General features: G+C 49.5%; 2 protein-coding genes across 8 annotated transcripts; both read left to right on the top strand.

The window, feature by feature from the left end:
• The first annotated feature begins 15,380 nt into the window (after positions 1–15,380).
• Positions 15,381–43,338, top strand: LOC103542036 (putative butyrophilin-like protein 10). Of its 4 annotated transcripts, none has more exons than XM_070569927.1 (7): positions 26,249–26,625; positions 26,852–27,168; positions 28,091–28,189; positions 28,381–28,737; positions 29,552–29,833; positions 31,050–31,166; positions 35,860–43,338. In XM_070569927.1, the coding sequence occupies exons 3-7, from the start codon at positions 28,096–28,098 to the stop codon at positions 36,372–36,374; spliced, it is 1,365 nt and encodes a 454-aa protein (XP_070426028.1). In that variant the 5' UTR covers positions 26,249–26,625; positions 26,852–27,168; positions 28,091–28,095; the 3' UTR covers positions 36,375–43,338. The 4 variants fall into 4 exon arrangements, with proteins under 4 accessions (XP_070426026.1, XP_070426028.1, XP_070426027.1 ...); XM_070569926.1 differs by having other exon boundaries at positions 26,250–26,625; positions 28,094–28,189; XM_008508941.2 differs by having other exon boundaries at positions 26,251–26,625; positions 28,074–28,189.
• Positions 43,231–53,741, top strand: LOC103545225 (butyrophilin-like protein 10). 4 transcript variants are annotated; one of them, XM_070569931.1, is made up of 7 exons: positions 43,289–43,367; positions 43,828–43,887; positions 44,324–44,422; positions 44,616–44,972; positions 45,788–46,069; positions 47,282–47,398; positions 51,856–53,741. In XM_070569931.1, the coding sequence occupies exons 3-7, from the start codon at positions 44,329–44,331 to the stop codon at positions 52,368–52,370; spliced, it is 1,365 nt and encodes a 454-aa protein (XP_070426032.1). In that variant the 5' UTR covers positions 43,289–43,367; positions 43,828–43,887; positions 44,324–44,328; the 3' UTR covers positions 52,371–53,741. The 4 variants fall into 4 exon arrangements, with proteins under 4 accessions (XP_070426030.1, XP_070426033.1, XP_070426032.1 ...); XM_070569928.1 differs by having other exon boundaries at positions 43,290–43,367; positions 44,307–44,422; XM_070569929.1 differs by lacking the exon at positions 43,828–43,887 and having other exon boundaries at positions 43,231–43,367; positions 44,307–44,422.
• Positions 53,742–70,238: the final 16,497 nt, after the last annotated feature.

Raw genomic sequence — 70,238 nt, forward strand, 5'->3', positions numbered from 1 at the left:
CATCATGGATTGCATAACTGTTGTAAAGAATGAACGAAAACTATAGAAGACAACTAGAAGGATCTCCAGGAGTTTTTGGGGGAAGAACACAAGGGTTGGGGGGAAATGTATATAATAAAAATCTATATTTTGGTAAAATAAATGACCCCTAAGCTGCTATAGATGTGTACATTTGTGTGTGTGACAGTGTATTCAATTATCTTTTTTCCAGATTTATTGAGATATAATTGACATACAACATTGTGTAAAGTTTAAGGTGCACAATATGATGATGTGATATATGTATATATTGCAAAATGTTTACCACAATAAGGTAAGTTAACACATCTCCACCTCACAGAATTATCATTTTGTTGTTGTTGTCATAGTGAGAGCGTTAAAGCTTTACTCTCAAAGCACTTTCAGGTATACCATACGGTACTGTTAACTAGAGTTGCCACGCTGTACTTCAGATCCCCAGAACTTATTCATCTGATGACTGAAAGTTTGTACACTTTGGCCAGCATCACCCGTTTCCCCCACCCTTCAGCCCCTGGCGACCTCCATTCTACTCTATGTTTCTATAAGTTTAATGTTTTTAGATTCCGCATATAAGTGAGATCATACAGTATTTGTCTTCACTTAGTGTAATGTCTTCAAGATCTATCTATGTTGTCACAAATGGCAGAATTTCCTTCTTTCTCATGGCTGAATAGTATTCCATTGTGTATATATTCATATATACACCATATCTTCTTTATCCATTCATCCACTGACAGACTCTTAAGTTGTTTCCGTATCTTGGCTATTGTGAATGATGCTGCAATGAACAAGAGAGTGCAGATATCTTTGCAGATTGTGATTTGATTTCCTTTGGAATTCTACCCAGAAGTGGGATTGCTAGATCACATGGTAATTCTATTTTTAATCTTTTGAGGAAACTCCATACTGTTTCTCACGGTGGTTGTATCAGTTTGCTTCCCACCAACAATGCACAAGGGTCCCCTTTTCTTCACATTCTCAACAAAACTTGTTATTTGTTGTCTTTTTGATAATAGCCATCACAACAGTTGTGAGGTGCCATCTCATTGTGGTTTTGATGTGCATTTGCTTGATGATGAGTGACGTTGAGCACATTCTCATGTACCTGTTGGCCATTTGTATGTCTTCTTTGGAAAAATTTATATTCAGGTCCTTTGCTTGTTTTTAATTTGGGTTATTTATTTTTTCTATTGATTTATATTTGTGCCTTGTATATTTTGGATATTAACCCCTTCTCTGATGTGAGGTTTGCAAATATTTTCTCCTATTCCATAGGTTGCCTTTTCAGTTTGTTGATGATTTCTTTTCCTGAGCAGAAGCTTTTTACCCTGATGTAGTCCCATTGTTTATATTTGCTTTTGCTGCCTTTGCTTTTGGTGTGAAATCCAAAAAATAATTGCTAAGACGAATGTCAAGGGGCTTACCCCCTGTTTTCTTCCAGGAGGTTTATGGTTTCAGTTCTCATGTTCAAGTCTTAAATCCATCTCGAGTTGATTTTCATATATGGTGAAAGAGATGTGTCCAGTTTCATTCTTTTGTATGTGGCAATCCAGTTTTCTCAGCATCATTTATTGAAGAGACTGTCCTTTCCCTGTTATATATTATTGGCTCCTTTGTTGAAAATTAATTGACCATGTATGCTGGGTTTATTTCTTTGTGCTTAATTCTGTTCCACTGATCTATGTGTCTGTTTTCATGCCAATGTCATACTGTTTTGATTACTATAGCTCTGTAATATAGCTTGAAATCAGGAAGTGTGACACCTTCAGCTTTGTTCTCTCTCAAGACTGCCTTGGCTATTTGAGGTCTTTTGTGGTTCAATACAAATTTTATAATTGTTCTATTTCTGTGAAAGATGCCACTGGAATTTTAATAGGCATTGCATTGAATCTGTAGATCACTTAGAATGTTACAGAAATTTTTACAATATTAATTCTCTGATCCATGAACATGAAATATATTTCCATTTGTTCATGTCTTCTTCAATGTCTTTCTTTAGTGTCTTAGTTTTCAACACATATCTCTTTCATCTTCTTGGTTAAATTTATTCCTAAACATTTTATTCTTTTTGATGCTGTTGTAAACGAGACTGTTTTCTTAATTTCTCTTTCTAAAGGTTGTTGTTAGTGTATAGAAATGCAACTGATTTTTGTATGTTGATTTTGTATCCTGCAACTTTGCTGAATTCATTTATTAGTTCTAACAGGAATTTGGTGTAGTCTTCAGGGTTTTTCTAGATACAATTACATGTCATCTGCAAACAGAGACAATTTTATACTTCCTTTCTGATTTGATGCCTTTTATCTCTTTTTCTTGCCTAATTGCTCTGGCCAGAACTTCCTGTACCATGTTGAATAAAAGCAATGAAAAGGGTCATCCTATCTCATTTTTGATCTTAGAGAAAAGGCTTTCAGCCTTCACCATTGAGTGTGCTAGCTTGGGCTTGTCATGTATGGCCCGTACTATGTAGAGAGATGTTTCACCAAATCCACTTTATTCAGACTTTTTGTCATAAATGGATGTTGAATTTTGTCAAATGCTTCTTCTGCATCTATTGAGATGATCATGTGATTCTTATCTTTCATTCTTTTAACGTGGGGTTATTACACTTATTCACTTGCATATGGTGAACCACCCTTGCACCCAAGGACAGATCCCACTTGGTCATGATGTATGTATTTAACGTGTTGTTGAATTCAGTTTGCTAATATTTTGTTGAGAAGTTTTGCATGTATATTCATCAGGGATACTGGTATATAGTTTTCTTTTCTTGTAGTGTCCTTATCTGGCTTTGGTATCAGCAAAATGCTGGTCTCATAAAATAAGTTTCAGAAGTGTTCCCTCTTCTTCAATTTTTTGGGAAAAGTTTGAGAAGGATTGGTGTTAATTCTTCTTTAAATGTGTAATAGAATTCACCAGTGATCCTGATGAACATGGATGCAAAAATCTTCAACAAAATATAGGCAAACCGAATTGAACAATACATTAAAAGGATCACACACCATGATCAAGTGGGATTTATCTCAGGGGTGCTAAGATGGTTCAATATCCTCAAATCAATCAACATGATACACCACATTAACAAGATGAAGGATAAAAATCATATCATCTCAATAGATACAGAAAAAGAATTTGAAAAAATTCAGCATCCACTTGTGATAAAAACTCTCAACAAAGTGGGTATGTAGGAAATATATCTCAACACAATGAAGTTCATAGATGACAAGCCCACAGCTAACATCGTACTCAGTGATGAAAAGCTGAAAGCATTTCCCCTAAGATCAGAAACAAAAGAATGCCCACTATCACCACTCTTATTCAACATAGTATTGGCCATCCTAGCCATAGCAATCAGACAAGAAAAAGAAATAAAAGGCATCCAAATTGGAAAGCAAGAAGTAAAACTGTCACTATTTGCAGATGACATGATACTATATGTAGAAAACAATAAAAACTCTATCAAAAAATATTAGAACTGATAAATGAATTCAGTAATGTTTCAGGACACAAAATCAATATACAGAAATCTGTTGTGTTTCTATACACTAATAATGAACAAGCAGAAAGAGGAATTAAGAAAACAATTCCATTTACAATTGCATCAAAAAGAATAGAATATCTAAGAATAAATTTAACCAAAGAGGTGAAAGACCTGTATTCTGAAAACTATAAGACATTGCTGAAAGAAATTGAAGATGGCAAAAATAAATGGAAAGATATACCATGCTCATGGATTGAAATAATTAGCATTGTTAAAATGTCCACTCTACCCAAAGCAATGTACAGATTCAATGCCATCTCTATGAAAATGTCAAAGGCATTCTTCACAGATGTAGAACAAATAATCCTAAAATTTGTATGGAACCACAAAAGACTCTGAATAGCCAAAGCAATCTTGAGAAAGAAGAAAAAAGCTGGAGGTATCATGTTCCCTTATTTCAAACTGTAACTACAAAGCTATAGTAATCAAAACTGTATGGTGCCGGCCCCAAAACAGACACATAGATCAATGGAACAGAATTGAGAGCCCAGAAATAAAGCCACACTTATATGATCAATTAGGAGGCAAGAATATACAATGTGGAAAAGACAGTTTCTTCAATAAACGGTATTGGGAAAACTAGACAGCTTCATGCAAAAGGATGAAACGGGACCACTTTCTTACACTATATATAAAAATAAACTCAAAATAAATTAATACTTAAATGTAACACCTGAAATCATAAAACTCCTCGAAGAAAACATACGCAGTGAGCTCTTTGACATGAGTCTTAGCACTATTCTCTTGGATCTGTCTCCTCAGGCAAAGACAACAAAAGCAAAAATAAACAAGTGGGACTACATTAAACTAAGAAGATTTTTTTTTTTTAAAGATTTTATTCTTTCCTTTTTCTCCCCAAAGCCCCCCGGTACATAGTTGTGTATTCTTCGTTGTGGGTTCCTCTAGTTGTGGCATGTGGGACGCTGCCTCAGCGTGGTCTGATGAGCAGTGCCATGTCCGTGCCCAGGATTCGAACCGACGAAACACTGGGCCGCTTGCAGCGGAGCGCGCGAACTTAACCACTCGGCCACGGGGCCAGCCCCTAAACTAAGAAGATTTTGCACAGCAAACAAAACCATAACAAAACAAAAAGGCAACCAACTAAATGGGAGAAGATATTTGCAAACCATATATCTGATAAGGGCTTAATATCCAAAATATATAAAGAACTCATGTAACTTTCCATAAAAAAACATCTTATTAAAAAGTAGGCAGAGGACTTAAATAGATGTTTTTCCAAAGAAGACATACTGATGGCTAACAAGCACATGAAAATATGTTCAACAGCACTAATCATCATGGAAATGCAAATCAAAACCACAATGAGATATCACCTCATACATGTCAGAATAGCTATTATAAAAAAGACAAGAAATAACAAGTGTTGGTCAGGATGTGGAGAAAAGGGGCCCCTGGTGCACTGTTGGTGGGAAAGTAAATTGGCACAGCCACTATGGAAGACAGTATGGAGGTTTCTTAAAAAATTAAAAATAGAACTACCTTACAATTCAGCAATTCCACTTCTGGGTATGTATCTGAAGAAAACGAAAACACTAGTTTGAAATGATATATACACCCTTGTGATCATTGCAGCATTATTTACAATAGCCAAGACTTGGAAGCAACCTAAGTGTCCATTGATAGATGAATAAAGAAGATGTGGTATATATACACAATTAAATATTACTCAGCCATCAAAAAGAATGAAAGCTTACCATTTGCAACAACATGGATGGACCTAGAGGATGTTATGCTAAGTGAAATAAGTCAGACAAAGAAAGACAACTACTGTATAATTTCACTTACATGTGGAACATAAAAAACAAAACAATGAACAAACAAAACAAAGCAGAAACTGACTCATTGATACAAAGAACCAACCGGTGGTCACCAGAAGGGAGGGCAGTGGGGGCGTGGGCAAAACAGGTGAAAGGGATTAAGAGGTATAAACTCCCAGTTACAAAATAAACGTCATGGGGATGTTACGTAGAGCACAGGAAATATAGTCAATAATATTGTAATAACTCTGTACAGTGACAGATGGTTACCAGACTTGTTGTGGTGATCATTCCATAACGTATATAAATGTCAAATCACTATGTTGTACACTTGAAACTAATGTAATATTGTATGTCAACTATACTTCAACAAAAAAAATTCACCAGTGAAGCCATCTGGTCCTGGAGTTTTTCTTTGTTGGGAGGTTTTTGATTAACTGGTTCATTTTCGTACTTGTTGTTGCTCTGTTCAGAATTTCTATTTCTTCCCCATTCAGTTTTGGTATATTGTATGTTTCTAGGAATTTACCCATTTCTTCTAGGTTGTCCAGTTTGTTGGCATATTGTTGTTGAAGAGTTTCTTATGATCCTATGGGTTTCTGTAGTTTTAGTTGTAATTTCTCCTCCTTTATTTCTGATTTCATTTATTTGAGTTTTCTCTCTTTTTTTCTAACTTGGGTGTAGCTAAAGCTTTGTCAATTTTGGCTTTTCAAAAACCAGCTTTTAATTTTGTTGATCTTTTCTACTGTTTTTCTCATCTATATTTTATTTATTTTCACTCTGATCTGTGTTATTTTCTTCCTTCTGCTACCTTTGGTCTTAGTTTGTTCTTCTTTTTCTAGACTTGAGATTTAAAGTTATTTATTTGAGATCTTTCTATTTTCTTTCTTTTTTTTTTTTTTTTTAAGATTTTATTTTTTCCTTTTTCTCCCCAAAGCCCCCCGGTACACAGTTGTATATTCTTTGTTGTGGGTCCTTCTAGTTGTGGCATGTGGGACACTGCCCCAGCGTGGTTCGACGAGCAGTGTCATGTCCGCGCCCAGGATTCGAACCAACGAAACACTGGGCCGCCTGCAGCGGAGCGCGCGAACTCAACCGCTCGGCCACGGGGCCAGCCCCTCTATTTTCTTAGTAAATGCATTTTTCTCTATAAACGCCGCTCTCAGAAATCCTTTTGCCATATCCCATAGGTTTTGGTGTGTTGTGTTTCCTTTTTTTTTTTTAAAGATTTTATTTTTCCTTTTTCTCCCAAAGCCCCCCAGTACATAGTTGTGTACTTTTAGTTGTGGATCCTTCTATTGTGGCATATGGGACGCTGCCTCAGCATGGCTTGAAGAGCAGTGCCATGTACGCACCCAGGATTCGAACTGGTGAAACCCTGGGCTGCTGAAGCAGAGCGTGTGAAGTTAACCACTCGGCCACAGGGCTGGCCCCTCCATTTTCATGTTTTTGATATTCCTTCGATATCTTCTTTGACTAATTGATGTTCAGGAGAGTGTTGTTTAGTTTCCACATGCTGTAGATTTTCCAGCTTTCCTCTCATCGCTGATTACTACTTTCCTACTGTTGTGGTCAGAAAAGATACTTGATATGATTTCAATCTTCTTTTTTTTGTTGGTTTTTTTTTGTTGTTGTTTTTCCTGCTTTTTCTCCCCAAATCCCTCCAGTACATAATTGTATATTTTAGTTGTGGGCCCTTCTGGTTGTGGTATGTGGGACACCACCTCAGCATGGCCTGATGAGCAGTGCCATGTCAGTGCCCAGGATCTGAACTGGTGAAACCGTGGGACGCTGAAGAGCAGCACGTGAACTTAACCACTCAGCCACGGGGCCGGCCCTTTCAATCTTCTTAAATTTATTCAGGTTTGTTTTGTGGCCTAGCATGTGATCTATTTTAGAGAAGGTTCCATGTGGGCTGGACAAGAATGTGTGTCTGCTGCTGTTGGACGTTACGCTCTACACATGTCTGTTAGGTTCACTGTTGTAATGTACGGTTCAACTCCAATGTCTCCTTGTTGAACTTCTGTCTGGACGATTATTCAATGCTGACAGTGGGGTACTGAAGCCCCCTACTATTATTTTCTTGTATCTGTTTCTCCCTTCAGATCTGTTAGTATTTGCCTAACACATTTAGGTGCTCCATTGTTGAGTGTGTATATGCTTATGACTATTGCATCTTCTTGGTGAATTGACTCCTTTATTGCTGTATAGTGACCTTCTTTGTCTCTTATTACCATTTTCGGAGTAAAGTCTATTTTGTCTGATACAAGTATCTCTCCCCTTGCTTTCTTTTGGTTTCCACTTGGAGGGAATGTCTTTTTCCACCCCTTCCCTTTCAGTCCGTGTGTGTCCTTAAAGCTGAAGTGAGTCTTTTGTAGGCAGCCTATGGTTTGTCTTGTTTTTTTATCCATGCAGACTCTCTGCACCTCTTTATTGCAGAATTAAATCCATTTACACATAGAATAATTATTGACATGCAAGGACTTACTAATGTCATTGTATTAATTGCTTTCTGGCTGTTTTGTACCTCCATTGTTTCTTTTCCCCTCTGTTTCTGCTTGCTGTTGTAAACTGGTAACTTTCCGCTCTCATTCTTCATTCTTTATCTTTTTGCATCTGCTCTAGATTTTTCTTTGTGGTTACCATGAGGTTCACATGAAACATCTTATAGATAAAATTGTCAATTTTAATCTGATAGCAACTTAACTCCGAGCATGTCTGAAATCTTACCCCTTTTCTATCCCTCTTTTATATTTTTGATGTCACAATTTACCCTTTCTATATTCTGTATTAAGTAACAAAGTATGGTAGCTTTAGTTATTTTTAATACTATTTTCCTTTAGCATATACACTACATTGAAGTTGTTAACACACAACCCGTTTACAGAATTGCAGTTTTCTAAATCTGATGCAATATTTCCCTTACCAGTGTGTTGTATACCTTTGTATGTTTTCATATCACTAATTAGCATTTTTAAATTTCAGCTTGAAGAACTCCTTTTGGCATTTCTTGCAGGGCAGGTCTAGTGGGGATGAACTCTCCCACTTTTTGTTAGTCTGGGAAAGCCTTTATTCCTCTGTCATATCTGTAGGATAACTGCCAAATAGAATATTCTTGGCTGACAATTTTTTTCTCTCAACACTTTGAATATGTCATTTCATTCTCTCGTGGCCTGTAGGGTTTCTGCTGAGAAATCTGCTGATATCTTAATGAGGATTCTTTTATAGGTTTCAATCTCTATTTCTCTTGCTGATTTTCGGATCCTCTCTTTTTCTTTGATTTTCCGTGGTTTCATTATTATACTTCTAGGAGAAGTTCTTTTTGCATTGAAATAATAGGATGCTCTATTAGCTTTGTGAACTTGGATGTCCAAGTCTCTCTTCAGGTTAGGGAAGTTCTCAGCTACTATGTTAAATAAACTTTCTGCCTCCTCCCTGTCTTCTCCTGGTACTCACTTCTATATTTGTATGTTTGATGGATTTCTATAGATCATGTATGCTTTCTTTCATTCTTTTCTTTGTTCTTCTCTGATTGGGTTATTTCAAGGTTCCTATCCTCTAGTTCACTGCTTCTTCCATTTGGTCCATTGTGCACTGGATGCTCTATATTACATTTTTCATTTCATTCATTAAATTCTTTGGCTCCAGAATTTTTATCTTTTAAAAAGGTTTTTAAGTGTTTTCTTCATTATTTATTTACGTTTTTGTTGGTGGTCACTTCTGTACGTTTGTTTTTAAGTTGAAATATATATAACTGTGTAAGTTTAAGGTGTACAATGTGTTGGTTTGATACATTTATATATCGCAATATGATAACGGCTGTAGCATCAGCCAATACCTTTATCATGTCATATAATTATCATTTCATTCTTGTAGTGGGAACACTTAAGATCTAGTCTCTTAGCAGCTTGAAGTTTTAATACAGTATTGTTGACTCCAGTCACTAGGCTGTGTTAGCTCTTCAGGACTTATTTATCTCCTGCTTCCAAATTTGTACCCTGAATAACATGTCCCCAACCCCCTACTTCTGGTGACCACCATTCTACTCTCTGTTTTTACAGTTCAGTGTTTTTATATTCCACATATAAGTAATATCATACAGTATTTTTCTTCCTCCCTTTGACTTATCTCACTTAGCACATTGTCCCCAAAGTCAATCCATGTTGTTACAAATGGTAAGATTTTCTTCTTTTTTATGGCTGAATAATAGTCCATGGCATGTATGTGTGCGTGTACGAAGACTATATATATACAATACATATATTATGCGTATGAACACTAAGGTTGTCTCCTTGTCTTGGCTGTTGTGAATAGTGCCATGTGCCTCCGTCCCCCAGACCCGCACCACATCCACTTGCCATACTTCAACCAACACTAAGGTTGTCTCCACATCTTGGCTGTTGTGAACGGTGCTGCACTAAAATGGGGATGCAGATATCTCTTTGAACTCCTGTTTTCATTTCCTTTGGATGTATACTTCCAAGGGGAATTGTGGAACATGTAGTAGCTCCATTTTTAATTTTTTAAGGAACCTCCAAACTGTTTTCCATAGTGGCTGCACCAATTTACATTCTCACCAACAATGCACAAGGGTTCCCTTTTCTCCACATCCTCCCCAACACTTGCTATCTCTTGTCTTCTTGATAACAGCCATTCTGAAAGGTGTGAGGTGATATCTCATCGTGGTTTTGATTTGTATTTCCATGATGATTAGTGATGTTGAACATCTTTTCATGTCCCTGTTGTCCATCTGTATATCTTCTTTGGAAAATTCTCTCTTCAGATCCTCTCCCGTTTTTAAATCAGATTGTTTCTTTTTTTGTTTTTGATTTGTATGTGTTCTTCATATACTTTGGATATTAAGCCCTTGTCAGATCTATGCTTTGCAAATATATTCTCCCATCCCGTAAGTTGCCTTTTAATTTTGTCGATGGTTTCTGTTGCTATGTGGAAGCTTTTTAGTGGGATGTCGACCCACATGCTGAGTTTTGCTTTTACTTATCTATGTTTTTTGTGTCATATTCCAAAAACTCTAGAACTGGTTTGGTTCTTTTTTATGCTTTCTATCTGTCTGTTAAGTTTCTCACTTTCTTCATGTACTGTTTTCCTGATTTTACCAAAGTAGCAGACACCTCCTCAAGTCTTTCCCTGTAGCTGGTTTATACTGTTCATCAGTCCTGTTGTGTGTGGAGCTTTCTCCACTCTTGTGCCAATACACCTGCTCCATTGTTTTTGCTCCTTCTTGTGGCAGAATCCTTACATTTTTATGTCTTCTCTGCTTCTTAGAGCTCCCCAGGCTGACTGCTGGAAACCCTCTTCTGTTCTCCAGAAGGAGGCACTACTCCCCAAGTTTGTGTTTTCTTCCTCCCCCAAACCCCCATCTCTGTTTCTGAGAGCATTCCATTTGCTGTAGCTCGCTCTTGTGGCCACATTCAGAAGAGTCACAAGGAGCTGGCTGCAGAATAGAGTGACGTGCGACTTTGATACTCGGCACTCTGGGGGTGCCATGGGCACAGTGTGTTATACATATATATATAACATATATATATGTATATATGTTATATATATACATATATAACATATATATATACAGATTTTGTTATACATATATATATATGGTTGCTAAATATATATAGTTACATAATAAATATATATTTTCACAGGTACAAATAGTAGCATACTATATGACTATTTTGCACCTTGAATTTCCTCTTAATAAGTAGAAGGTAATTTTCCATATGAGTGTACGTATAACTGCCTATTCTGCATTAACAGCTCCATTGTACTCTCTTGTAAGGATGAATAATAATTATTTAATGTCTCCTATTTATGCACATTTAGGTTATTCAAAAGGAATATGCTGTAATAGTTAGCAGCACAGACTCTCCACCGCCCCAGCTGGGTTTGAAACCCTTCTCGCCCCCTAGATGCATAACCTTGGGCAAGTTATATAACCTCTGTCCTTCAGTTTCTTCATCTCTAGAATGGGAACAGTAACAATACCTATCGTGTGGGTGTGAGGTGAGGATTAAATGAGCTGGCGCATGTTCATAAATTATAATAGTGCGCAGCACCTAGGAAACGCTGTGTGTTTGGTGTTATTGTTTACAGTTTTGCTTTTACAAATAATACTGGATGGATTCCTTCACACCCACTTCATTTCTTCAAGTTCTGTACTCCATGGCCCAAAACTGGAGTGGTTAGGCATACACACCAAAGGATCAGTATACTAAAACTTTTGATATCGTTAACTTTCACTCCTTGGCAGGTGGATCGATTTGAATTTCCAGCAGGAGTGCCTAGAGCGCCATTTCCCCACACTCATGGCAGCACAGTACGTCGCCAAGCTTCTTCACCTTTACTTTCCACTTGCATTTCTCTTAATACGAGCTAATCTGAGCGCTTTTCACATGTTTAAGAACCACGTGTTTCCTCTTCTATGAGCTGTTGGTCCATATCTTTTCTCATTTTTCTTTTAGTTTGGTTGTGTCTCATATTCACTTCTAAGAGTACTTTTCCCCCCTTTTATTGCATATATCCTGGTTATTCCCTCTTAGTCTGTGATGGATGTAGTGAAATGTCTTCACATTTGTTGTTTGTCTTCTAACTAGTTATGAGTCCTTGAACACACCATTTTATGCTTCTTAGTGTTTTTTCCCTTAACATGAAATTCACTTTTATTGTTATTTAGGAGTATTTGATAATCCTTAATGAATTTTGAGTTTAGAGCCTGGGATCCAAATTTAGTTTTATCAAATGACTAACCAATTATGCAAGCACAATTTATTGAATAATTCATCTTTTTCCAAAACACATATGATGCTAATTTTATCATATACTAACTACTATACGTATTTGAGTCAATTCTGGACTGTCCTATTTCATTGATCTGTCTATCTGTTCCTTTGCTGGTATCACCACAGTGTGTCTTACGATCGAGGAGGGCAGACCCTGCTCAATACTCAACATTTTCAGAATTTTCCTGGATGAGCTTTTTTGTTTACTTTTTCATAAGGATTTAAAAATCAGCCTCTCTAATTGTTAAAAAGTTACTATCTTTGTTGGGATCACATTAAATTTATAGTTCAATTTATGGAGAGTTGACGTCTTTCTAATGTCAGGCCATCCAAGATATTTCATTTTTTTCCCTTAGTTTCAAACACTTAGTTTCCATTGCAATCTCTTATTTCACTCTGAAGTTATGTAATAATCTATATCTTAACATTGAAAAGGATGTTTCATTATTCTTTAAGTGCTTTCTCTCCTTGTTATGCTGGGTTGATGTGCTAGTTTTCTGTTGCTGCATAACAGATTACCACAAACTTAGCAATTTGAACAATGCCCGGGTGCTAGTGCCCAGTTCTGCAGGTCAGAGGTTCCACAGGCCAGAAGCGTGGCACAGAGTAGCTGTTTTGAAAAGTCCCTGAGTTATATACCTGCCCTTCCGATTCCAAACATCTTTGCCTAGGCTAGCTCTAGTTTCTATAGAAGATACTGCAAATCTACACGATTCCAATTTCCTTGGCCCATAAAGATTAAATACATATGTTAAATTGGCTTCATATTTCTTTTGTTGTAACCAACTCTGGATTAATGATAAATGCATTATTCATGTCTCTAAAAAGTCTGAAATGTATTTTATTTTCAAATTTGCAAGGGCACATATCTTGACCAGAAGAAAAAAACCCTTGAAATCAATTGGATTTGGCCATGTGGTGACTTGATTTGAGCTAAAAGTTGTCGCTGTGTTGCATATAAATCTCTGTGTGAGGCAGTGGGGCCGGGCGGTGTGAACGCTGCTCACGCGTGGGGATTTGCAGGGTGCTGGTGAATTAGACGAGTTATTAGGGTGCATGCTAAGTGGTTCTAGCAAGAAGACCTGGAGCAACGGGGCCTAAAGAAGACAAACATTTCCTTCTCTCTCCTGTGACAATCCAGGGCTGGCGCTCTCATTTTTAATACACGACACCTTGGGGTCCAAGGCAGCCCATCTTGGCACCACCTGGGGGGGAAGAGGAAAAATGCCAAGGATCATCAAGGACATCAGTGGGAGTCAGAAGGCACTGGAAAATACCCTCCGTGTGCTGAGAAAAGAAGCAATGATGCTGGGGCAGACTGGCTCATTTAGTTTTCTACCCGTGTGCACATCAGCAACCTGCCTTCAGAGTGGGCTGTGTGAGGTCCAGCCGGTGGGTGAGCCGTCAGGATGCCTCCAAACACTCCTCAAACTCGGCCCTCGACGTGCCCACAGACGACCTTCCAGGCTGTTCCCCCTCCGAAATCGACTGTGGTGATGGTGCACAACTCCGTGCATATACCAAACGTTGAATTGTGCACTCGAAGTGTGTGACGTGTGTGGCATGTGAACATATGTCAATAGAGCTACGAGGAACAGGAGGAGGAGGAAAATGTAAGCCCCCGAGGTAAGGGGTACTTTTGTTCGTTTTATTCACTAGCGCATTCGAAGGGACCCAACACCTGCACAGAGATGTTTTGAATGAATAACTAGTATCATGTATGAAATGGCCCAACCCCATATATTTCATTGACTGTAGTTATTTTCTGTTGCAAACGTCTCATTTATCCTTGACTTTCTTCTTCCTGTTTAAAATTTTTTTTTCAGTTTTCAGTTTTCTTATTGTTTGTTTTTGTCTTTTCTTTATTCATTTCTCTTTTTTCTCTTTTATGTTTTATTTCTTTGTGTTTCTTTGTTCATTTCTCTTTATTTCTTTTTCCATTTTCCATTGAGGTGAAATTCACATAACATAAAATTAACCTCTTTAGAGTGCTAATTCAGTGGTATTCTGTACATTCACAGTCGTTGCAACCAGCACCACTATCTGCTTCCAAACTATTTTTATCGCACTAGACTAAAACGCCAAACCACCGGGCAGTCACACTCTGTTCTCCCCATCTCCCTGTGCCTGATGATCACCAATCTGGGGTGTGTGTCTCTGGAGTTGCCTCTTGGACGCTTCACACACGTGGAACCTACAGGACAGGGCCTCGCGTCTACCTGCCACCCTCTCCTCCCTTGGCCCTTTCAGGGTGCTGTCCCCACCCCGTGTAAGGGCTGCACCTCACGAGTTGGGTGGACATCTCTCGTAGAACTTGATGTTCAGAGAAAGGCCCTGGGCCACACAGGAGCTCATGCCCAGTGAGGCCCACTCACCTGGGTGGCCGATGAGGACCTGGAGGACGTTTGCTACGCAGGTGTGGAGCCCTCGCCTCCTCGTGGCGGCTCTCAGGGTCAGCCGTTACTGGCGTCTCCGCAGACTCTCGGCGTCCATCCTTGTCCTTGGCGAGCCTCGAGTCCTGCTTCCTCACGGCTGGCGGATCTGAGGTGCGCTGTCTTGTCACGGCCCGGTCCTCCTTCCTGACTCAGAGAGCACCTGAGCGGAGCTTTAGCTGGTGTCGTCATCTGATCAGAGCAACGCACAGGAGGAGGAGAACGAGTAGCAGCCATGACCCTCATATTGGTGTGTGAGGGGGACAACTGCCCACCAACAGTGGCTCCCCGAGGAGGAATGGGGGGTGGGGTGGGCTGGGGGCAACACCAGCCCCCGTGTGAGCTCTGACTTTGGGGGGACACAGACCTTCAGAGCCTGGCATTCTGCCAAATAGAATGAGACACCCCACCTCCAAGAAAGTCAAGCAACCCTTCTTCTTTCCCACCAAACCCTTCTGGAGAATTCCAGACTTGAGTCAACAGAAGGAAGAAGAGGCAGGAACACGGTCCAGCCCAGCATCTTCCTCAGGTGGGTGTTCTGAGCCCATCGGAGTCTGACTCCCAGCGAGGACAGACTGCCACAGCTGAGGGGATGGGGAAGGGGCTGGCCTGAAATCTGCCCAGTGGTCTCTGGGGGTGAAATGCCAGATTTTGGTCAAGTTAAACCTGGTCATGAGAAACTTTCCCGAAGGAGGCGGGCCCACCTTGGCAAGGATGGAGGTCTTTGGGTAACGGAGCAACTTTATCTCAAGGCCCAGCCTCTGCCCTGGCCCGAGTCTGAGCCTTCAAGATGTGAGTCTCCTCCTCAGGCTCCTGGCACCACCCCGACACCGTCCGCCACCGGCTGCCCCACTTGCCCTCCGTCTCCCCCCTTATCTCCTGCTGCCAGGGTCGTGCTCCTCGCCCTCAGGAGTTCAGTTCTGGTGACCACACCCCTCAGGGAGCCCTCGGGTTTGGGGTGTTTTGTGTGGCAGCTCCCAAAGAGGCACAGTTGGTTATTTTTCCAGAAAAGTCCTAGGAGGATCCTCCAGAGATCGGGGACTCAGCTGCATGCGCTGTTTCCAGGCTGCCCTCACACCACCTGCAGACGGCCCACTTCACTAATTCAATGGCCCACCTGGAGCTAGCAGAGAACTAAACTGCTCCTCACCACCACCAGGATTCCCAGGAAGCCTGTAGCTGGACTCGGGCTGGGTGAGGACTTGCTGCTTGGGGCTCATCTACGTCTCTGCTTTCTCCACTTTCCTCCCATCCTTGAGGGCAGGGGCACCGCGGGCTTTCCTGGGACCTCATCGATGTTTCTGCTTTCTCCACTCTCTTCCCATCCTCGAGGGCCAGGGCACCGCGGGCTTTCCTGGACGGCAGGCACACATAGGAGGAGAACATTTGTCCACATAGCTCCTGACTCCTTCACAGAGATGCCAGGATGGGAGGCTGTGCTGGGTGGAGTAGCCAGGCCAGCGGACCAGTTCAGAATCTGGCTGTCTAAACTGAGTCCACAATAAGGACTAAAGTACAGGGTGTGTTGGCCTCAAGTCCTCGTTGCCACACAGCCCTGGGGTCTGGGTCCCCTCCTCCAACTGCAGAAGTTCCCTTGGGAACAACAGGAAAAGGGGGCTTTAAGGGGCTCTGTGGATGTGGTTCTGACCTTGGATTTAGGTTTTCTCCCCCAGACTGCTTGTCATTCATGACAGATCGTGGCTAGAGATTGGACAATAAGCTTAACTGAGCAGGTGAGGAAGTGAAGCCCCTCATACTGGAGGGGTCTCCGTGGAACTCTGTGGATGGATGCCCATAAGAGAAACGTTACCCTAGGGCTGGTGGACACAGGACTGGCTGAGTTGTGGTCTCTCTGTCTGGGATTCACAGCTCTTGAGGGACGAGGAGGGCCCGAGATGGTTGAAAACGACCTTTCTCTTCCAAGGTCATTTTCCTTCACTTCTATTGGCCTCCTGATGTGTCATGTCGCCCTTCAAGACAGAGAGACAACAGACAGACAGAGAGACACAAAAGAAAGAGACAGAGATACAGATAGACAGAGATGGAGAGGGAGATAGAGATATAGAGACAGAGACAGAAAGACAGAAACAGAGACACAGACGGAGATAGAAACAGACAGAGAGAAACAGAGACACAGGGAAACAGAGACACCAAGAGACACAAAGAGAGAGAGAGACATACAGAAAGACAGAGACAGAAACAGGAAGAGAGAAGAGAGACAGCAAGAGAAATTAATGTGGTCCCCACCTTGTCTCTGGCATCCAGGCTGTCTCTGTCCCCAGCAGGCATGGCCAAGACCCGTGGACAAGATGCCTTTCGGCCCATTGGCTCTGTTTCCCTCGTCCTCTTGCAGCTGCTGTCTGGCGCCATCCCTGGAAATGGTAGGAGAGCTTCCCTCCCCATGTTAGGAGGATGCCCCAGTGTAGGGAGGGGAAGGCCAGAGGAGAGCCAGGCCGACACTTTCCCGTGTCAACTCAGGACCCAAGGACTCTAGCCCAGGGGACCATGGCCGTGGGTGGGAGAGGCTGGTCTCCTGGCCCCTGGTCTAACCAGTCCTTTCGGATCTGTCTGTAGGACAGAAAGCTGATTTCGAGGTCTTTGGGCCCCGTGAGCCTGTTCTGGCCAAGGTGGGGGAAGACGCAGACCTGCCGTGCTATCTGTACCCCAACATCAACGCCGAGGACATGGAGCTGCGGTGGTACAGGGACCAGCCCTCCCCCGCCGTGCACGTGCACAGGAAAGGGAAGGATGTGCCGGAAGAGCAGATGGCGCTGTATCAGGGAAGGACCACCTTCCTGAAGGATGGTGTGGCCCAGGGCCAGGCCTCAGTGAGGATAGGCAATGTCACCGCTTTCGACAACGGGACGTTCCACTGCCAGTTCAATGACGGCACCATGTCTGCAGAGGCCACGCTGTGGCTGACGGTGGCAGGTGAGGGCCGGCCAGCGGAGTCCTGGGTCTCCCCAGGAGCTTCTCCCCGAAGTTTCCTCTCAGCTCCAGGTTGTGGCCCATGTTCCTAAGCCTGAGCACTCCCACGACAGGTGCTCCTGGCATCCCGTGTTCCAGGCGCTGTCACAGCCAGGTCTTCCCGGAAAATGTGTCTCTGAACACGCGGCTCTGTTTTCTAACTTCCTCATCTTCTCTGCCCCAGGGAGAAAAGGGGAGGGAGGGAGGAAGAAGAGACAGAGACAGAGAGTCAGCAACAGAGAAACACAGAGACAGAATAAGAGACAGAGACAAACAGAGCAACAGAGACAGACAGGCAGACAGACAGAGATGCAGAGACAGAAAGACAGACAGTGAGAGGGAAAGTAACACAGGGAGATAGAGTCTGAGACAGCGAGAGAGAGACAGAGACAAAGAGAGAGACAGAGACAAAGTCAGAGGCAGAGAGACAGAGAGGAGAGTGTGGAGATGGAGGAGTCTCCTTGGTGGTCCAGAAATTGTGTTTGAAGTCAGCAAAGCTCTGTTCAATTCCCGCATTTACTAATTTTGTGACACAGGAGAGGTACTTAATCTCCCCGAGTCTTTTCTGCTTTTTCTGTTTTTGTTTTTTTCTGGGAATGAGTGTAACATATTTGGGATGTAAATATGACACAAGGTAGATAGTTTGTAAAAATTCCCTAATGGCCTATTGGAAATTCTCAGGATTTTAATTTTTCTGATGGAAGCAGTTATGGCTGCAGAGGTTGGGGCGTCTCTTCCCGCAGGGCTGGGCTCTGAGCCCAGAATCCAAGTGCAAGTTGACCAGGATGGAGTTGTCCGGGCGCAGTGCACCTCGGCAGGCTGGTACCCAGAGCCCCAGGTGGAGTGGAGAGACTTCCAGGGACAGATGCTTCCTTCTGAGACCAATATCTCGATCTCGCCGACGACCGGCCTCTGGGCTGTGGCATCCAGCCTGACCGTCCCCAGCAAGGCTGTTGGCGGCATGGCCTGCTCCATCTCTAGCCCCCTCCTTACAGAGAAGAAGGTGTCCAGGCACCACCTGCCTGGTGAGTGTTCAGTTCTGGCCTCAAAAGCTCTGAGCACAGGTGTTCGTGTCCCCGGGAGCCAGGACATTAGGAGGGAATCCCAAGGCTTGTAGCAAGAGTGGACGAGGAGGCAGGGCCCTGTACACCGCCTGCCCCGGGGGTCAGGGGAGATGCACAGATTCAGGTGCTGATTACTGAGGTGGAGCAGAGCTGGGGTGCAGAGGGAGCCCCCAGCACAGCTGTCCCTTCCAGGGGAAACAGAAACCTTTGCTCCACATACACATTTTTAAAAGTTTTTTTTAATAGACATTACTTTTTGAAGCAATTTCAGGTGCACAGCTAATTGGGGGGAGGAGCAGAGATTTCTCACGTACACACAGCCGCCCCCTTTATCACATCCCCACCAGAGAGGTACATTTGTACAGTTGATGAACTGACATGGGCAGGTCATTGTCCCAAGTCCATGGTGCACATCAGGGGTCACGCTGGGTGTGGTGCCTTCTGTGGGTTTGAACAAATGCACAGTGACCTGGATCCAGCATCGCAGTATCAGACAGAGTGGTTTCACTGTCCGGAAAGTCCTCTGTGCTCCGCCATTCATCCCTCCCTCCCTCAGCCCCTGAGACCACTGGAAGGGTATTGCACGGTCTCCCTGGTTTGCTGTTCCCAGAGTGCCGCATGCTTGGAATCGTGCAGTTTGGAGCCATTGCAGACGGGCCTCTTTCATGGAGTCCTGTGCACTTCAGCTTCCTCCGTGTCTTTTCATGGGCTCACAGCTCATTTCTGTACAGCGCTGAAGAATCTTCTACTGTTGGGCTGCAGCACAGTTCACTCACTTATCCATTCACCCCCTGAAGGACCCCTCGGCGGCTTCCAAGTGCAAGTTTCTATAAAATTTTCATTTCTAAATGATTTCAAACTTACAGAAGATTTGCAGGACTAATACACAGAGTTCTGTGCAGACTTTACCCAGATTCACCCAACAGTTAACGTCCTGCCCTTTGTTTGACCATCTCTCTCCCCTCGTCTATTCTCTCTCTCCTGTTCATCCACCTAGATCTTTTGGCACAAACAGATACAAACACACACACACACATGGTTTTCTGACAATTGTAGAGCAGTTTGTAAACACTGTGCCCCCGATCCACAGATCCTGCAGCGTCTCCACCCTGAGAACACAGAACCTCTCTCACTGTATTCTTCACCCTCTGGAATCCCTGCAGATCCTGCCTCCAGATGGTTCCTGTCCACAACTCTGCCTCTGTTTCTCGCAGCAGCAGTACTTGTAGCCACATTCACCTGCCTCTTGTGGAGGTGACAACTGGGTAAGAATGGGAAGCTGCCAGAAGAAGAGACAGCTCGTGAGGCAGAGGAGTGGGACTTGCCATTGCCTGGTGGGCAGGGACCCTCAAGGGGACAGGCCTGCCCCTCCAGACCACGGGCGCTCACACAAAGCCCTGTGCTGACTTTCCCATGTGCGCCCCAAATGCAGTAGGAAGGGAGCGCCCTGTGCAGGCCCAGCCCATGGGTGGCCCAGTCCCCACAGCCCCAGTAAGCCCCCTCTCTCCGAGAGGCCCTCCGTGATTCCTCCCCGGAGGTTTCACGAAGGCTGGCAGCTCTCCCTCTGGGAATACACAGGGCTGGGCCTGGTCCTGAAAGGCTGGGCAGTGGTCACACGAGGCAGCGAGCCGGGCACATGAGCCTCTGTTGTTGCCGTCTTCAGGACCGTCAGCAGCATTGACCGTCTCCCTCCCCACTGGTCCAGCCCTGCCTCCTGTGCCATTTCAGGAGCTGGGGACTTGCCCCTGAGGTCAGGCCCAGTTGGGGGAGCAGAGCAGACTGTCCCTTGGCTGGTGTTAGAGCCTCAATATGGCTTTAAGGTGGAGGGGAAACCTCAGGCCAGGAGGCTAGGCCCACAAACAACCTTCCCCAGAGATGAATGCCCCACTATTGTTTTCTGAGCTCTAAAGGAGGTGCATTTGTTCTTCTTTTACAGCATGATGAGGAGAAGAGCTCAGTGAGTGCTGTTTTGCTTAGCTTCCCAGAACAGGAGCTTTGCCCCCATCCATACGCTGAAGCCCACAGTTTTCTGTCTTTCTCCTGCAATACAGGCTGGAGACAGGTTGGCCTCATCTATGTTGAGAATCATGCTGGAGGCTCGGAGCCTCTGCCCCCAGGCCACCCTGTCACCAGCTGGATGCCCAGAGTTGCTTCAAGATTTCTTCTAGAGTTGCTTCCAGAGTTGCTTAGAGTAAGTTCCATCAGCATTTAACAGTCCGTCCAAGGCATTTTTCAGGAGGAGGAACAGCTACCCACTGGCTTAAACCAGCTCATAGCAGTGCAAACAGACTGCAGGGACGACACCTGTGCAGAAGCAGGGAAAGATGTACCGAAGTACCCTTTGCCTCATTCTAATGCCAAGGTCTCCACCTGCGGAGGAGCTTAAGCCCTATGAACATAACATGCGACATATGTGGAGGCGTGTATTTGAAGTGCACCTGTGCCAGCCTATGCCCGCCTCTACGTGGAATGACAAAACGTCCCTCTGGCATATTTGTTCTGTACCCCAAATAAAAGGCACCTGCTCTCCGTGTTCTGGGAGCCATAGCTTTGTGAAATTACTCCCTATGGTCTCCATTTCATAGGCTGCATGCTGAGAATAAAATTGTACTTTGTGTGACAATTATTCCTGGTGTAGGTTTGATTTTAACTCACCAAGAGGTGGACTCCCTTGGCCTGGCAACAACCTCAAGTCCCACCCCCGCCCCCTAAAGGCAAAGGCAGCAGAAGCCCTAACTCGATGCAGCAGGGGTGAAAGGGTAGGGGCTGTCCTGGGGACCCCGCAATCAGAGCTGGTCTCAGGGAAACAGGAAAGGGCAGGAGGGGCCTCCTTCAGTGACATACGCGTCTCGGCTTCTCTCCCTCACACACTGGCTTCTGATGGAGATAGTGTGGGAAGGTCAGAGCTACTCAAGAGGATGGTGAGGGCAAGGTCACAAAAGGCCCCAGGGGAAGTCCAGACCCTTTCTGTCTTCAGTCTGCATTCCGATGCTTGTTCCCAAGTGTGTGTGTGCTCACAAGTGTGCATTTTCATGTGCATCCATGTGTGCATGCATGTGTATGATGTGTTGGTTATGTGTATAAGTGTGTGCATGTCTGAATGCATGTGTGCATGCATGTCAGGATGCACATGCACACAAGCAGGTGTGTGCATAAGAGTGTGTTCATGTCTCCACCCATGTGTGTGTACATAAGTGTGTATGAACGTAGCTGTGCGCATGTCTGGATGCAGGTGTGCATAAGCATGTATGTGAATAAGTGTGTGCATGTCTTCATGCAAGCATGTGCATAAGTGTGCATGCATGTATTTGTGTGCATGTCTGGGTGCATGTGTGCATAAGCATTTGTGTGTACACATGTGTGAGTTCATACGTGTGCATGTGTGTGCATGTCTGTGTGTTTTAGTCCAGGGTGCAGAAATGCCGAGTTACATGCTGGTGAGTGGCAGCTCCATCCTTGTGAATGTCTGGTCTCAGCTGCCCCAAGACACCTTAGCTCCTTCTGTTTTGTTTCCTGAGGCCCTGGGAGAGCCTCCGGCAGTGAGTCCTGCCTGTGGGAGGCGCCAGGAGAGTCAGCTTTTCTGAGACAGGGCACTGGGGGGACACTGTTACCCTGGAGAGTGGAGAAACTAGTGACTTTGGGCCTCTGGATACGATCTCATAGGTGGGAGGCGTGGGGTGCGGGGGGCAGAATCTGTGGATGGAGCGCCCAGGACCTGGAGAGGAGAAACTGGCAGGGCACGTGACGGAGTAAGTGAGAGGACTAAGGGAAGCCCAGGAGCTGGTCCAAACATGGCCACCTGCTGCAGGACCAAGAAGGAGACAGAGGGAACTCATGCATTTATCCCTTCATTCATTTAAAACAGTGACCGATGGCCTCATGGACCAGAAACCGGGTATTTACTACTGAGTGAAATAGCTCCTACCGTCTTCATGGGGTATCGAATCTATGTGGGGAGGAACACATAAGCCAATTAAAATTTTTAACTGACACTGGAATACATCAGGGTAAATATTACAGGAATGAATGGGTGCAATAATGAAGAAGGCCACATGGCATCGCCAGGCTCTGCTGTGGATGGTACCATCTAAAGGGAGGGTGGGGTGATGGGGAGAAGGCATCAGAGGGAGAAGGAGGAGACCCCTCCTCAGCAGCACAGAGCTTGGGGGCTGCGGTGCAAGAGCTAGGGGTGTGGAAGAGATGCCAACGGGCTGGGGCGAGTGGGCACCCCATCGTGCAGAGCCTGGAAGGCCGTGGTTGGGAGTCTGGATTTTATGTGAAGTGCGATGCAAAATGTGTGATGAGTTTTAAGCAGGGGAGAGGCACTGATGGAGGAAAACAAGGGACAGACACAAGAGGGGTCCTGAGGCCCAAGTGGCAGAGTCAATGGGGACCAGGAAAACAGAGGAGCCCAAGATGACCCTCAGCTGGGCGAGTAGCTGGGCTGCGGTGGCTCCATGCACTGAAAAGGGAAAGCCTGGGAGAAATCAGACAGATTCAGGCCAAGGAGGTGAGCATTACCTCGGAACCTCCCAAGATGGACGTGTTCTCAGACGTCCAAAGAGAGATTCAAATCCATCGTTGTATATGCAAGCCTGGGGCTCCCAGGGGAAGTGTGGACAGAGACGGCGATTTGGAGTCAACTGCATGCACTGGCATTTGCAATTATGAAAGTGAATAAGATTTGGGAAGTCACTGCACTATCTTCTCAACTTATCTGTAAACCTAAAAGTGTTCTTGAAGAATATATATATTTTTTTAAATAAGATTTAAAAACCAAAAAGGAAGGATACAGGACAAAGAAGAGAGAGCTAAGCTCTAGTCTTGGAGAACCCCAGTGTCACTCTTTGCAGATGACACAATTCTGTGTATAGAAAACCCTACAGAATCCTTCAGAAAACTATTAGAAATAAACAACTACAGCAAAGTTGCAGGATACAAAATCAACTTACGAAGCTCAGTTGCCTTTCTATGCTCTAGTAAGGAACTAACAGGAAGAGAACTCAAGAATATTCCCCACTTACAGTCGCAACAAAAACAATACAATATCTAAGGATAAACTTAACCAAGGAGATGAAAGACTTATACAATGAAAATTATAAGACATTATTGAAAGAAATCGATGACGACATGAAGAAGAGGAAAGATTTTCCAAGCACATGGATGGGAAGAATAAACATAGTTAGAATGTCCATGTTACCGAAAGCAATCTACAGATTCAATGCAATCCCAAACAGAATCTCAATGACATTCTTCACAGAAATAGATCAAAGAATCCTAAAATTCATATGGGGCAACCAAACACGCTGAATAGCTAAATTGATCTTGAAAAAAAAGAACAAACCTGGAGGTATCACAATCCCTGACTTCAAAATATGCTGCAAAGCTTAGTAATCAAAACAGCATGGTACTGGTACAAAAACAGGCACAAAGATCAATGAAACAGAACTGAAAGCCCAGAAATAAAACCACACATTTATGGACAGCTTATCTTTGACAAAGGAGCCAAGAAGATACAATGGAGAAAGGAAAGTCTCTTCAATAAATGATGTTGGGAAAACTGGACAGCCACGTGCCAAAGAATGAAAGTACACCGTTATCTTACACCATGCACAAAAATTAGCTCAAAATGGATTAAAAACTTGAAGGTAAGACATGAAACCATAAAATTCCTAGAAGAAAATTTAGGTAATATACCCATTGACATCCAGTCTTAGCAGCATCTTTTCAAATACCATGCCTACTCAGGTAAGGTAAACAAAAGAAAAAATAAACAAAAGGCACCACATCAGACTAAAGAGCTTCTGTAAGGCAAAGGAAACCAGGAACAAAATGAAAAGACAACTCACAAACTGGGAGAAAATATTTGCAAATCATATATCTGAGAAGGGGTTAATCTCCAAAATATATGAAGAACCTGTACAACTCAACAACAAAAAAATAAACGACCTGATCAAAAAATGGGCAGAGGATATGAACAGACATCTTTCCAAAGAAGAAATACAGATGGGCAACAGACACATGAAAAGATGTTCAATATCACTAATCATCAGGGAAATGCAAATCAAAACTACATTAAGATATTATCTCACACCCGTTAGAATGGCTATAATCACCAAGACAAAAAAATAACAAAACTTGGAGAGGATTTGGAGAAAAGGGAATCCTCATACAATGCTGGTGGGAATGCAAACTGGTGCAACCGCTAGGGAAAACAGTATGGACGTTTCTCAAAAAACTTAATAATAGAAATATCATACAACCCAGCTATCTCACTACTGGGTATTTATCCAAAGAACTTGAAATCAACAATTCATAAGGCTTATGCACCCTTATGGTCATTGCAGCATCATTCACAATAGCCAAGAAGTGGAAGCAACCCAAGTGCCCATCGATTGATCACTGGATAAAGAAGATGTGGTGTATATACACAATGGAATGCTTTTCAGCTATAAAAAAGGATGAAATCGTCCCACTTGCAACAACATGGATGGACCTTGAGGGTATGGTGTTAAGCGAAGTAAGTCAGACAGAGAAAGACAAACACCTCATGATTTCAGTCATACGTGGAAGATAAACAAACACATGGACAAAGAGAACAGATTAGTGGTTACCAGAGAGGAAGGGGGTTGGGCGTGGGCATAAGGGGTAAAGGGGCACATATATAGACATACCAATAAACGGTAACGTACACTTGAAATTTCACAGTTATAAAATATTACGACCTCAATAAAATAATTTTAAAACATTTACAAAAATCTAATTAAAATTATACATAATTTATCCTAGGATCTACATCTTTCAAAGTCCTAGCAAGCCACTAAAATGCTACCAATAGATAAGACTGTGATTAGAAAACTGATGAGAATATTCACACAGATAGCGGCATTTGTCCTTGTCCTGGGCAAGCCTTGCATCCAGCTTCCTCATAGCTTGCGGATCTGAGGTGCGCTGTCTTGTCACGGCCCGGTCCTCCTTCCCAACTCAGAGAGCACCCAGCGGAGCTTTAGCTGGTGTGGTCATCTGATCAGAGCAACGCACAGGAGGAGGAGAACGAGTAGCAGCCATGACCCTCATATTGGTGTGTGAGGGGGACAACTGCCCGCCAACAGTGGCTCCCCGAGGAGGAATGGGGGGTGGGGTGGGCTGGGGGCAACACCAGCCCCCGTGTGAGCTCTGACTTTGGGGGGACACAGACCTTCAGAGCCTGGCATTCTGCCAAATAGAAGGAGACACCCCACCTCCAAGAAAGTCAAGCAGCCCTTCTTCTTTCCCACCAAACCCTTCTGGAGAATTCCAGACTTGAGTCAACAGAAGGAAGAAGAGGCAGGAACACGGTCCAGCCCAGCATCTTCCTCAGGTGGGTGTTCTGAGCCCATTGGAGTCTGGCTCCCAGCGAGGACAGACTGCCACAGCTGAGGGGATGGGGAAGGGGGTGGCCTGAAATCTGCCCAGGGGTCTCTGGGGGTGAAATGCCAGATTTTGGTCAAGTTAAACCTGGTCATGAGAAACTTTCCCGAAGGAGGCGGGCCCACCTTGGCAAGGATGGAGGTCTTTGGGTAACGGAGCAACTTTATCTGAAGGCCCAGCCTCTGCCCTGGCCCGAGTCTGAGCCCTCGAGATGTGAGTCTCCTCCTCGGGCTCCTGGCACCACCCCGACGCCATCTGCCACCGGCTGCCCCACTCGCTCTCCGTCTCCCCCCTTATCTCCTGCTGCCAGGGTCGTGCTCCTCGCCCTCAGGAGTTCAGTCCTGGTGACCACACCCCTCAGGGAGCCCTCGGGTTTGGGGTGTTTTGTGTGGCAGCTCCCAAAGAGGCACAGTTGGTTATTCTGGCAGAAAAGTCCTAGGAGGATCCTCCAGAGATCGGGGACTCAGCTGCGTGGGCTGTTTCCAGGTTCCCCTCACACCACCTGCAGACGGCCAGCTTCACTAATTCGATGGCCCACCGGGAGCTGGCAGAGAACTAAACTGCTCCTCACCACCACCAGGATTCCCAGGAAGCCTGTGGCTGGACTCGGGCTGGGTGAGGACTTGCTGCTTGTGGGGCTCATCTACGTCTCTGCTTTCTCCACTTTCCTCCCATCCTCAGGGGCAGGGGCACCGCGGGGCTTTCCTGCGGCCTCATCTACGTCTCTGCTTTCTCCACTTTCCTCTCATCCTCGAGGGCCAGGGAAACGCTGGTCTTTCCTGGACGACAGGCACACATAGGATGAGAACATTTGCCAACATAGCTCCTGATTCCTTCACAGGGATGCCATCCTGGAGGCTGTGCTGGGTGGAGCAGCCAGGCCAGCAGACCTGTTCGGAATTTGGCTGTCTAAACTGAGTCCACAATAAGGAATAAAGCTTATGGGATGTGTGGGCCTGAGACCATCACTGCCAACGAGCCCTGGGGTCTGTGTCCCCTCCTCCAACTGCGGAAGTCCCCTTGGGGACAACAGGAAAAGGGGGCTTTAAGTAACTCTGTGGACATTCTTCTGAGCTTGGATTTGGGATCTCCCCCCAGACTGCTTGTGTTTCACTACAGAACGTAGCCAGAGTTTGGACAATCGTCTTACCTGAGCAGGTGAGGAAGTGAAGCCCCTCACTCTGGAGGGGTCTGGTTGAACTCCGAGGATAGATGCCAATAAGAGCAACATTATCCATGGGCAAGTGGACACAGGATGAGCTGGCAGTTGTGGTCTCTCTGTCTGGGATTAATAACTTGTGAGGGATGGGGAGGGCCTGAGATTGTTCAAAATGACCTTTCTCTTCCAAGGTCATTTTTCCTTCACTTCTGTCAGCCTCCTAGCAGTGCAGTGTCTCCCCCCAAGAAAGAGAGACAGGCAGACAGAGAGACACAGAGAGAGACAGAGAGACATAGAGACACAGAGAGAGAGAGGGAGATAGAGGGGCAGTCAGAGACAGAGAGGGAGCTAGCGAGACCGAGAGAGAGACAAACTGGGAAAGAGAGAGAGATACAGACAGAGAGAGAGAGACAAACAGTGAGACTTAGAGAGAATAGACAAAGACAGACGGAGACAGACAGACAGAGACACGGAGATAGAGACTGATAGAGACATAGACAGAGAGACAGAGAAATAGAGAGAGACAGAGACAGAGCAGGAGATAGAGAGGGAGATAGAGACAGCGACAAAGACAGACAGACAGAGACAAACAAGGAGAAACAGAAAGAGAGACAGAGAGACAGAGACAGAGATGGAGCTAGAGAGACAGAGACAGAGACAGACAGAAACAGAGAGACAGAGACAGAGATGGAGATAGAGACAGACAGAGAAACAGGAAGAAAGACAGGGAAGCAGAGACACCAAGAGAGATCAACACAGAGAGACATACAGAGAGACAGAGATAGAAATAGCAAGAGAGACAGAGAGACAGAAACAGCAAGAAAGACACAGAGAGAGAGATAGAGAGAGAGACAGACACAGCAAGAGAAATTAATGCAGTCCCCACCTTGTCTCTGGCATCCAGGCTCTCTCTGTCCCCAGCAGGCATGGCCAAGACCTGTGGACGAGATGCCTTTTGGCCCATTGGCTCCGTTCCCCTCCTCCTCCTGCATCTGCTGTCTGGCACCATCCCTGGAAACGGTAGGAGAGCTTCTCTCCTCATTAGGAGGATGCCCCAGTGTAGGGAGGGGAAGCCCAGAGGGGAGCCAGGCCGACGCCTTCCTGGGTCAGCTCGGGATGCAAGGACTCCAGCCCAGGGGACCACAGCCGTGGGTGGGAGAGGCTGGTCTCCTGGCCCCTGGTCTAACCAGTCCTTTTGGATCTGCCTGTAGGAAGGAAAGCCGATTTTGAGGTCTTGGGGCCCAGTGAGCCTGTTTGGGCCATGGTTGGGGGGAACGTGGACCTGCCGTGCTATCTGTCCCCCGAGATCAGCGCTGAGGACATGGAGCTGCGGTGGTACAGGGACCAGCCCTCCCCCGCCGTGCACGTGCACAGGAAAGGGAAGGACGTGCCGGAAGAGCAGATGGCGCTGTATCAGGGAAGGACCACCTTCCTGAAGGACGGGGTGGCCCAGGGCCGGGCCTCGGTGAGGATACACAATGTCATCACTTTCGATAACGGGACGTTCCACTGCCAGTTCAATGACAGCACCGTGTCTGCGGAGGCCACGCTGTGGCTGAGGGTGGCAGGTAAGGGCGGCCGGCAGAGTCCCTGGTCTCCCCGGGAGCTTTTCCCCGAAGTTTCGTCCCAGCTCCAGGTCGTGGCCCATGTTCCTAAGCCTGAGCACTCCCACGACAGGTGCTCCTGGCATCCCGTGCTCCAGGCGCTGTCACAGCCAGGGCTTCCCAGGGAAATGTGGCTCTGAACACGCGGCTCTGTTTTCTAACTTCCTTCTCTTCTCTGCCCCATGGAGAAAAGGGGAAGGGAGGGAGGAAGGGAGGAAGAAGAGACAGAGACAGAGACAGAGAGACAGTCAGAGTCAGAGACAGAGACAGAGAGTCAGCAGCAGAGAAAGACAGAGGCAGAATAACAGACAGAGATAAACAGAGCAACACAGACAGACAGGCAGACAGACAGAGACAGAAAGACAGACAGAGACAGTGAGAGGGAAAGCAATACAGGGAGAGAGAGTCTGAGACAGAGAGAAACAGAGACAAAGAGAGAGACAGACACAGTCAGAGGCAGAGAGACAGACAGGAGAGTGTGGAGATGGAGATGTCTCCTTGGTGGTCCAGAAATTGTATGAAGTCAGCAAACCTCTGTTCAATTCCCGCATTTACTAATTTTGCAAAACAGGAGAGGTATTTAATCTCCCTGAGTCTTTTCTGTTTTGTTTTGTTTTGTTTTTTCCTGGGAATGAGTGTAACATATCTGGGATGTAAATATGACACAAGGGAAATAGTTTGTAAAAATTCCCTAATGGCCTATTGGAAATTCTCAGGATTTTAATTTTTCTGATGGAAGCAGTTATGGCTGCAGAGGTTGGGGCATCTCTTCCCGCAGGGCTGGGCTCTGAGCCCAGAATCCAAGTGCAAGTTGATCAGGATGGAGTTGTCCGGGCGGAGTGCACCTCGGCAGGCTGGTACCCAGAGCCCCAGGTGGAGTGGAGAGACTTCCAGGGACAGACCCTTCATTCTGAGACCAACATCTCGGTCTCGCCGACGACTGGCCTCTGGGCTGTGGCCTCCAGCCTGACCGTCCCCAGCAAGGCTGTGAGCGGCCTGGCCTGCTCCGTCTCTAGCCCCCCCTTTCCAGAGAAGAAGGTGTCCAGGTACCAGCTGTCTGGTGAGTATTCTGTTCTGTTCTGACCTCAAAAGCTCTGAGCACGGGCGCTCGTGTCCCCAGATGCCAGGACATTAGGAGGGAACCCCAAGGCTTGTAGCAAGAGTGGACAAGGAGGTAGGTCCCTGTACAGAGCCTGCCCCGGGGGTCAGGGGAGATGCACAGCTTCAGGTGCTGATTACTGAGGTGGAGCAGAGCTGGGGTGCAGAGGGAGCCCCCAGGACACCTGACTTTCCAGGGGAAACAGAAACATTCACTCCACATAGACATTTGCAAAAGTTATTTTTAGTAGACATTATTTTTTGCAGCAGTTTCAAGTGCACAAAATAACTGGGGGAAGGAGCAGAGATTTCTCATGTGGGCACAGCCGCCCCCTTTATCCACGTCTATGCCAGAGAGTGCATTTGTTACAGTTGATGAACTGACGTGGACATGTCATTGTCCCGAGTCCATGGTGCACATCAGGGGTCACGCTGGGTGTGGTGCCTTCTGTGGGTTTGACCAAACGCACAGTGACCTGGATCCACCATCGCAGTATCAGACAGAGTGGTTTCACTGTCCGGAAAGTCCTCTGTGCTCCACCATTCATCCCTCGCTCCCCCAGCCCCTGACACCACTGGAAGGGTATTGCACGGTCTCCCTGGTTGCTGTTCCCAGAGTGCCACATGCTTGGAATCGTGCAGTGTGGAGCCATTGCAGACGGGCCTCTTTCACGGAGTCCTGTGCACCTCAGCTTCCTCCGTGTCTTTTCATGGGCTCACAGCTCATTTCTGTACAGCGCTGAAGAATCTTCCATTGTCGGGCTGCAGCACAGTTCACTCACTTATCCATTCGTCCCCCGAAAGACCCCTTGGTGGCTTCTGAAGGACCCCTCCATGGCTTCCATGCCCAACTTTGTATAAAATTTTCATTTCTAAATGATTTCAAACTTACAGAAAATTTGCAGGACTAATACACAGAGTCCTGTGCAGACTTTACCCAGATTCACCCAACAGTTAACGTCCTGCCCTTTGTTTGACCATCTCTCTCCACTCGTCTACTGTCTCTCTCCTGTGCATCCACCTACATCCGTCTGTACAAACAGAACACACACGGTTTTCTGAACCATTTCAGAGCGGTTTGTAAGCATCGTACCCCCGACCCGTGAACCCTGCAGCGTTTCCACCCTGAGAACACTGAAGCTCTCTCACTGTCTTCTTCACCCCTGGAATCCCTGCAGATCCCACCTCCAGATGGTTCCGGTCCACAGCCTGGAAAATAGCTCTGCCTCTGATTCTTGTGGCAGCAGTTCTCGGAGTGGCCATAATCATCTCCCTGTTGTGGAAGCCTCAAAGGGGTAAGAACAGGAAACTGCTGGAAGAAGAGGGAGCTCGCGCGCAGAGGAGTGGGACCTGCCATTGTCTGGTGGGCAGGGACCCCAACAGCACAGGCCTGCCCCTCCAGACCACGGGTGCTCACGCTAAGCCCTGGACTGACTTTCACCTGTGTGCCCCAAACTCAGTAGGAAGGGAGCGCCCTGTGCAGGCCCAGCCCATGGGTGGCCCAGTCCCCACAGCCCCAGGGAAGCCCCCTCTCTCCAAGAGGCCCGGTGATTCCTCCCCAGGAGGTTTCACGAAGGCTGGCAGCACTCCCTCTGGGAATAGACAAGGCTGGGCCTGGTCCTGAAAGGCTGGGCAGTGGTGACACGAGGCAGCGAGCCGGGCACGTGAGCCTCTGTTGTTGCCGTCGTCAGGACCGTCAGCCTCACTGACCGTCTCCCTCCCCACTGGTCCAGCCCTGCCTCCTGTGCCATTTCAGGAGCTGGGGACTTGCCCCCTGAGGTCAGGCCCAGTTGGAGGAGCAGAGCAGACTGTCCCTTGGCTGGTGTTAGAGCCTCATTATGGCTTTAAGGTGGAGGGGAAGCCTCAGGCCAGGGGGCTGGGCCCACAAACTGCCCTCCCCGGGGACAAATGCCCCACTATTGTTTCCCTGAGCACTAAAGGAGGTGCATTTGTTCTTGTTTTACAAGAGACCAGGGGACGAGCTCGGTGAGTCCTGTTCTGACGCAGATTCCCAGAACAGGAGCTTTGGCCCCACTTTATACGCTGAGGCCCACGGTTTCCCATCCTTCTGTTTCAGGGCGGGCTGGAGAGAGGTCGGCCTCCTCGGTGGTGAGGGCCATGCTGGAGGGTTGGGGGGTCTCTGCCCCCAGCACACCCCCAAGTCCCGCTCCCTAAAGGCAAAGGCAGCCAGAAGTGCAGCCCCAATTCCAGAGAGCACGGGTGAAAGGGTGGGAGGCCTGTCCTAGGGACCACACAATCAGAGCTGGTCTCGGGGAAACAGGAAAGGGCAGGAGGGGCCTCCTTCAGTGACATACGTGTCTCGGCTTCTCTCCCTCACACACTGGCTTCTGATGGAGATAGTGTGGGAAGGTCAGAGCTACTCAAGAGGATGGTGAGGGCGGGACGATGAAGGGCCCCAGGGGGCAAGTCCAGACCCTTTCTGGCTTCAGTCTGCATTCCGATGCTCATTCCCATGTGTGTGTGCTCATGAGTGTGCATAAGCGTGTGCATTTTGCATGTGCATCCATGTGCGCATGTACGTGTGTGCATGTCTAAGTGCATGTGTCCATAAGCATAAGTATGTGGACACGTGTGAGTGTGCATGTGTGTGGTCATCTGTGTGCATGTCCATGTGTTCTAGTCCAGGGTGCAGAAATGCTGAGTTACATGCTGGTGAGAGGCAGCTCCATCCTTGTGAATGTCTGGTCTCAGTGGCCCCAAGACACCTTACCTCCTTCTGTTTTGTTTCCTGAGGCCCTGGGAGAGCCTCTGGCAGTGGATCCTGCCTGTGGGAGCTGCCAGGATGGTCAGCTTTTCTGAGAAAGGGCACTGGGGGCACACTGTTACCCTGGAGAGTGGAGAAACCAGTGACTTTGGGCCCCTGGACACCATCTCATAGGCGGGAGGCATGGGGTGCAAGGGGCAGAATCTGTGGATGGAGTGCCCAGGACCTGGAGAGGAGAAACTGGCAGGGCACGAGACGGGGCAAGTGAGAGGACTAAGGGAAGCCGGGGAGCTGGTCCAAACATGGCCACCTGCTGCAGGACCAAGGAGGAGACAGAGAGAACTCATGCGTTCATCCCTTCATTCATTCATCACAAACAGTGAGTGATGGCTTAGTGGGCGAGCAACCAGGTATTTATTAGGGAGTGAAATGGCTTCCTCCCATCCTCATGGGGCATCGAATCTATGTGGGGAGGCACGCCATAAACCAATGAAAAATTTTAGCTGAGACTGGAATAGGTCAGGGTGAATATTACAGGAATGATTGGGTGCAATAATGAAGTTGGCCACATGGCATCACCAGGTCCTGCTGGGGCCTCAATTTAACCGTAAACCTAAAATTATTCTTTAACAAATTCTTTTAAGAAAGGAATAAGAATTAAAAACAAGTAAGGGAAAGACCCAGGACAAAGAAGAGAGAGCCAAGCTCTAGTCTTGGAGAACCTCACTGTCTGAGGTCTGTCCGAGCAGGATGGCTCCTGATGAAGGAGTCAGGACACGTGGGCAGAGCTGGGGAGGGACCAGGAGATGCCTCACCCTGACATCAGAGACAGTGTGTTCACGGGTGACTGATGGTGTCCATGCAGCTGAGCAGTGGAGTGAGAGGAGCACAGAAAATGACCCGGAAAAACCACCACTGGGGTGATGAGTGAGGTTCCCCCTGCGGAGAGCTCTGTGTAGAAAATTCCAAAATTACTGATGTTAGGCTGGGCTGAAAACTGGAGAGTGGGAATCAGCTGGAGTGTGGCTGGCTTGGTTTTAGTTGAAGGAAAAGGCAGTAAGCATGTTTGTTCCCTGAAAGGAATGATGCAGTGTGAGGAGAGACCACGCTGCAGGGATGAGGAAGGAGCGAAGACGACGTCTCTGCAGGGAGGGCAGCCTGCGGCTGTGGGAGGGATGGGCGCAGGTCCCAGCTGTCGGGAGACGAACAGGAGAGGGCGGAACAGGAGTCCAGCGCGGGATCGCACAGGCTCTGATCTTGGAGCCTCAGAGGCTCCTCTAGCTTTTGGGTTTCCTGAGGGACGTACTTGAGAATGGTCACTAGAGAAGGATTATAAGGGTTCATAAGCACAGAATCTGCGCCAGCAAGAAGAGAAGGGGAATGAAGAGGGTAGGGGGAGGACGCAGGAGGGCTGGTGAGAGGAAGTCAGGTCCTCCTGGATGTCGGGGTTGTCCAAGATGCCGATGGGAATACAAAATGGCGCAACCACTTTGGGGAACGGGGTGGCAGCTGATGAGAAGGCAGAACGTTCAGTTACCCTGTGACCCCTGCGACTGAATTCCTGGCGGAGACCCCAGAGGAATGAACGTGTGTCCCCAGAAAGACCAGGACAAGGATGTCCTTAGCAGCCATTCAGATTTGCTAAAACTGACAACAATCCTGTTGTCCATCCAGTGTTGTGTGTGGGATCAACAATAGAGTGCCATGTAGCAATTTGAAAAAGAACAGACTGACCAGGAAAGGGCGTGATTGGTGATTGGGGCAGCTGGCGAGATCTGAATACGGTCTGGAGGCTGTGATGTAGTTATTGACAGTGTGTGTCAATGCTGATTTTCTGGTTTGCATCCTTTCACTGTCATTATGCAGGATGGTGTCATAAGCATATTCTTATGCCATTTTTCTTCTTTTTGTGAGTCTATTTTTTAATGTGAATAATTTTTTTAAAGGATGAGAGGATGTGGAAGAGAAGGAAACAGGAGTCTGAGTTTGACTGTAATGGAGATGCCACGTGGGTGCCTCCATCCTCAGGCTCAGACTCTACAGGAAGGGCTGGGTGGGCAGAGCAGGGAGAATTCAGGAAGATGGAGTGAGAATTTTTGGGGAAACAAAGAAACAGTCTTTGGTAGAAGGTGAGAGGGTGCAGGGTGCCACTCCAGGAAGGAGGTAAAGAGACATTTGGGGGAACGTGGAGGTTTTCACAGTAGGAGAGTGTGGTCCTCTCCAGTGTAGGAAATGTGAGTGTCTGGGACATCCAGGGGGAGACTCAAGCATGTGGGGCTTCAGGTCAATGAGGGCGGGCACTGGCTCTGGTCCTGGGGCCCCGAACATTCCCATGGTTGCAAAGGCAGCTTCCAGAAGAGAGGAGCCCCAGCCTGGCCCCAAACACCCTCCCAGCCTCTCATTAGGGAGCCCAGTGTAGATGGACCCTCCACCCAGGTCGCAGGCTGGGGGCCTGAGAGCTCCCAGAGGGACACCGGGCAGGGAGCACAGGCAGGAGTGAAGTAGGCTGCTGTGGAAGATGTTGGTCTCAGCTTTCAGGGCTATGAGATCCCTCTCAGGTTTTCCAGACGGGACTCCCCAGTGGTTGACACCCCAGCTGTCCTACAGCACCTGCATCAGTGCCCCTGTGGTACCATCTCATGTCTTCCCAGATCTTCCTGCCAGCTGTGTCTGTCTGTCTCTGTCTCTGTCTCTGTCTCTCTCTTTCTCTTTGTTTCCCTCACTGTCTCTCTATTTTACCCTCTGTCTGTTTATCTCTCTGCCTCTTCATCTCTCTCTGTGTCTCTCAGTCTCTCTCGTCTCTCTGTCCCACTCTCTCTCTGCCTTTATCTCTGTTTTCCTCTCTCTCTGTCTCTCCTTCTCTTTCCCTATCTGTCTCTGTCTTTCTCTGCATCTCTCTCTCTGTGTCTCTCTCTCCCTCTGTCTCTCTTTCTCTTCTCTCTGTTTCTCTCTCTCTGTGTCTCTCTGCCACACATGCACAAGGAACCAGAACACTGGGCGCTGAGCAGACCTCACATTGCACCGGCTGTGTCTCTTTCTCCCCTGGGAGCCGGCCCCTGGCTCCAGCTGGAGTCACCTCAGCTGCTTTGGGGGTGGTCTGTCTGCGTGTGGTCCTGGGTAGAAAACAGGGATACAGGGATTTGCAGGGCTCCTGTGCCTCCACCTCCCCAGAGATGTGGAGGAGAGGCCCTGGGGTCCCCTCCATGCAAGAGTGTGGGTTGGGTGCCAGAACCCCCAAAGCTGACCCTCTCCTCTTCCCACAGTTATCACACCCTTGTACCCGGACACTGCAAGCTCGAAACTCTTTCTGTTTATGGATGGGAAGAGTGTGATTCAGCTGATCTTCAGCCGTAAGCTGCCCAACGACCTTGGCAGATTTGTCTCAGACACCTGTGTGCTGGACTGGGAGCCGTTCCCCTCTGGGCGGCATTCCTGGGAGGTGGAGGTCGGGCGCAGGAAGGTCTGGATCCTGGGCATGTGTGTGGAGAGTTTAGATCAGAAGGCAAGGGTCCCCAAGTCGCCCCAGCATGAGATCTGGGCTGTGGAATTGTACAAGAAGGAGCACCAGGCCCGCACCTTTCCGAGGGTTCGCCTCCACCCTCCGCAGCCCCTGTACCGGGTGCGCGTTCTATTGGACTGTGACGCCGACACGCTCACCTTCTACAGCGTGGATGACAGATGCCTCATCTGCACATTCTCTGTACCCTCTTGCTTCGTCTCCCTGCAGCCATTCTTCTGCCTGTGGACACGCGACCCCAGCCCCCTGACCATGTACTGAGGACATTGGCCCCAGGGGCCTCAGACCCTCCCCAGGGTCAGGGACAAGAGACGGACTGGGACCTTCCTCCGATGAGGCCCACCTTCTCCCCAGCCCAGTCCAGTTCAGATCTTTGGGAGATGTATCTAATCTCTTAAATCAGAGTGGGGCCCCTCACAAGCGTGCAACTTTGTGAATTATTCTGTTTCAGCTTTATTTCTCTGAAAAATGATGACAATATGTTGTAGGCTGAATTGTGTTCCCTCCTATTCATATATTGGAGCCTCAATCCCCAGAACCTCAGAAAGGGAGTGTATGTGGAGATGGGGCATTTAAGGAGGTGGTGAAGTTAAAGTGAGGTCACTGGTGTAGGCCCTGATCCCACACGATGGTGTCCTTACAAGAAGAGGAGAGGAGGACACGGACACACACAGAGGGATGACCATGTGAGGACATGAAGAAGACAGCCATCTCCACACCCAGGAGAGGCCTCAGGAGGGAGCAGCCCTGCCCTCACCTGGGCCTCTGACTTCCAGCCTCCAGACTGGGAGACAATGAACGCTGTGGATTGAGCCCCAGTCTGTGATTTTTCTTACGCAGCCCAAGCTGACGGAGCCTCCATGTTATTATACACCACTGGGTGACTCTGGGAAACGTGCTTGGGGCATTTGTAAAACATTGACCCCAGAGCCAGGCACGTGCTAGTAGCTCAATAAAACCCAGCCTTCCACCTCCTCCCCTCCTCTTCCTCATCCCCCCTCCCCCTCCAACACCTCCTCCCCCTCCATCTCCTCACAACCCCCAGATGTCTGGTCGACCTTGGGTCCCTCTCTCTCCCTCCCTCACCCTGGAGGGTTGGCCCAGGGCCAGGTGGAGGCCAAACCACAGACTCCAGACCTCCCAGGCTGCCCTTGGTGTCGGTCAGGGTCCAGGTGGGTGGAGACCACAGGGGCAGTGTGACAGGGAGAACAGACTAGACCTTAAGTGCCGGGAATGCAACGGCTCAGAGGACAAGGAGGGAACTCTGAGGGATGGCAGCCTCGTGCTGTCAGAGCCACTTCCACCCTGTGTCTGGGGGCAGAGGGAAGCTGGGAGGAGCCCAGGAGCTGGGACGTTGCTCAGGGGCCCAGTGTGGCTGGTTTCTTGGGTGCTAAGAGAACGCAAATGGGGGTCTGGGGCTGGGAGCCTGGTGGCCCTGAGAGGGACAGGATGGGGACTGTCCCATCCTACGTGCTCCCCCTTGCTTCCCGTTGCCAGACCTAATGGGGAGCAGCCGATGTGAACTTTGTTGGGTCGGGGCCCCTACCCCACAGCAGAGCACAGGGGGCCTGTGGTGGTGCCTGGGGCTGCCCCAACAGAGCACCAGCACTGGGGGCTTAAGACCCAGGACCTGTTCTCTCACAGTTCTGGAGACCAGATGCCCACAATCAAGGGGTCGGCAGTGTTGGTCCTTCTGGAGGCCTGAGGGAGAGTCTGCTCTACGCCTCTCCCAGCTCCTGGTGCTCCGGGCACTCCTGGGCTTGTGGCCGCATCACCCCAGTCTCTGCCTCCATTGTCACACGACCGTCTCCTGAGTCTCTGGGTCTCATACGTCCGTCTCTTTTCTGTGATCAGGACACCTGCCATTGGATTCAGGGCCCGTCCTCCTCCAGGGTCGTCTCGCCTCCAGACCCTTACCTGAACTGCAGCTGCCAAGACCCCATTTCCAAAGAAGGGCCCATCACAGGTAGCGGGGGTGAGGACTTGGACTCATCTTTTTGGGGTCTCGTTCAGCCCGCCGCAGGGGGTGTGGAGTTGAGATAGAAGGGCTTGACGGAGGAACATGGGAAACGAGGACCCCAGGAATCTACGACTGCTTCACAGAGTCCAGTTCCTCACACGAAGCCGGGATGAAGGTTATAATAGCGTCCCAGCACCTAGGGTTCCAGGAGTTCGGAGCTGGGAGCACCACGGTGGTCAGTGGATGGAGTGGCCAGGAAAGCAGTGGAAAGGCCTCTTCTTTGTTAATTACGGTCACATTGACCTGTAATAAGACCTGCCAGGTTTCACAGCACAGTTGGAGGAACTCTGGAGATTGTGTACAATGGGGTAACCACACCTCCACCAGGAGAGGGACAGCCTCCACGCCGGCCTCCCCGAGTCTGTTCCATTTGGTCCCTCCTCCCCACCCCGCCCAGGCGCGCTCTGCAGTGTTTCCTGTTCTAGAACGTCAAATACATGGAATCACACGCACGTGCTCTTTGCTGGTGAGTTCCACTGGACATTACACTGACATCATAAGCATCGCTCGTCCCCTCATCGCTGACGGGTCTTCGACGCCCACCTCCTCTGCTCCCCGGCTCGGATTCGGGTCGCTTCCAGCTGCTGGCTATTCCGAGTGAGGCCCACGAACGCTCGCGCACGGTGCTCGTGCAGACGTGTGCGTTCCTTCCTCCTGGATAAACCCCTAGGAGCGAGGGGCACGTTATTCTGAAGCCCCTGAGGAACTGCCACCGGGTCCCCAGAGTGGCCGCACCACGTTGCGTTCGCGCCAGCGGGTTGGAGGGTTCCAGGTGCTCCGCACCCTCGCCCGCAGGGGTGATGCCGCGGCCGCAGCATCTTCCTCCACTTTCGCGGTTGCAGCGCGTGTGCGGGCGCTGCGCGTGCTGTGGTTCGTATCCCTCGGCTGACGGGGACGGGCATCCTTCCGTCGGCTCGCGGCGTCCTCTCTCTCCTCCCGCGACTGCCGGCTCCAATCCTTTGCCCATTTCTTCTATGCGGCTGTTGTCTTATATGGAATCGCAGGGGTTCCTCGTGCGCTCAGGGCCGTTCCGTATTTACGCTTGTGAGCCCTCTGTTGAATCGATGTGGCTTCACTTCTGCTTTTCTTTTTAATTTCAGCTTTATTGAGGAGTAATTTACAAATGTAATCGCGAGCTCTTTAAAGTGAACACCGTGGTGGTCTGCCCCATGTGTGCATAGTGGTTCCTATTCTTAACTACATACTGAGAGGGGCATGATCCATATTTTTCTTTTTTCCATTGTGATTTGTGCTTTTGGTGTCCCGTTTAAAAATCCTATATTGGATTTATTAGCCGTATGTTTTCATTTAATTTTTTTAAAATACTCTAAGTTCAAAAAGAAATAAGTTAGGGGTCCGCCCAGTGGCATAGTGGTTAAGTTCGCGTTCTCTGCTTCAGAGGCTGGGGTTTGGTGGTTTCCCCAATCGCTGACTGGTGCACCGTCTGTCAAGCAACGCTGGGGCAGACGTCCCACATATAAAGTAGAGGAAGATGGGGACGGATGTTAGCTCAGGGCCAGTCTTCCTCAGCAAAAAGGAGGAAGATTGGTGGCAGATGTTAGCTCAGGGCTAATCTTCCTCAAAAAATAAAAATAAATAAATAAGTAGATACATTTTTACCTGTAGCCTTTGGTTTGCTATTTTTGACATATTCTTTGGTGTCCTGGAAGTTACTGTGTGGACAGTCATTCTCTACTCACTTTTTTGCTTAATGGCTAATATATTAGTAAGGTGAATTTACTAAACAATCATCATTTTAAAAATACTCAACAGTCAATTATGCCCTAAATAGTCACAGACTATTTGCACAAGTATAAAAATTAAAACTTTTCAATCTTATAAAATGTATTTCCCAAACTTTAGACAGGTTACAAACTTAATAAAAAATTTGTAAAAAGCTAAGCAATATTATACATTATGTCCTAAGACCTAAATTTTTCAAAGTCATAGCAAGTCACCCAAACACCACCCATAGATGAGACAGTGATTCGAAAACTAATCAGAATCTTCACAGAAATAGTAACGAAAGTATTGATCTCTGGCTTAATTGTTTCCTATTATTTTTTGATTCCTACTTGTATTTTTTTCATCCATTATCCCAATTGGATTGCCTTCCTAAGTGTTTCTGGATTTTTCTATCTTGTCTTCTTGGGGTTTCAATTATCCTGCTAGACCCAGAGGAGGCTTCTGGGCTGGACTGTGCCCCATTGGGGGCTCTGGCCAGACCACGGGGACGGACTGCCTGTTGTATTAGTCAGCCCTGTGTGTGAGTGTGTGAAGATGGTACACAAACGTCTGTGTGTGTGTGTGTGTGCAAGTCTCTGAAGGTAAATGAGTGACTGTGTGAGGACGCACCTGGTGTGGAAGGCAAGGGGGCCGACACGTCCCAGACCCCAGCCATCCAGCTCCCTGCACTGTCCCCAAGTGAGCAGTGCCACCACAGGGATCCCACCCCTCGTGGCCACCCAGACCCTCGAGTCCCTCCTGGTCTGTGCAGAGTGTAAGTTACTGGGCAGGTGGGACGTCACTTCACAAGACGCTTAGGAAAGGTTAATAAATGCAGGAAAGGCAGCCGCGGGCAAGCACATCTCGCAGACCCGGGGAGGGCGCTGTTCACATCTGCAGCTGGAGTTCAGGCTTCTCCTTTCTGCAGGAAAACGAGACTGTGTCCAGTGCAGCGTGTGGTCCTGAAATCCTCTTAGGAACGTGGAATAAACCACACCTTCTGTTGTGGAACGCCCTGAGCAAGCCAAGGCGTTTGTCTTCACTGTGTTCAGCCATCGGGCGTCTGACAATCACCGTTTCCAAAGCCCAAGACACAAGGCAAACTCAGAAATGTGACAGCTCTGGTTCTAAGGAGGATCTCCCAGCTACATTTACAGAGCACTTGACCTAATATTGTGAACAAGGAAGGTTTCCCATCAAAGGACGGGGGGCCCAGGGAAACCATGAGGACCTGACAGCTCCTGAAAACTGCCCTTGGGACCTGGACCAGGCCAGGAGGGTCTGAGAGCCGTGAGGCCACGGGGACTGAATTTAGGTCCCGGAGGGAGTTGAGCCAAAGGCTCCTGATCTGGGCTGACACCACTCTCAGTGCCTGGAGGATCTGGAAGCACCTTGTGAGAGTCCAGGGGCAGGAAGCAGGAGGCTGTGCGGGGAGGTGGGGGCGAAATGGAAGAGAGAGCGCTGTGTCCTCTGAGACTCCCAGACCAGCCCCTCTGTGGGACAGAGGGGGCTGCAGGGGGTCCTGGCAGAGCGTTTCCAGGGGGTTCTGGGAGAAGAGAGCACAAAAAGGCCTGTGTGCCCAGGGCCCCGGCGGGAAGCTGTGCCCAGGCCCAGCGCAGGAGGTGGGAGGACAGACGCCCTGTTTGGGGACCCCCGAGAACCTGGGAAGGGGGCTGGCGGACTGCACACATGTTCCTGGTCGGGGCGCCAAAGAGCAGCAATGTTTAATGGGGTCCATGGGACTTTGGGTATGCGTTCCTTTGAAACTTAATACATCTGCAAGCATGTAAGCACAGTTCTCCTTTTTTTGATTCATTCTTGTCTTATTTTTCTATTTTCTTTTCTATTTCTTTTCTGTCATACTTTTTAGTTTTCATATTTTTTCCTTTTTCTTAATTTTCTCTTTTCTTTTTCAACTTTCTTTTATTTTTTCGTTACATTATTAATCTTTTCTCTTTTATTATTTTTCTTTTCTTCCTATCTTTCCTTGACTTCCTTTTTCCATTTTTTGATTCTTTTTTATTTTTTAATTTTCTTTCTAATTTTTTGTTTTTCTCTTTTCTTTGTTGATTTCTCTTTTTTTCTTTTTCCATTCTTCCATTGAGGTGAAATTCACATAATATGAAATTAACCGTTTTAGAGTGCTAATTCAGTGGTATTCTGCACATTCACAGTCCTTGCAACCACTACCACTATCGTTTCCAAAATATTTTTATCACCCTCAACTAAAACCCCAAACCACCAGGCCAACACACCCTGTTCTCGCCCTCTCCCCATGGCTGATGCCACCAATCTGTGGTCTGTGTCTCTAGAGTCGCCTCTTGGACACTTCACACACGTGGAACCTACAGGATGGGGCCCCAAGTCTGCCTGCCACCCTCTCCTCCCTCGGCCCTTTTAGGGGGCCTCTCCCCACCCCGTGTAAAGGCTGCACCTCACGAGTTGGGTGGACGTCTCTCGTAGCCCTCGACGCCCGGAGAAAGGCCCTGGGCCACACAGGAGCTCATGCCCAGCGAGGGCCACTCAGCGATGTGGCCGCTGTGGACCTGGAGGACGGTCACTCTGCAGGTGTGGAGCCCTCGCCTCCTCGTGGCGGCTCTCCCATTGGGGTCAGCGGCTCCCCGAGGAGGAATGGGGGCAACACCAGCCCCCGTGTGAGCTCTGACTTTGGGGGGACACAGACCTTCAGCGCCTGGCATTCTGCCAAATAGAAGAAGACACCCCACCTCCAAGAAAGTCAAGCAGCCCTTCTTCTTTCCCACCAAACCCTTCTGGAGAATTCCAGACTTGAGTCAACAGAAGGAAGAAGAGGCAGGAACACGGTCCAGCCCAGCATCTTCCTCAGGTGGGTGTTCTGAGCCATCTGAGTCTGACTCCCAGCGAGGACAGACTGCCACAGCTGAGGGGATGGGGAAGGGGCTGGCCTGAAATCCGCCCAGGGGTCTCTGGGGGTGAAATGCCAGATTTTGGTCAAGTTAAACCTGGTCATGAGAAACTTTCCCGAAGGAGGCGGGCCCACCTTGGCAAGGATGGAGGTCTTGGGTAACGGAGCAACTTTATCTGAAGGCCCAGCCTCTGCCCTTGGCCCGGGTCTGAGCCCTCGAGATGTGAGTCTCCTCCTCAGGCTCCTGACACCACCCCGACGCCATCCGCCACCGGCCGCCCCACTCGCTCTCCGTCTCCCCCCTTATCTCCTGCTGCCAGGGTCGTGCTCCTCGCCCTCAGGAGTTCAGTTCTGGTGACCACACCCCTCAGGGAGCCCTCAGGTTTGGGGTGTTTTGTGTGGCAGCTCCCAAAGAGGCACAGTTGGTTATTTTGGCAGAAAAGTCCTAGGAGGATCCTCCAGAGATCGGGGACTCAGCTGCGTGGGCTGTTTCTAGGCTCCCCTCACACCACCTGCAGACGGCCAGCTTCACTAATTCGATGGCCCACCGGGAGCTGGCAGAGAACTAAACTGCTCCTCACCACCACCAGGATTCCCAGGAAGCCTGTGGCTGGACTCGGGCTGGGTGAGGACTTGCTGCTTGGGGCCCTCGTGTCCATCTCTGCTTCTTCCACGTTCCTCCCATCCTTGAGGGCCAGGGCACCTCAGGCTTTTCTGGGGCCTCATCCACATCTCTGCTTTCTCCTCTCTGTTCCCATCCTCAAGGGCAGGGTACCTTGGGCTTTCCTGGGGCTTCACCTACATCTCTCCTTTCTCCGCTTTCTTCCCATCATTGAGTTCCAGGGAGACCCCGGGTGGAGCAGTCAGGCCAGCACACCTGTTTGGAATCTGACTCTCTAAACCGAGTTCACAATAAGGACTAAAGTATGGGGTGTGTTGGCCTCAAGCTCTTGCTGCCATGGAACGCAGGGTTCTGTGTCCCCTCTCCAACTGCAGAAGTCCTCTTGAGGACAACAGGAAAAGAGGAGGCTTTAAGGGGCTCTGTGGACATGATTTTGACCTTGGATTTACATTTTCTTCTCCAGACTGCTTGTGATTCATGACAGATCGTGGCTAGAGATTGGAAAATAATCTTAACTGAGCAGGTGAGGAAGTGAAGCTCCTCACAGTAGAGGGGTCTCCGTGGAACTCTGTGGATGGATGCTGATAAAAGACACCTTACCAATAAGCAGGTGGACACAGGACTGGCTGAGTTGTGGTCTCTCTGTCTGGGATTCATAACTTGTGAGGGATGGGGAGGGGCTGAGATTGTTAAAAATGACCTTTCTCTTCGAAGATCCTTTTTACTTCACTCCCATTAGCCTCCTGGCAGTGCAGTGGCTCCCCCCAAGACAGAGACAGAGAGACAGAGAGACAGAGAAAGAAAGAAACAGAGAGACAGAGATCCAGAGAGAGGAACAGAGACATGGATAGAGACATACAGAGAGACAGAGATTGAAATAGCAAGAGAGACAGAGACAGTGAGAGAAATTAATGCAGTCCCCACCTTGTCTCTGGCATCCAGGCTCTCTCTGTCCCCAGGAGGCATGGCCAAGACCCATGGACAAGATGCCTTTCGGCCCATTGGCTCCGTTCCCCTCCTCCTCCTGCAGCTGCTGTCTGGCGCCATCCCTGGAAACGGTAGGAGAGCTTCCCTCCCCGTGCTAGGAGGATGCCCCAGTGTAGGGAGGGGAAGGCCAGAGGGGAGCCAGGCCGACACCTTCCTGGGTCAACTCAGGACCCAAGGACCCCAGCCCAGGGGACCATAGCCGTGGGTGGGAGAGGCTGGTCTCCTGGCCCCTGGTCTAACCAGTCCTTTCGGATCTGCCTGTAGGACAGAAAGCCGATTTCGAGGTCTATGGGCCCAGTGAGCCTGTTCTGGCCAAGGTGGGGGAGGACGCAGACCTGCCATGCTATCTGTCCCCCGAGATCAGCGCCGAGGACATGGAGATGCGGTGGTACAGGGACCAGCCCTCCCCCGCCGTGCACGTGCACTGGAAAGGGAAGGACGTGCCTGAAGAGCAGATGGCACTGTATCAGGGAAGGACCACCTTCCTGAAGGATGGTGTGGCCCAGGGCCAGGCCTTGGTGAGGATACACAACGTCACCACTTTCGATAACGGGATGTTCCACTGCCAGTTCAATGACAGCACCATGACTGCAGAGGCCACGCTCTGGCTGACGGTGGCAGGTGAGGGCCGGCCAGTGAGTCCCTGGTCTCCCCAGGAGCTTCTCCCTGAAGTTTCGTCCCAGCTCCAGGTCGTGGCCCATGTTCCTAAGCCTGAGCACTCCCACGACAGGTGCTCCTGGCATCCCGTGTTCCAGGCGCTGTCACAGCCAGGTCTTCCCAGAAAATGTGTCTCTGAACACGCGGCTCTGTTTTCTAACTTCCTTCTCTTCTCTGCCCCCTGGAGAAAAGGGGGAGGGAGGGAGGAAGAAGAGACAGAGACAGAGAGACAGTCAGAGTGAGAGACAGAGACAGACAGTCAGCAACAGAGAAAGACAGAGACAGAATAAGAGACAGAGACAAACAGAGCAACAGAGAGAGACAGGCAGACAGACAGAGACGCAGAGACAGAAAGATAGACAGACAGTGAGAGGGAAAGTAACACAGGGAGAGAGAGTCTGAGACAGAGAGAGAGAGACAGAGACAAAGAGAGAGATAAAGACAAAGTCAGAGGCAGAGAGACAGAAAGAAGAGTCTGAAGATGGAGATGTCTCCTCGGTGATCCAGAAATTGTGTTTGAAGTCAACAAACCTCTGCTGAATTCCTGCATTTACTAATTTTGTGATACAGGCGAGGTACTTAATCTTTCCAAGTCTTTTCTGATTGGTTCTGCTTTTGTTTTCTTTCTGGGAATAAGTGTAACATATTTGGCATGTAAATATGACACAAGGGAGATAGTTTGTAAAAATTCCCTAATGACCTATTGGAAATTCTCAGGATTTTAATTTTTCTGATGGAAGCAGTTATGACTGCAGAGGTTGGGGCATCTCTTCCCGCAGGGCTGGGCTCTGAGCCCAGAATCCAAGTGCAAGTTGACCAGGATGGAGTTGTCCGGGCGGAGTGCACCTCGGCAGGCTGGTACCCAGAGCCCCAGGTGGAGTGGAGAGACTTCCAGGGACAGACCCTTCATTCTGAGACCAACATCTCGGTCTCGCCGACGACTGGCCTCTGGGCTGTGGCCTCCAGCCTGACCGTCCCCAACAAGGCTGTGGGCGGCCTGGCCTGCTCCGTCTCTAGCCCCCCCTTTCCAGAGAAGAAGGTGTCCAGGCACCACCTGTCTGGTGAGTGTTCAGTTCTGACCTCAAAAGCTCTGAGCACAGGCGCTCGTGTCCCCGGATGCCAGGACATTAGGAGGGAATCCCAAGGTTTGTAGCAAGAGTGGACGAGGAGGCAGGGCCCTGTACACAGCCTGCCCGGGGGTCAGGGGAGATGTACAGCTTCACGTGCTGATTACTGAGGTGGAGCAGAGCTGGGGTGCAGAGGGTGCCCCCAGCACAGCTGTCCCTTCCAGGGGAAACAGAAACCTTGGCTCCACATACACATTTTTAAAAGTTTTTTTAATAGGCATTACTTTTTGGAGCAGTTTCAGGTGCACAGCATAACTGGGGAAAGGAGCAGAGATTTCTCACGTTCACACAGCCGCCCCCTTAATCCACATCCCCACCAGAGAGGTACATTTGTTACAGTTGATGAACCGACGTGGACACATCATCATCCCGAGTCCGTGGTGCGCATCAGGGGTCACGCTGGGTGTGGTGCCTTCTGTGGGTTTGAACAAACGCACAGTGACCTGGATCCACCATCACAGTATCAGACAGAGTGGTTTCACTGTCCGGAAAGTCCTCTGTGCTCCACCATTCATCCCTCGCTCTCCCAGCCCCTGAGACCACTGGAAGGGTATTGCACGGTCTCCCTGGTTTGCTGTTCCCAGAGCGCCACATGCTTGAAATCGTGCAGTGTGGAGCCATTGCAGACGGGCCTCTTTCACGGAGTCCTGTGCACCTCAGCTTCCTCCATGTCTTTTCATGGGCTCACAGCTCATTTCTGTACAGCGCTGAAGAATCTTCCATTGTCGGGCTGCAGCACAGTTCACTCACTTATCCATTCGTCCCCCGAAAGACCCCTTGGTGGCTTCTGAAGGACCCCTCCATGGCTTCCATGCCCAACTTTGTATAAAATTTTCATTTCTAAATGATTTCAAACTTACAGAAAATTTGCAGGACTAATACACAGAGTCCTGTGCAGACTTTACCCAGATTCACCCAACAGTTAACGTCCTGCCCTTTGTTTGACCATCTCTCTCCACTCGTCTACTGTCTCTCTCCTGTGCATCCACCTACATCCGTCTGTACAAACAGAACACACACAGTTTTCTGAACCATTTCAGAGCGGTTTGTAAGCATCGTACCCCCGACCCGTGAACCCTGCAGCGTTTCCACCCTGAGAACACTGAAGCTCTCTCACTGTCTTCTTCACCCCTGGAATCCCTGCAGATCCCACCTCCAGATGGTTCCGGTCCACAGCCTGGAAAATAGCTCTGCCTCTGATTCTTGTGGCAGCAGTTCTCGGAGTGGCCACAATCATCTCCCTGTTGTGGAAGCCTCAAAGGGGTAAGAACAGGAAACTGCTGGAAGAAGAGGGAGCTCGCGCGCAGAGGAGTGGGACCTGCCATTGTCTGGTGGGCAGGGACCCCAACAGCACAGGCCTGCCCCTCCAGACCACGGGTGCTCACGCTAAGCCCTGGACTGACTTTCACCTGTGTGCCCCAAACTCAGTAGGAAGGGAGCGCCCTGTGCAGGCCCAGCCCATGGGTGGCCCAGTCCCCACAGCCCCAGGGAAGCCCCCTCTCTCCGAGAGGCCCGGTGATTCCTCCCCAGGAGGTTTCACGAAGGCTGGCAGCACTCCCTCTGGGAATAGACAAGGCTGGGCCTGGTCCTGAAAGGCTGGGCAGTGGTGACACGAGGCAGCGAGCCGGGCACGTGAGCCTCTGTTGTTGCCGTCGTCAGGACCGTCAGCCTCACTGACCGTCTCCCTCCCCACTGGTCCAGCCCTGCCTCCTGTGCCATTTCAGGAGCTGGGGACTTGCCCCCTGAGGTCAGGCCCAGTTGGAGGAGCAGAGCAGACTGTCCCTTGGCTGGTGTTAGAGCCTCATTATGGCTTTAAGGTGGAGGGGAAGCCTCAGGCCAGGGGGCTGGGCCCACAAACTGCCCTCCCCGGGGACAAATGCCCCACTATTGTTTCCCTGAGCACTAAAGGAGGTGCATTTGTTCTTGTTTTACAAGAGACCAGGGGACGAGCTCGGTGAGTCCTGTTCTGACGCAGATTCCCAGAACAGGAGCTTTGGCCCCACTTTATACGCTGAGGCCCTCGGTTTCCCATCCTTCTGTTTCAGGGCGGGCTGGAGAGAGGTCGGCCTCCTCGGTGGTGAGGGCCATGCTGGAGGGTTGGGGGGTCTCTGCCCCCAGCACACCCCCAAGTCCCGCTCCCTAAAGGCAAAGGCAGCCAGAAGTGCAGCCCCAATTCCAGAGAGCACGGGTGAAAGGGTGGGAGGCCTGTCCTAGGGACCACACAATCAGAGCTGGTCTCGGGGAAACAGGAAAGGGCAGGAGGGGCCTCCTTCAGTGACATACGTGTCTCGGCTTCTCTCCCTCACACACTGGCTTCTGATGGAGATAGTGTGGGAAGGTCAGAGCTACTCAAGAGGATGGTGAGGGCGGGACGATGAAGGGCCCCAGGGGGCAAGTCCAGACCCTTTCTGGCTTCAGTCTGCATTCCGATGCTCATTCCCATGTGTGTGTGCTCATGAGTGTGCATAAGCGTGTGCATTTTGCATGTGCATCCATGTGCGCATGTACGTGTGTGCATGTCTAAGTGCATGTGTCCATAAGCATAAGTATGTGGACACGTGTGAGTGTGCATGTGTGTGGTCATCTGTGTGCATGTCCATGTGTTCTAGCCCAGGGTGCAGAAATGCTGAGTTACATGCTGGTGAGAGGCAGCTCCATCCTTGTGAATGTCTGGTCTCAGTGGCCCCAAGACACCTTACCTCCTTCTGTTTTGTTTCCTGAGGCCCTGGGAGAGCCTCTGGCAGTGGATCCTGCCTGTGGGAGCTGCCAGGATGGTCAGCTTTTCTGAGAAAGGGCACTGGGGGCACACTGTTACCCTGGAGAGTGGAGAAACCAGTGACTTTGGGCCCCTGGACACCATCTCATAGGCGGGAGGGATAGGGTGCAAGGGGCAGAATCTGTGGCTGGAGCTCCCAGGACCTGGAGAGGAGAAACTGGCAGGGCACGAGACGGGGCAAGTGAGAGGACTAAGGGAAGCCGGGGAGCTGGTCCAAACATGGCCACCTGCTGCAGGACCAAGGAGGAGACAGAGAGAACTCATGCGTTCATCCCTTCATTCATTCATCACAAACAGTGAGCGATGGCTTAGTGGGCGAGCAACCAGGTATTTATTAGGGAGTGAAATGGCTTCCTCCCATCCTCATGGGGCATCGAATCTATGTGGGGAGGCACGCCATAAACCAATGAAAAATTTTAGCTGAGACTGGAATAGGTCAGGGTGAATATTACAGGAATGATTGGGTGCAATAATGAAGTTGGCCACATGGCATCACCAGGTCCTGCTGGGGCCTCAATTTAACCGTAAACCTAAAATTATTCTTTAACAAATTCTTTTAAGAAAGGAATAAGAATTAAAAACAAGTAAGGGAAAGACCCAGGACAAAGAAGAGAGAGCCAAGCTCTAGTCTTGGAGAACCTCACTGTCTGGAGGTCTGTCCGAGCAGGATGGCTCCTGATGAAGGAGTCAGGACACGTGGACAGAGCTGGGGAGGGACCAGGAGATGCCTCACCCTGACATCAGAGACAGTGTGTTCACGGGTGGCTGATGGTGTCCATGCAGCTGAGCAGTGGAGTGAGAGGAGCACAGAAAATGACCCGGAAAAACCACCACTGGGGTGATGAGTGAGGTTCCCCCTGCGGAGAGCTCTGTGTAGAAAATTCCAAAATTACTGATGTTAGGCTGGGCTGAAAACTGGAGAGTGGGAATCAGCTGGAGTGTGGCTGGCTTGGTTTTAGCTGAAGGAAAAGGCAGTAAGCATGTTTGTTCCCTGAAAGGAATGATGCAGTGTGAGGAGAGACCACGCTGCAGGGATGAGGAAGGAGCGAAGACGACGTCTCTGCAGGGAGGGCAGCCTGCGGCTGTGGGAGGGATGGGCGCAGGTCCCAGCTGTCGGGAGACGAACAGGAGAGGGCGGAACAGGAGTCCAGCGCGGGATCGCACAGGCTCTGATCTTGGAGCCTCAGAGGCTCCTCTAGCTTTTGGGTTTCCTGAGGGACGTACTTGAGAATGGTCACTAGAGAAGGATTATAAGGGTTCATAAGCACAGAATCTGCGCCAGCAAGAAGAGAAGGGGAATGAAGAGGGTGGGGGGAGGACGCAGGAGGACTGGTGAGAGGAAGTCAGGTCCTCCTGGATGTCGGGGTTGTCCAAGATGCCGATGGGAATACAAAATGGCGCAACCACTTTGGGGAACGGGGTGGCAGCTGATGAGAAGGCAGAACGTTCAGTTACCCCGTGACCCCTGCGACTGAATTCCTGGCGGAGACCCCGGAGGAATGAAAGTGTGTCCCCAGAAAGACCAGGACAAGGATGTCCTTAGCAGCCATTCAGATTTGCTAAAACTGACAACAATCCTGTTGTCCATCCAGTGTTGTGTGTGGGATCAACAATAGAGTGCCATGTAGCAATTTGAAAAAGAACAGACTGACCAGGAAAGGGCGTGATTGGTGATTGGAGCAGCCGGCCAGATCTGAATACGGTCTGGAGGCTGTGATGTAGTTATTGACAGTGTGTGTCAATGCTGATTTTCTGGTTTGCATCCTTTCACTGTCATTATGCAGGATGGTGTCATAAGCATATTCTTATGCCATTTTTCTTCTTTTTGTGAGTCTATTTTTTAATGTGAATAATTTTTTTAAAGGATGAGAGGATGTGGAAGAGAAGGAAACAGGAGTCTGAGTTTGACTGTAATGGAGATGCCACGTGGGTGCCTCCATCCTCAGGCTCAGACTCTACAGGAAGGGCTGGGTGGGCAGAGCAGGGAGAATTCAGGAAGATGGAGTGAGAATTTTTGGGGAAACAAAGAAACAGTCTTTGGTAGAAGGTGAGAGGGTGCAGGGTGCCACTCCAGGAAGGAGGTGAAGGGACATTTGGGGGAACGTGGAGGTTTTCACAGTAGGAGAGTGTGGTCCTCTCCAGTGCAGGAAATGTGAGTGTCTGGGACATCCAGGGGGAGACTCAAGCATGTGGGGCTTTAGGTCAATGAGGGCGGGCACTGGCTCTGGTCCTGGGGCCCTGAACCTTCCCCTGGTTGGAAAGGCAGCTTCCAGAAGAGAGGAGCCCCAGCCTGGCCCCAAACACCCTCCCTGCCTCTCATTAGGGAGCCCAGTGTAGATGGACCTTCCACCCAGGTCACAGGCTGGGGGCCTGAGAGCTCCCAGAGGGACACCGGGCAGGGAGCACAGGCAGGAGCAAAGTAGGCTGCTGTGGAAGATGTTGGTCTCAGCTTTCAGGGCTATGAGATCCCTCTCAGGTTTTCCAGACGGGACTCCCCAGTGGTTGACACCCCAGCTGTCCTACAGCACCTGCATCAGTGCCCCTGTGGTACCATCTCATGTCCTCCCTCCAGCTCTGCCTCTCTCTGTCTCTCCCTTGCTCTGTCTCCTTTTCTCTTCTCTCTGTTTCTGTGTCTCTCTGTCTCTCTCACACACATGCACAGGGAACCAGAACCCTGGGCAATGAGCAGAGCTCACATTGCCCTGGCCATGTCTCCTATTCTCCCGGGCAATGGCCCTTGGATCCACCTGGAGTCACCTCACCTGCTCTGGGGCGGGCTTTGTGCATGGGGTCCTGGGCAGAAAATAGGGAAACACAGGGATTCGCAGGGCTGCTGTGCCTCCACCTCCCCAGAGACGTGAGGGAGAGGCCCTGGGGTTCCTCTGTGCAAGAGTGTGGGTCAGGGGCCAGAACTCCCAAAGCTGACCCTCTTCTCTTCCCACAGTCAGCCCATCCCTCGACCCTGACACTGCAAGCTCCAAACTCTTGCTGTTTGATGATAGGAAGAGTGTGATGCGACTGCCCTTCGACTTGGAGCTGCCTGATGACCCCAGCAGATTCGATCTGGACCCCTGCGTGCTGGGCCGGGAGCGGTTCTCCTCTGGGCGGCATTACTGGGAGGTCGAGGTGGGGCGCAGGGAGGCCTGGGTCCTTGGAGTGTGTGTGGAGAGCTTAAATCGGAAGGGAAGGGTCGCCAAGGCACCCCAGCATGGGGTCTGGGCCGTGGAACTGTCCAAGAAGGAGTACTGGGCCCTCACCTACCCGAGGGTTCGCCTCCAGCTTCCACAGCCCCTGCACCGGGTGGGCATTCTCCTGGACTGTGACGCTGGCAGGGTCTCCTTCTACAGCGTGGATGACAGACGCCTCATCTGCACATTCTCTGGACTTTCTCGCTCAGTCCCTCTGCGGCCGTTCTTCTGCCTGTGGACACACGACTCCAGCCCCCTGACGATCTGCTGAGGACATTGGCCCTTGAGGCCTCAGACCCTCCCCAGGGTCAGGGACAAGAGAGGGACAGGAACCTTCCTCCAACAGCACCCATGTCCTCTCCAGCCCAGCCCAGCCCAGATCTTTGGGAGATGCATCCAATCTCCTATATCCCAGCGGGGCCCCTCACAAGGGTGCAACTTTGTGAATTATCCTATTTTACCTTTATTTTCTGTAAAATGATGACAATACATTATAGGCTGAATTGTGTCCCGCCCACCAATTCATATGTTGGAGCTCAAACCCCAGGACCTCAGAAAGGGAGTGTATGTGGAGACAGGGCATTTAAGGAGGTGATGGGGGTAAAATGAGGTCACTGGGGGGCGGCCCTGATCCTACACGACTGGTGTCCTTATAAGAAGAGGAGAGGAGGACACGGACACACACAGAGGGATGACCATGTGAGGACATGAAGAAGACAGCCATCTCCACACCCAGGAGAGGCCTCAGGAGGGAGCAGCCCTGCCCTCACCTGGGCCTCTGACTTCCAGCCTCCAGACTGGGAGACAATGAACACTGTGGATTGAGCCCTAGTCTGTGATTTTTCTTACGCAGCCCAAGCTGACTGAGCCTCCATGTTATTATACACCACTGGGTGACTCTGGGAAACGTGCTTGGGGCATTTGTAAAACATTGACCCCAGAGCCAGGCACGTGCTAGTAGCTCAATAAAACCCAGCCTTCCACCTCCTCCCCTCCTCTTCCTCATCCCCCCTCCCCCTCCAACACCTCCTCCCCCTCCATCTCCTCACAACCCCCAGATGTCTGGTCGACCTTGGGTCCCTCTCTCTCCCTCCCTCACCCTGGAGGGTTGGCCCAGGGCCAGGTGGAGGCCAAGCCACAGACTCCAGACCTCCCAGGCTGCCCTTGGTGTCGGTCAGGGTCCAGGTGGGTGGAGACCACAGGGGCAGTGTGACAGGGAGAACAGACTAGACCTTAAGTGCCGGGAATGCAACAGCTCAGAAGACAAGGAGGGAACTCTGAGGGATGGCAGCCTCGTGCTGTCAGAGCCACTTCCACCCTGTGTCTGGGGGCAGAGGGAAGCTGGGAGGAGCCCAGGAGCTGGGATGTTGCTCAGAGGCCCAGTGTGGCTGGTTCCTCGGGTGCTGGGAGAACGCAAATGGGGGTCTGGGGCTGGGAGCCTGGTGGCCCTGAGAGGGACAGGATGGGGACTGTCCCATCCTACGTGCTCCCCCTTGCTTCCCGTTGCCAGACCTAATGGGGAGCAGCCGATGTGAACTTTGTTGGGTCGGGGCCCCTACCCCACAGCAGAGCACAGGGGGCCTGTGGTGGTGCCTGGGGCTGCCCCAACAGAGCACCAGCACTGGGGGCTTAAGACCCAGGACCTGTTCTCTCACAGTTCTGGAGACCAGATGCCCACAATCAAAGGGTCGGCGGTGTTGGTCCTTCTGGAAGCCTGAGGGAGAGTCTGCTGTACACCTCTCCCAGCTCCTGGTGCTCCGGGCACTCCTGGGCTTGTGGCCGCATCACCCCAGTCTCTGCCTCCATTGTCACACGACCGTCTCCTGAGTCTCTGGGTCTCATACGTCCGTCTCTTTTCTGTGATCAGGACACCTGCCATTGGATTCAGGGCCCGTCCTCCTCCAGGGTCATCTCGCCTCCAGACCCTTACCTGAACTGCAGCTGCCAAGACCCCATTTCCAAAGAAGGGCCCATCACAGGTAGCGGGGGTGAGGACTTGGACTCACCTTTTTGGGGTCTCGTTCAGCCCGCCGCAGGGGGTGTGGAGTTGAGATAGAAGGGCTTGACGGAGGAACATGGGAAACGAGGACCCCAGGAATCTACGACTGCTTCACAGAGTCCAGTTCCTCACACGAAGCCGGGATGAAGGTTATAATAGCGTCCCAGCACCTAGGGTTCCAGGAGTTCAGAGCTGGGAGCACCACGGTGGTCAGTGGATGGAGTGGCCAGGAAAGCAGTGGAAAGGCCTCTTCTTTGTTAATTACGGTCACATTGACCTGTAATAAGACCTGCCAGGTTTCACAGCACAGTTGGAGGAACTCTGGAGATTGTGTACAATGGGGTAACCACACCTCCACCAGGAGAGGGACAGCCTCCACGCCGGCCTCCCCGAGTCTGTTCCATTTGGTCCCTCCTCCCCACCCCGCCCAGGCGCGCTCTGCAGTGTTTCCTGTTCTAGAACGTCAAATACATGGAATCACACGCACGTGCTCTTTGCTGGTGAGTTCCACTGGACATTACACTGACATCATAAGCATCGCTCGTCCCCTCATCGCTGACGGGTCTTCGACGCCCACCTCCTCTGCTCCCCGGCTCGGATTCGGGTCGCTTCCAGCTGCTGGCTATTCCGAGTGAGGCCCACGAACGCTCGCGCACGGTGCTCGTGCAGACGTGTGCGTTCCTTCCTCCTGGATAAACCCCTAGGAGCGAGGGGCACGTTATTCTGAAGCCCCTGAGGAACTGCCACCGGGTCCCCAGAGTGGCCGCACCACGTTGCGTTCGCGCCAGCGGGTTGGAGGGTTCCAGGTGCTCCGCACCCTCGCCCGCAGGGGTGATGCCGCGGCCGCAGCATCTTCCTCCACTTTCGCGGTTGCAGCGCGTGTGCGGGCGCTGCGCGTGCTGTGGTTCGTATCCCTCGGCTGACGGGGACGGGCATCCTTCCGTCGGCTCGCGGCGTCCTCTCTCTCCTCCCGCGACTGCCGGCTCCAATCCTTTGCCCATTTCTTCTATGCGGCTGTTGTCTTATATGGAATCGCAGGGGTTCCTCGTGCGCTCAGGGCCGTTCCGTATTTACGCTTGTGAGCCCTCTGTTGAATCGATGTGGCTTCACTTCTGCTTTTCTTTTTAATTTCAGCTTTATTGAGGAGTATTTTACAAATATAATCGTGAGCTCTTTAGCGTGCACACTATGGTATTCTGCCCCATGTGTGCATAGTGGTTCCTATTCTTAACTACATATTGACAAGGGCATGATCCATTTTTTTCATTTTTTCCTTTATGATCTGTGGTTTTGGTGTCGTTAAAAATCCTATATTGGATTTATTAGCCATATGTTTTCTTTTAATTTTTAAAATAACTTTAAATTTAAAAGTAAATAAGTTAAGCAGATATATTTTTACCTGTTTCCTTTGGCTTGCTATTTTTGACATTCTTTAGTGTTCTGGAAGTTTGTGTGTGAATAGTCATTCTCTACTCACTTTTTTTTTTTTTTTTGCTTTTTTGCTTAATGGCTAATATATTAATAATGTGAATTTACTATAAAAAATAATGTGAATTTACTAAACAGTCATTTAAAAAATACCCAATAATCAATTTTGTCCTAAATACTCAGTACTCAAATTGACGTAAATACTCAATAAATAGACTATTTGCACAAGTATAAAAATTAAAACTTTTCAATCTTACAAACTATGTTTTCTGAACTTTAAACACTGGTTATATACTTAATCAAAAATTTATAAGAATCTAATTAAAATTATGCATAATACATCCTAAGATCTAAATTTTTCAAAGCCCTGACAAGCCATCTAAATACCGCCAATACATCAGACAGTGGTTGAAAACTGATCAGAATCTTCACACAAATAATGATCAAACTATTGATCCCTGGCTTAATTGTTTCCTATTATTTTTTGCTTCCCACTTGTGTTTTTTTCATTCGTTATCCAACTTGGATTGCCTTCCTTAGTCTTCCTAGATTTTTCTATTTTGTCTTCTTGGGGTTTCAATAACCCACTAGACCCAGAGGAGGCTTCTGGCTGTGCTGTCCCCACTAGGTGACCTGGCGAGACCATGGGGACCGGCTGCCTATTGTATTAGCTCAGCCTGTGAGTGTGTAAGTGTGTGAAGACAGGGCACAAGCATGTGTGTGAGTGTGTGCAGGTCTCTGAAGGTAAATGAGTGACTGTGTGAGGACGCACCTGATGTAGAAGGGAACAGAGCACTTGTGTCCCAGACCCCGGCTGTCCGGCTGCCTGCACTGTCCCCAAGTGAGCAGTGCCACCACAGGGGTCCCACCCCGCATCACCACCCAGATGCTCAAGTCCCTCCTGGTCTGTGCAGACAGAGCTGTAAGTTACTGGGCACTTAGGAAAGATTAATAAACGCAGGAAAGTCAGCCACGGACGAGCACATCACGCAGACCCAGGGAGGGCGCTGTTCGCATCTGCAGGTGGAGTTCAGGCTTCTTGTTTCTGCAGGAAAATGGGACTGTGTCCAGTGCTGCGTGTGATCCTGAAATCCTCTTAGGAACGTGGAATAAACCACACCTCCTGTTGTGGAACGCCCTGAGCAATTTTCTCATGTGCAATCCCCTGTATGAGTGGCTGGACTCTGTTTAAAGAGCACCTCGGGAGGCCAGCCCCGTGGCTGAGTGGTTAATGGTCCATGCACTTTGCTTCGGTGGCCTCGGATTCGTAGGTGTGGACCTACACACTGCTTATCAAGTCACGCTGTGGAGGCATCCCATGTGGAAAGTGGAGGAAGATTGGCACAGATGTTAACTCAGAGCTAATCTTGCTCAAGCAAAAAAAAAGGAGGAAGGTTGGCAATGGATGTTAGCTCAAGGTGAATCTTCCTCACAAAAGAAAAAAAAGCAGCACCTTGGCATTTCCGTTGTGTCCAATTTTTGCTGCTGTGAACACTGCTATGATAAGCAGCCAAGTCACTACATTTTTGCACAGCTCCAGAGTATCTTCCTTGGTATAAATTCTCTGATGTAGATTTTCTGGAAAAGCACTTGCATATTTTTTCTTTCAGTTTTATTGCGGTATGATTGACCTACATCACTGTATAAGTTTAAGGTTTACAGAGTGATGATCTGATTTACAAATATTGTGAAATGATTATCACAATAAATTTAGTTAACATCCATCACCTCATATAGATACAAAAAAAAGGAAAAAAATTCTCCTTGTGGTGAGAACTCAGGATCTGCTCTCTTGACGACCTTCCTCTATGACACACAGCAGCGTGAGCTACAGTCACCACGCTGTGCATCACATCCCGGGACTTATTACCTGATAACTGGAAGTTGGTGCCTTTGAGCACCTGCCTCCAATTCCCCTCCCCCCCTCCCCTTCCCTGGTAATCACAAGTCTGATCTCTTTTTCTAGGAGTTTGGTGGGGGTTTTTTTAGATTCCACATATAAATGAGATCGTATTTGTCTTTCTCTGTTTGACTTATCTCGTTTAGCATGTTGCCCTCAAGGTCCGTCTATGTAGCTGCAAATGGTAGGATTTCCTCGTTTTTTATGACTGGATAACATTCCATTGCATATACATATATACCATGTCTTCTTTATCCATTAATTCATCAAAGGACACTCAGGTTGTTTCCATGTCTGGCTATTGTGAATAACGCTGCGATGAACTTGGGGTGCATATATCTTTTTGAATTAGTAGTTTTGTTTTCTTCTGATATACACCCAGAAATGGAATTGCTGGATCATACAGTAGTTCTATTTTTAACTTTTTGAGGAGCCTGCATACTGTTTTCCATAGTGGCTGTAACAATTTACATTCCCACCAACAGTGTACAAGGGCTCCCTTTTCTCCACATCCTGGCCAGCACATGTTACCTCTTGTCTCTTTAATAGTAGCCATTCTGACAGGTGTGAGGTGATATCTCATTGTGGTTCTGATTTGCATTTCCCTGATGATTACTGATGTTGATATCTTTTGATGTCTCTGTTGGCCATTGGTGTGTCGTCTTCGGGAAAATGTCTAGTCAGATCCTCTGCCCATTTTTTAATTGGTTATTAGTTTTTTGCTATTGAGTTATTATTCAGCCTTTAAAAAAGAAGGCAATCTTGACATTTGCAACAACATGGAAGGACCTTGAGGACATTATGCTAAGTGAAAAAAGTGAGACACATAAGGACAAATATGCATGACTCCGCTTGTGTGAGGCATCGAAAATAGTCAAACATGTAGAAGTAGATAGTAGAATGGTGGTTACCGGGGGATGGGGGAGGGGGAAAGGAGAGTTGCTGTCTAGTGGGTATAAAGTCTCAGTTATTCAAGATGAGTAAGTTCCAGCGATCTGTTGTCAAACACAGTGCCCAAGGTTAATAATACAACTTATATAGCTAACTGCGCACTTAAAAATCTGTTAAGAGGGTAGATCTCATGTTGTGTTGTTACCACCATTAAAAAACAACACAACAAAGGTGTACAGAGTTCTTTGACCTCCCCGCCTTTCAAGGACACTGGGCCTGGGCCCTACATGAAGGAATGTGTCTGGGCTTGGGGCCAAAGATGACCACTTCGGCCCTGACTCTAAGGCGCAAGTTACAAAGAATATGTCCTGCGTCATGTTCCTTGTCTGGGCTGGCCACCCCGACGGGCACCTGACTGGACTTTAGAAACATCCCGTCCATGGGAACAAGAAGAAATAACTCAAAGTATCCAAATGTCTGAAACCCTGAGTCAGAACCTGGAGAAACCTTAGGATAAAAGGGATAACAGCATAGAACAATTGGAAGTCTCACTGAGGAAAGGACACTTTGCCTCAGACCCGGACAATCGGCACTCCCACCCGCCATACAAACTATTGGGACTTCCCCAGCTGATTGTGGTGTGGAGGTTGTAAGTACCAATTTGTCGTTCCCATTTATCCTCGCTCCTCGTTCTGTTTCCCTTTATCAATAAACTTTGATTCCTTAACCAACCAAGTAGCCTTGGCGGTACCTGTCATTCCTTGCCCTTTGTGGCTGCGGACAACAAAAGGGACCCAAGGAAACTTCTGGAGGTAATGGATATTACCTTGGTCTGTTACCTTGATTGTGGTGGTGGCTTCATGGGCGTGTGCATATGTCCAAACTCACCAAATCATTTAATTAATTATGTACAGTTTTTTGTGTAACAATCATACCTCAGTAAAGCTGGAAAAAAACAAAAACAAAATGTATTTGACTACAAGGTTTTTTCTTTGTGTGATGCCTAATAAACACCTCCTGAGCCTGGTTTTCCAGAATCTTCTAGTGGGAGACACAGCCTGGGCCAGTAAAGAGGCCTTTTAACTTCTTGAACAGGGACATGAAGGACTGTGGTTGAAGAACACAGGGTGAGCCACTAGAGACTGCTGCCGTCAGCCAGGAGCAGAGCCAGATCTGGGGTGACGTTGACAACAGAAAAGGGAAGGAAGGATGAGGACGTCCGTTTGGGGCATTTTGATTCTGATGGCCAAGAAAACAGGCTGTTTTCTGCCAGTCAACTGCCTTACTAACTGTGTGATGTTGGACAAGTCACATACCTCTCTGAGCCTTAGCAGCTTCTTCAGGAAAAAAGGAGAAGAAATTAGAAATTACTCATTGGGCACTTGTGAAGATCAAATGAGACAATCTGAGTAAAACCGTGTATGAATCATAGTAAGAATTCAGTTGATACAGTTGTCATGATTTTGTCATTGTTGTGATCACCCACGTGGAGACATCCCTCATTATTGAATGTCAACTGTTGGATCTCCAACTCAGGGAAGGTGTGAGTTAGAATTTTGCAGATCTAAGGATGTGCCTTCTCTGTGCCCGTGCCCTGTGTGCCCATCCATGACCAGCAGGCGGTGGGGGTGGGGGGGGGTCCTCCTCATTCCTCCGTATTCCAACATGGCTGCCTCCCCATGAAATGTCCTCCTCGTCCTGCTCCTGTGTGGAAACTTTGCTTATTCTTTTATTAACTTGCATGTTCTTCTAAGCAACTTCATTCCATCCATGTTTTCTTTGTTCAGTCACCTCTTCATCACCTAATGTATTTTTACCTTGGGAGTGTACAGTAGCACCCCCCCGCTACCACCAGCCCAACATGCCTCAAATCAATTGCACTTTTTTTTTGTTTGTTTGTTTTCTTTTGTTTTGAGGAAGATTAGCCCTGAGCTAACTGCTGCCAATCCTCCTCTTTTTTTATGTTGAGGAAGACTGGCCCTGAGCTAACATCTGTGTCCATCTTCCTCTACTTTTATATGTGGGACACCTACCACAGCATGGCTTGCCAAGCGATGCCATGTCCCCACGCGGGATCCAAACTGGCAAACCCCAGGTTGCCAAAGCAGAACCTACGCACTTAACCACTGCACCACCGGGCTGACCCCAATCGCACATTTTATATCTGCTGTTTTGGGTCATTACTGTGAACTCAGTCACTCAAGCTAAAAAGCCAGGAGTCTTTCTTGCCTCCTTTCTCTCTCTCATACATTCACCACATCAAATAAATGACCAACCCCACTCTTTTTATCTCCAAAGCACATGGGTATATATAAATATTAAATGCACCATTTATAAATCACTATAGACACATGTGTAAACATAATGCTTAAATATACAAACTGTATATTCAAACCTCCTTCCGTGTCACTACCCCAGTTCAAGTCCCATCTTTTCTCAACTGAATTTCTAAAATAGTCTCCTTGCTCATCTCTCTGTCTCCAACTGTATACCCCTCAAATCCCCCTTCCACAGAGTCTAAAACCCAAATCTGAGCCATCACTTTCTCATTTGACACTGTTGAACAGCATGTCCTGCTGACCACGAAGGTGTTAAAGTCCCTGGACGTGGCCCTGAGACCCTTCCTGGCAGCTCTGGGCGCATCTCCTGCCACCTTCTCCTTCACAGTTCACTGCACGAGTTATTAATTCCACGCATCTGTGAACTTGGAGGAGAAAAAAGTAAACTTTTCATTTTCACTAACCTGTAATAAAAATTTAGCGTTTCTTTGGTGATGATGTAAGTGACACTCCACAGTAAGATTTGCAGCCCCTGTGATCTTGTCATCCGTGGAAACCACAGACACTTTCATATGTGATTTAAAATACGGTTCTTGCAGATGTCTACAAACAACCTTTGCACACGTCGCTCCTGCAGATCGCAGTGACGATCAGGCCTGCGATACACTGCTCAGGACTGCAGTCTCTCTGTCTACGGGCCACACACACAACCTCGCAGGCCAGCCACGGCAGAGCTGTGCCCGGAGATTCGAAGTTGCCTGCCCTCATCGGGAGGGCAGGTCTGTGCTTCCTGATCCTCCCTGTCTGCAAAGCTCTCCCTCCTTTATTTAGAAAGGAAGTTTTGTGGATACTTGGAAACACCTCCAAACTCTGAAAAGTTATTTCTGTCTTGGTTGCATCAGCATTGTGCCATGAACCTGTGGACTTTCCTTTATCACATGGTATTGATGATGTTGATGGAATCAAAGGAAAACTCCTCTATCTCCAGATGGAATTCTTACTGCTACTGGAGTTCAACATTTGTAACCTTCAAACCAAGACATGAAAATGATGGCTATCCAACACGGCACCTAAAACAATATCTTCTAATGATCACTACGTCAACCTGACCTTCCCATCAGGAGAGCCTTCGGGCTGGGACCACCTGTTCTTTCTCCTTCGTCTTTGCATGTCTATTGTTGTTTTGAATCTCTAGAGTCAGGGATGGGCCAGCGTGAGTTGACTTTTTTGAGGAGAGCAGCTTTAGTCAGGCTCCTCTGAGCTCTGTTCTCAATGAGACCTCATCCTTGGCCAGCCCAATCAATTTTTAGCAAGAATTCAGTTAAGCCAGTTTACCAAAAATCCCCCCACCCCTGATCCCTAGCCAAGGTCCTGAGGGTAATTTTCCATCATCTCCCTCATTCTGCCTGCCTGTGGGCTGTAAACCCTCACTCGTATTCAGAATTGCGTTCTCTCTCTGCCCTATTGCAATAGTCTTGAATAAAGTCTTTGTCTGTTTAACTTGCCTGTGAGGTTTCTCTTTTACAGTTTTACCACGCATCTGGAGTTCTCTTTTGGGTCCCTGTCTGGGGCATAAACATCCCAATAAGTCGTGATTTTTCTTTGCCAGTGCATGCATGATTCCTGATGCTAGATGCATTTTCAAAGTTAAAGTTGATACATCGTCTCATATTTAACTGACACTGGTTAGGACTGTCACTCTTGCTTTTGACCCTAAAGAAGAGAGCTAACCCAGATGGTGCGGCTGGGAGGAAGGTGGACTAACAGTGAGATTGGGACTGGGATACAGAGCCCGCCGCGAGTCCTCACGTCCTCGGGCCTTCACCCCAGTGCAAACCAGGAGCAGTGCTTGAAGCCAGGCTGCTGGGGGCTGCCTACGAGCCGCGTGCTTTGAGATCAATCTTTAACGTCTTGTGTGGCTTCCACGTCTGTAAAAGGGTCTATATTCAACATGGTATGTTCTTTAGGGCTGTTGAGAGGGTGAAACGAGCTACTATGAGTGACGAGGTTGAAATAGCACCGGACACTTAGAATTGACAACTTGGTGGAACAAATGAGTATCTGGATCCTAAAACTTGGAACAAGGGAAACTTTTCTAATGTGTAGAATTACAAATTACCACCTGACAATGGGAGGGCTGACCTGTGAGGAGGTGAGCCTCTGCCCCGGGAGCATTCTGCCAGGATTTCTTGCCCACTTCTCCAGAAGGCAGCAGGACTCCCTGCATTGGAGAGTGGCCAGATGGGTTGATCTCAGACGGTTCTCACCCCATGAAGGCTGAAGGTAAGCTTGGGCAGAAGGAATTTCTTGCCGACCCAGGTGACTTCCATGTGGCCTGTGGCCCCACCTGGCTGCACTCTTAGCCTAGTCAGTTCTCTAGGACCTGACAGAGGCAAGGTCCTCTGGCTTGGGGATGTCTTAGTCAGCTTGGGTGGTCATAAGAAAATACCACAGACTGGGCTGCTTAAACACAGAAATTTATTTCTCACGTTCTGGAGATTGGAAGTCCAAAATCAGGGTGCCAGCATGGTCTGGTTCTGGGGACGGCTCACTACTCAACTTATAGACACCTGCCTTCTCACCGTGTCCTCACACAGCAGAGAGAGAAAGAAAGAGCAAGCTCTCTCCTGACTTTTATAATCGTGACACAAATAATCCATAATCAATCTATAAATCAAAATTGGGATGAATTCATTACCACCCAGCTTGGAGGACTATAGCTTGGGCCTTCCTTCCCCAAAAAAGGAAGCACACCAAAGGAGTGGGGTGTACAGAGTGGTTATATGCCATCTTGGAACAAAGAGCCTACATCACATATGAGAGGAATATCTCTTCACTACTGTCACGAGATGCTTAGCTGGCACAGCAGGTCAGTGGTCAGCAGGTCAGTGGTGACAAAGTGAGCACAGCAGGTTGGTAATTAATCGTTGGTTTCCAGGAAGAGATGCTTGTCCTTAAGGAAATGCCGATATGGGTGAAAGCTACATCCCTATCTTTAAGGGAGTCATTCTTGTCTTTGGGACATAGCAAATGCTTAAAGTAGATGTACAATGCATGCTCAACAGGCCACATCAGGTCCTTTTGGAAAAACAAGGTCAGGCCAAATTAGTTTTACACCAAATGTCTTCCTCATATACTCCAATATACCCTATTGCTTTCCATTTATTGATCAACAAGGACTCTAAATCCCATCATGGGAGCTTCACCCTCATGACCCAGTCTAAAGGTCATTACCTCTCAAAGATCCCACTCCTCACACTGTTTCACTGGGAGCTAGGGCTTTAATATGTGAATTTGGAGGGACACAAACAGCCAGTTCCTAGCAGGGGCATCTGATGGCGCTGCTGCCACTGTGGATCTCACCTTGAGAAGGGACCTTAGGTCTCACTTATGTAGGCCGATCTGAGCTTTGAGCAGTCATGCAAAACAAACAAAAACTTCCCAAATCTTCTTGTCTCTCCATCTTGTCTAACCATTCATCCCAGCAACTCACAAAATGACAGAATTTTCTTAATAGGACTCTCAAATGAGGACATGATACAAAACAAAAAAATGCACAGGAGAATTTGGAGGTGGGGGACTTTCTCTCACCTTTGGAAGCCTCTCGCTGGACAGAGTGACAGGGGTGAGTTGGCGGGAAGGAATCAGGAGCCTCAACTAGCCAGCAGGCAAATGCAGTTGTCTACCCAGATTCTCTTTCCTCCCACCCCCCCAGCCACCTCCAGCTCCAGAAGGTTGTGGAACATCTCTCCCTCCCTCTCTCTTTCTTTCGGACGGTAGGCACAGCAGAAATGTGCCACTGCTTTTATTGGCTCCAACGTGAAGGGAAAGAAGGAAGTCAACACCATTTCCCCCCAAACATTTTACTAAGTACTCATTGCAGATGTCAACCTACAAAAACAGAAACCAGTTTAAGAGGCAAAGTGTTTATTTGAGATCAAAGAATTACAATTCAGGGAGCACAGATTCAGGTAGAAACCCAAATAGTGACCCGATTTCGGTTTACCGACAAGAAAGGAGCTTAGGGTTTTATGGGAAAGGGGAGGACGGGTGAGTTGTATTAAAGAAGGGTTCACTGGTGCTGGATGAGGTAAGGCTAGGTTTGTACTTCATAGATTGGCTTGAGCTTCTGTCATCAGGCAAAAGGCTAGACTTATACTTCCTTGATTGGTTGAGATTCAGTCATCAGCAACGTGCAGTTCCATCAGTCCTTCCAGACAGGATATTCTTGTCCTTGCTGACTTCTTGGAATCTTGGCAATTTGGTTCAGTTCGGAAGATAAAGAAAACAAGACGTGAACGGCAATTCTTCTGAAATGGCTGCTGTGGCTCTATTTTAATATGGCTCCACTCATGTCATCTTTCATACGGAGAATTCCCTGATTTCACGCCTTTGGAAAGCTGTTTACGGTGTCTCCTTATGTCCTGATGACTTCTGTGGGAGTCAGTCACCGCAAGCAAGATTTGGACAGAGGGGATGATGCTTGGCTTCCCTTTCTTGGGAGCGAAGGGCTGACCATGGCTGAAAGGACTGCACTGGTGCTGGGTGAGGCCACATGCATCTGTAAAGAACATGCGATGTGTCACTCACTGACGTCGCTCCCAAATTTCGTCCCCTGGCTAAACTTTAGAAATCGATTTGTTAACAAAAGATGTTGCCCTACAGAAAGAAGAGTATTACTTTGTTTTTCTTAATTGAAATGTAAGTTAAAATATGAACAAAAACTGGGGCTGCCCCAGTGGCTGAGTAGTTAAGTTCGCGTGCTCGGCTTTGGCGGCCCAGGGTTTCGCCAGTTTGGATCCTGGGTGTGGACATGGCACCACTTGTCAGGCCATGCTGAGGCGGTGTCCCACATGCCACAACTGGAAGGGCCCACAACTAAAAATATACAACTATGTACCGGGGGGCTTTGGGGAGAAAAAGGAAAAACAAAATCTTTAAAAAAATATATGAACCATAACTGATATGTCATTTTCATTTCTTACTGTCTACAGTTTTCTGAGTCTGGGTGTAACTTGTGAATCCAAGAGCACAGAACATGCTGTAGGACCACTCTCCTCCAGAGAGGGCGCCAAATCTAAAGGATGGTGTTTAGTCGGGAAATTCGGACCTTAAGTTTGAGGCTTTCAGTCTGGTCCGACAGCTGCTAATAAAATACGGTGAGCACACGCGATGTACGGCAGTCATTTGTCATTGCATTTTGCGGAAGTGGCGTCTCGAAAAGCTGACGGGAGTCCTGTGTGATGGTAGTCAGAAAATCGACTATTGCTCGTCAATTTTCTCGCCCGCCTGTTCATTTTGACGGGCGTGAACAGCAGTCTACCGTCTCCAATCTCGCCGAGTGCGCGCGGCCTCGACTGACGTACGGAGTCGAAGTGCGTGCTGCGCTCCACGGTGCACGCTCCGCTCCGGGCTGGGCGTCTGCGCGGCCGGCTGCCGGGGCTCCACCGTCCGTTCCCGCCAACGGCCCTTTTCAGGGCCGTTGCAGACTGCGCCCCGAGGGGAGAACGAGCCCGTCGTTGACGGCTGGCTGTTCACTGTGTTCCTGCTACTGAGGCACGGGTTCTCTCTGGGAGAGTCGTGTTTGCGTGTTGCGTCCGTGGTGGTTCGTTAGTGGAGAGCCAAGTCCGGTTTTACTCAATGGCAGAAAACTAGCTTCTCAAGTTGGGGTTCCTGTGGCTTCACGTGCCGGTTCTCGGGCCGAGCCAGACACTGTCCCCGTCTAGGGTTAGGCTTGAGCGCCCCTGCGGCCCGCGCCCGTCCTCGCCGGGCTCCGGTGCGACACGGGGATGGAGCGGGGGAGCCGGGCTCGAGGGCTGGTTATGCTACCACTCCGGGACCACCGCTGGTCTGCGGTAGTGCGACGGGGCTTCCAAGCAGCGTCCTCCATCGGCAGCGAAGGCGGCCTTTTCGGACTCGACCCGGAGCAAGCAGGGGCGGTGGGGTGGGCACGGCTCAGCGCGGGTGGAGCCTTTGGGACGCCAAGCGCGGCCTGAGGAGCGGGCGACGAACGCGGAGGGTGTTTCCATCGCTCGTTCGCGTTTGAGGAGCCCTGCGCACGAGGAGGAGCCCAGGTTGGGCTGGGGGCTCCTGTATTCACTTGACGCGCTGGCGGGCTGGTCATGGTGGCGGCGCGTCCCGTGGGCGTGAGGGCGGGCGGCCGCAGGGGCCGGGGCTGCGGCTTCGGCTGCGTGGTCTGAGGAGCGCGCGGCGACCGTTGTGTGAGAAGTCAACGGACGTGGGGTCACCGTGCCACGTGCGTCACGTCAGTCCCCAGACGTCTCTTGCGACTGCGGAAGTGAAGCCGCTCCGGCTGGCGAAGGCCTGAGCTGGGGAGAGAAGGCTCGAGTGCCGAGCCTCCTGCGGACGCCGGACCACAGCCCCAGGCGCGGACGTGGAGGAGGGCTGCGGACGCCGGGACGGAGGCCGTGCTGGGCTGTCCGGCTTCCTTCTGAGCGAGCGTCCTTCTCCGGGTGGCGCGCGGGTGCTCTGCCCACAGGCGCCGAGAGACCGCGCCCCACGGGAGAGGATTGGGTGGCCGGTCGAAGGCGAGATGGGGTTTCTGCTCCGGGCGCCGCGAGGGCCGGGGAAGGCAGCGCGGGGCCTGTTTCTCCGCCGGGTCTTCTCTCACCTGTGCGCCGAGACGCTGGGGGCACGCGGCCTCGCGGGGCCGGGCCGGGGCGGCGGGGTGCAGTCGGCCTGGGGACGGGCGCGAGGGCGGCGCCGGGCTCCCGCGAAGAACTGGGAGGAAACTGATGAGGGGAGAAAACAGCAGGCGCCGCCTCGGTGACGGCGGGCGAGCTGTGCAGACACGTGTGGGCCGCCGGTTGAGGGTGACGGCCGGGTTTGTCGCTGGGGCGGGCTCCCCGGCAGGAGCGCGGGCGGCCCGAGTGGTCGGCGCGGTGCAGGAGGCAGGCGCGGGGGCGCCGGTGCTGCGCTGTTCTTGCGGCGGCCTCCCTTTCGCGTCCTGTCAACGCCATACTTTCTATTTTGCGCGGGGAAACTTTTCCCGCTGTGTCTCGGCGTGCGAGCTCGCTGTCTCCTGATAGGAAGTCGCGGGCTCCCGGGGGATAAGGCGATGGAGGGTTATTGCCCGTGAGTTTCGCCTGTTGCAGAGTGACTATCCGCAGTCCGTCGTCCGTTTGCCTGCGGCGATCACGGTTCAGACTAGGGTTAGTCTCGGTTTCCCGCGCGCCGGCCGCAGAGCAAGGGCCTCGCGCACGCGCTGAGGGCGCCCGGCCGGCTGGCCCGAGAGCTCGCGGAGCTTCCTGTGCGGGAAGCAGCCGCAGCGAAGGGCGCGTCAGCGGGGGGGGTTCAAGACTGACGAGCGGGTCCCGCCGCGACGCAGGTCTGCCGGCCCGACAGCCGGCTGCGGCCGGGGTCCCGCGGCGAGTCCACGGCTGCCGCCTGCGTTGGCCGGAGCAGAACCGCGGAAAAACCGCTGTAACCGATGTGTTCTTCCAGCTCTTCACCGTTTATTGATCCCGCAGGCAATACGCTGAGTCCTAAGGTCCGCCTTATTGTTGGTGTAAGCGTGTAAACTGTACTCACACGGGACAGAGTTTTGATGTGAAATACGGCCTTCCGTCGAGTGTGCTGACTGGCTAGCGTTAAGAACAGAGTGAGGCAAATCAGCCTTCCGTTCACGGAGAGGAGTGCTGTGCCTGCGAGGCCACCGGAAAGCCTGCAGGGTGTGTGCGGAGGGCGACGGGGCGCACAGCGTGTTAGTGAGGCGCTGGGAGAGGACGCGGGCAGCGGCGGGTCCGACGAGGGGACAGCTGTCCTGTCAGGGCGGGTGTCACACAAACACCTTGTTCCTGCCGTTTGGGAAGGAATCGAGCAGGGTGTTCTGAGCAGCCGTGAGTGTTGGCTCTTGACCAGAAAAGTAAATAGGGAAACACGCCTGTGGACGTGCGTCTGTCCGCGGTGAGGCTGGCTCTGAGGCGGTCAGCGGGGCCCCAGCCCAGTGGGCCTGCCCGCCGGGCGCTCCTCCGGCAGGAGCAGCTGAGCAGCAAGGGGCAAGCGGGGGCGCTTCCAAGCCGCTGCCACCGATCCTGAAGACTGTGCAAGTTTCAAGCCGAGGTACAAAAGACACTTGGTCTGGGTAATCGTCGGGGAACAATTTTGTCTTCCTTCACACCATTATCCGTAGAACTTCTTGACTGCGCCAGGATGTTGGGTGCTTGTTTCCGTGTGAGTCCAGTGCGCGTGGGTAGCCTTTTTGTCCGCAGCTGGAAAGCTAAGGTGTTCCCTGGTTTCCTCGCAGTTATCCGGCCTGTGAGTCCATCTCCAGCCCCTCCTATGACGGGAGTTGTGTAGCTTCCAGCCAGTAGTGTTCCAGCCCTGGGGTGATAAGATGCCCGGGGGGACCCCCCCTCTGGGACTGCGTCTCCGAGCTCACTGCAGACCTTGGAAGTCTGGCCACGATCGCTGCAGTTCTGGCCCAGGGGCGGCTCGCGCTCCCTGCTTGGGACACCAGTTCCAGAGTCTGGAGGACTGGCATGCGGGGTGGGGGCCTGCAGGAGGCTCCCTCATCTTCCTCATTGAACCAGCAACAGCCCCTGCAGGGACCGGCCTGGGGGAGGCACCCAGCAGCAGGTCCGCCTCCAGCCCGGAGTCTGGGCTCCTGGCCCACGGTGACATCTGTCCTGCCGCTTCTGTCAGAATCTGTCTTGTTGCTTTCTCTTTTTAATGTACTGTCTTGTTTTGCTTTTGTGAGGCAGTGATGGAATGTGGCAAGGAGACCTGGGGTCTGGCCCTTCTTTCCCCTCGTTTTGTCAACTTTTTGAATACTGAGATCTTTCAACCTGTTGACCTTTCAGCCTTTGAGAGTTTCTTGCGTCATCGTGGCCAGAACATGGTGCCTGTATATTTGATCAAACACCAATCTAGGTGGTGGTGTGCAGGCACTTTTTAAGATGAGGTTAATGTGTAAATCAGTGGGCGATGAGGAAAGTAGATGATTCCCCCCAATGTGGGTGGGCCTCACCCAGTCAGTTTAAGGCCTAAAGAGCAAAGACTAAGGCTCTCTGAGGATGAGGGACTTCAGCAGACACCTTTGGGCTCAAGTTGCAACATTGACTCTTCCCTGGGTCCCCAGCCTGCTGGTCTGCCCTGCAGGTAAACTCCACCAGCCCCACAGTCACATGAGCCAATCCTTTAAATCAGTCTCTCTTCACGTTTCTGTTTCTGTCTGTCTGTCTCTCTCGTGGGAATGGAGAAATCTGTTCTCGGTTAAATTGAACAGGCTGATGGACTTGCGTCCAAACACAGGAGGCTTCCTGCTGCTGCACCTGCCCTGCCCTGCACCTGCCCTGCCCTCTCTGTTGCAGGCAGATCAGTCGGCTCACTCCACAGAAGGCAGAAGTCGTGAGCCTGGCTGCCAGCAGGTCTTCAAAGACGGTGAGGGCTTTGAGCAGTGGTCTTGAAGGATTGTTGTAGCCCGGTGGACATTGCATGTGAGGAGTTGCTTCCCAAGCAGGCTTTGATCCACCACCCTTAGGCCAGAAGATAGCAAATTTCTCTTCATACAAACCCAAGGCAGTTTCCTTACGGTGTGGAAGGAATCTAGAGATCCCAAAATGACCCAACAAGTACGTGTAACCGCTCTGCCTGTGAGTTGATGAAATCGCCGCCCCTTCA

This window comes from Equus przewalskii, chromosome 13 (genome assembly GCF_037783145.1).
Source record: "Equus przewalskii isolate Varuska chromosome 13, EquPr2, whole genome shotgun sequence".
NCBI lineage: Eukaryota > Metazoa > Chordata > Mammalia > Perissodactyla > Equidae > Equus > Equus przewalskii.

Excerpts from the sequence above, each read along its gene's own strand:
- LOC103545225 (XM_070569929.1), top strand. The coding sequence starts at position 44,329 with ATGGCCAAGACCCATGGACAAGATGCCTTTCGGCCCATTGGCTCCGTT. Across the intron at positions 44,423-44,615 it reads TGGCGCCATCCCTGGAAACG|GACAGAAAGCCGATTTCGAG; the intron begins GTAGGAGAGCTT and ends ATCTGCCTGTAG. Across the intron at positions 47,399-51,855 it reads GTTGTGGAAGCCTCAAAGGG|TCAGCCCATCCCTCGACCCT; the intron begins GTAAGAACAGGA and ends CTCTTCCCACAG.
- LOC103542036 (XM_070569925.1), top strand. The coding sequence starts at position 16,857 with ATGGCCAAGACCCGTGGACAAGATGCCTTTCGGCCCATTGGCTCTGTT. Across the intron at positions 16,951-17,143 it reads TGGCGCCATCCCTGGAAATG|GACAGAAAGCTGATTTCGAG; the intron begins GTAGGAGAGCTT and ends ATCTGTCTGTAG. Across the intron at positions 17,501-29,551 it reads GCTGTGGCTGACGGTGGCAG|GGCTGGGCTCTGAGCCCAGA; the intron begins GTGAGGGCCGGC and ends CTCTTCCCGCAG.